Source organism: Calliphora vicina, chromosome 2 (genome assembly GCF_958450345.1).
Source record: "Calliphora vicina chromosome 2, idCalVici1.1, whole genome shotgun sequence".
In the NCBI taxonomy this organism is placed as follows: Eukaryota; Metazoa; Arthropoda; class Insecta; order Diptera; family Calliphoridae; genus Calliphora; species Calliphora vicina.
In genome coordinates, this window is record NC_088781.1 from 94,013,528 (window position 1) to 94,085,616 (window position 72,089).

At 31.9% G+C, this 72,089-nt stretch overlaps 2 protein-coding genes and 2 long non-coding RNA genes across 4 annotated transcripts; 2 read left to right on the forward strand and 2 right to left on the reverse strand.

Annotated features, from left to right (window-relative positions):
* The first annotated feature begins 21,292 nt into the window (after positions 1-21,292).
* Positions 21,293-22,037, forward strand: LOC135952097 (uncharacterized). Its single transcript, XR_010576015.1, has 2 exons — positions 21,293-21,734; positions 21,807-22,037. It is a non-coding gene; the product is annotated as an uncharacterized LOC135952097 (long non-coding RNA).
* A 10,507-nt stretch (positions 22,038-32,544) lies between these two features.
* LOC135951045 (uncharacterized) lies at positions 32,545-33,263 on the reverse strand. The gene is made up of 2 exons (XM_065500608.1): positions 33,135-33,263; positions 32,545-33,080 (listed from the first exon to the last, which is right to left on the reverse strand). The coding sequence occupies exons 1-2, from the start codon at positions 33,189-33,191 to the stop codon at positions 32,568-32,570; spliced, it is 570 nt and encodes a 189-aa protein (XP_065356680.1). The 5' UTR covers positions 33,192-33,263; the 3' UTR covers positions 32,545-32,567.
* Positions 33,264-41,741: 8,478 nt separating this feature from the next.
* Positions 41,742-43,590, forward strand: LOC135951886 (putative nuclease HARBI1). Its single transcript, XM_065501631.1, has 4 exons — positions 41,742-42,034; positions 42,094-42,426; positions 42,488-42,632; positions 42,708-43,590. Exons 1-4 carry the CDS (start codon positions 41,807-41,809, stop codon positions 43,076-43,078), a joined length of 1,077 nt encoding a protein of 358 aa, XP_065357703.1. The 5' UTR covers positions 41,742-41,806; the 3' UTR covers positions 43,079-43,590.
* Positions 43,591-54,765: 11,175 nt separating this feature from the next.
* Positions 54,766-56,334, reverse strand: LOC135951096 (uncharacterized). The gene is made up of 3 exons (XR_010575953.1): positions 55,828-56,334; positions 55,277-55,768; positions 54,766-54,946 (listed from the first exon to the last, which is right to left on the reverse strand). It is a non-coding gene; the product is annotated as an uncharacterized LOC135951096 (long non-coding RNA).
* Positions 56,335-72,089: the final 15,755 nt, after the last annotated feature.

Sequence of the window (72,089 nt, forward strand, 5' to 3'; positions counted from 1 at the left end):
TTGTTAATACGCCTTGGTAGCGACCAAAGTAAATTAATAAAGTAGCGACAGTACTACAACAAATACAACATTTACAAAAACCACAAGCAATTTTGTTTTTGGTTTAAGGTCTGAGCCAAAGTAAATTAATTTACTTTGGTCTGAGCTGTCAAAGTTCCATGTTGTTGTTTTTGCTTTTGGGCTTGTATTTTTCGCCACAACAACCACAAGTGAATTGACAGTTCAGACCAAGGTGCATTTAATAAGGTGCCATCGGCAGCACAGCTGATTATAGAAATAGCACGCACATATGTCAAAATACATATATAAAAAATATTCGCCCGTATGTCAAACTCTATATATAAAAAATAAATGAATTCGCCTGTATTTATTTCAATTCGCCACTGCTGTCACCTTGTTAAATACGCCTTGGTTCAGACTGAATAAAACAAATAGTCAGCTGTTCTACTGAGTCTACTTTATTAATTTACTTTGGTAGCGACAGTACTACAACAAATACAACATTTACAAAAACCACAAGCAATTTTGTTTTTGGTTTAAGGTCTGAGCCAAGGCGTATTTAACAAGGTGACAGCAGTGGCGAATTGAAATAAATACAGGCGAATTCACTTATTTTTTATATATAGAGTTTGACATACGGGCGTACGGGCGAATATTTTTTATATGTAGTTTTACATTTGTGCGTACTATTTCTATAATCAGCTGTGCTGCCGATGGCACCTTATTAAATGCACCTTGGTCTGAGCTGTCAAAGTTGCCTGTTGTTGTTTTTGGGCTTGTTGTATTTTTCGCCACAACAACCACAAGTGAATTGACAGTTCAGACTGAATAAAAAAAATAGTCAGTTGTTCTACTGAGTCTACTTTATTAATTTACTTTGGCATCAGCCATTTTTGTGATGCTTGATTGATGGTTTTTTGCGCATCATCTGCAAGGTATATTAATTATAAGGTAGTGTTATCTGATCAGATGATCGTTTTTTGCTACTATGTTCATTTTTCGCCGTAGTGCAATATAAATGTCAAACTTTGTTTACATTTTGTAAATGTCAAACTTTGTTTTGCTGTTAAATTCGTTTATGTTTTAAAAACAATAATACTACAGATTAGTTTTATTTTTAAAAACATCAAATTAAATTACAAACAGATTCAAATTTATAAAAAAATTTTGTTTAACAAAATTTCGCTTTGATTTATTTGTGAGCTGCTTTTGACATTTTTCCCTGACAGCCAATTCGCCTTCAAATGCAGGCACAATGTCAAACTACATATAAAAAAAATGTAACCAATTCGCTCGGTATTCTGAATTCGCCGATGACACTACCTTATCGAGCCCTAACCGCAAAAATAACGTAAGCGCCATTTTTTAAATATTGAGTTTTTAATGAAAATCGATAGAAAACTTTCGTGCGCATCAAAACACGAAATTATGAAAATTAAGTCTTTATATATACAGAGATATCGCAATTTCAATTATATCGTAAGCGACACTCACCTTTTTGCTTTACCGCAAAAATAACGTGAGCGACATAAAAGCAAAAAGGGGCGGTAAATGAAAGTAAGAGTAGCCGAAGAACTAGAGAGAAAATCAAAAGAAATTGAAATACAAAAAGATAGATGTACTAAATGTGATCAAGGAACAAATTTAGACAGCAGTCACATCCAAACAGAAGAATTTAAGTTTAAGAATTTTTTTGAAGGAATATAAACAAAGGGAAAATGTTTTGTTTTTATGTGCTAGTTTCGACCTTCAAAAAGTTTTGAATATGCCTCATAGTAAAACAAGTAAGAAAGTATGGTTGGTCAAGCCCGACCATATAATACCCTACACTAAGAAAAAGAGATTTGAGATTTATGTCTATATTAAAATTAACTATGTTGAATTTTATGTGTATACCAACATTTTTAAGAGATTTATGCACGTTAAAGTGATTTTTGGAAGCAGGTGTTATATGGGAGCTATAACTAATTATGGGCCTATCACAATAACATTTGGTGACATGAATTCCGTATATATAAGACTTATTTGGAGCGAAATTTGTAGATATATCCATATAAATTAAACATTTATGTCCGATAAAGTCCAATTTCGGTAGGACATTTCAGCCAGTTTCAATAGGCTTCGTCCTTGGGCCGAAAAAATTATATGTACAAAATTGCGACCTGTACTCTGCGCACAAGCTTTACATGGACAGCCAGACGGACGGACATCGTTTAATCGACTCAGAAAGTGAATCTGAGTCGATCGGTATACTTTCAGGTGGGTCCTAGACTAATATTTTAGGGTGTTACAAACATCTGCACAAACGCATAATACCCTCCCCACTATGGTGGTGTAGGGTATAAATATTACACTGTTTTATTCAAGAAAATATTAGTATTACAATTTAAGTGTTTATGGATTGTGTTTTTTATGGGGTGAAAAATACGGCAAACGATGTTGTAATGAAATTTGTACTGCAATGTACAAATATCTCCTTATTTTAGACGAACGGAAAACTGTGAACGATTTAAGTTTGTATTGCGATAACTGTGCCTGGCAAAATCATAATAAAACCATGTTAACCATGATAGCTTATTTCATTATATCATCCAAATTCATTAAATCTATTAAAATTACTTACTTACTACCAGGTCTTACCATGATGCCTGTTGATTCTATTCACAGCACAATAGAATCATTTACTCGAAACCGAACTGTATGGGTTCCTAGTGTGTGGCCTACAGTTATTCGAAGTGCAAGAACAAACCCTTACGGTTATGAGTGTATATCATTAAAGCACTCTGATTTTCTAAACTAGAAAATGTTTTCTGATCTGCTTCTTCCAAAGAAAATAAGATTACAATTAAATACATCTATTTAGACAATAGCGAGGAAAAGACTATTAACATTGATTTAAATACTTCTACGGTCCGTGGACCTCCTCCGCTATACAACACAGAATTAAAAAATTTCGTCACATAAATTCAATGATATAAAAACTCTTTGCAATAAAAATAGTATTCCTCAATGTTTTCATAACGAATATATTGGCCTAAAACATTCCCAAAATATTAAAGACGCCTTAAACAAAACATATGAAGAAGATGTGCCTTAATTTCCTAAGCACCTACTATATTATGTTAAATCTTTACTATGATTTATAACAAATGTTTAATTTAGAAAATATATTTTTAACTTGTAAAGCATTTATCGTATGCGCCACAATTTAGTCTCACCTGCCTGTAATAGAGACGGTAAAAATAACGTAAGCTCCAAAACAAATTTGTTGCTCACAAAATTAACTTAAAAATGCACTTATCGCATGTATGATACCATTAATAGACAACATTCAAATTTTTAAAGAAATCCTTCGCACAACTTGAAAAAAAAACGAAAAAAACTCTCTCCTATAAAATTTGATTTTTGGCGCTTACGTTATTTTCGGGGTTAGGGCTTGGGTTCTATAGCTGAAACAAAAAGTCGACATTTCGACCTTTCGACTTTTTCCGTTTTTTAAAAAGTCGACTTTTCGAACTTCGACTGTTTTCGTTTTTTAAAAAGTCGACTTTTCGAACTTTCGACTTTGGTAATTTATAAAAGTCGACTATTCGAACTTTCGACTTTTTAGTTAAATCGACTTTTTTAGACTATTTTCGACTTTTTTTGGACTATTTTCGACTTTCTGACTATTTTCGACTTTTTTCAACTTTTTACCATTTCTTGTAAAAAATACATAGTTTCTACATTTATTGATGCGCCTTTTGTAATGTTTAGCAATAAAAATGAAATTTATCAAGGCGATAATAGTTAGAAGAATGTTGTGTAGAAAAAAGCTTTAATTTATAAACATTTATTTATTATTTATATTAGCATATACTACAAAAAATGCAAGTGTACCAAATTGCAATAGTTTTAGTATAATGTTGCAATTAAATTTTTTTTTAAGAAGTCGAAAATAGTCGACTTTTATCGACTATTTTCGACTTTTATCGACTATTCGACTTTTTTCGACATTTATTGACTATTTTCGACTTTTATCGACTATTCGACTTTTGAGATAACATAATCGATTGTTCGACTTTTTTCCGACCAAAAAGTCGATTTCGAACAATCGATTAATATACCTTGATCATCTGTTTCACTGTTGCTTTTTAGAACTCAAGACATTTACATTGTTGCAAACTTTTGCATTTTAGAAAGGCGCATCAGATGCAGCGCAGTGATGTATTTCCGAACAAACCCATACTCATTACCAGGGCAAGGATTTCTATGCAAATGCATGTTTGTAGTCAGTAACTCAAAATCTCTTTTGACAATTTATCTTTCCGAATCGAAAAATTTGCAACAAAATGCCATCGATTTGTTGTTGTATATTGGTTTGCATATTTTTCTTTTAAATGCATATATTTAGCATATTTTTCCATTTTATTGTATATTTAATTTTCTTTTGGATATATTTTTATATTAGTGTATACTGTACATTAGACCGTACCTTATAAAAAAATTCCACGTACACCGTATTTCGTCTTTATACATTTTTCTTTATATCTTCGCCATTTACAGTCGGATCTTAAAGTATGATATATCAATATTTTTGTCACGGGAAGACCAATGTTTTGCTCTCAGAGCCGTAGACCTCAAGTATCCCATTCTAGTATTTATCCACCAGATCTTTGTTCCTACAACCCTAATATCAGAAAATTAATGCTTGCAAGAAATCATTTAATTTTGCTAACGAAGTAATTCGATAATACCTGCAGATGTCTGTATTTTCCATCGGATGTTACATAATATGTAACGAAATCGTGTCTTTTTGTCAAAGATAATTCGACAAAATTTTATATTTTTCTTTTATTAATAAATATATTTCAAATGAAAAACTTGTTTTTATTGCATATTTTTGCCATTTTTAGTGCATATTTTCTCACTTTATAGTGCATATTATAAGCGCATATTTTTAATGAAAATCCTTGCCTTGCTCATTACATTTGATTTATATCAGCTACAAGAGTAATTAACAGGGAAACCAAAATATGCAAATGCATGTTTTTTCTTGTGAGTCTAATGAGCACATTAAGAATTTTGGCATCGATTTGTTAGTGCATATTTTTGCATATCTTACCCTTAAATGCATATTTTTGCATATATTTGTTTTAAGAGTATATTTATGTCATATTTTTGTGTTTTTAGAGCATATTTTAATGTTTAATAGCATATTTTGACTTTATCTAAAAGAAATTTTGTCTCACTTATTGTTCGCTGTTGTGTTACAGGTTTTTACTTCCACTGTTTAAAATTCAAAATTGAAAAATATATGGCTTTTTTTTAATATAAAATAAGCACTATTTTAATAATAGCGCCATCTAAATATCAAATTTTAGTTCTAATTCAAACTTAACCGTTCTAAGTGTTAAAGAAATGAAAAAAATGTTTTCAGATCCAATAGACAACGATTTTCATTTGAAAATTTAAGTCAATATTTTGTAATTTATTGCAATAACCCTAATTGAAGAAGTGACTTTATATTTATATAAAATATCATCAAAAAATACCTCTCGAGGCCTTTTCGTAGCTTATTGTTTTTATGTTGTATGTATTTATTTTTTGTTACACTTGTTTTAAGCTACGTACACACGGTTGTCAGATTGTCAGGAACATGCTCAGAAAATGGTTAACACAACCATGAGAACTTATGTTGAAACATATGGGTGTTAACCATTTATTGAACATTTTCTGACAATATTGTAAGACTATGACAACCGTGTATACGTAGCTTTAGTTCATGTTATTTTTGTTTATTTTATGTTACTTTACCTTTTTAGAAATGAATTGTATTGATTTTTTAAATAAAAGTATATTTTTTGGTTAAAAATTATGTAAAAGTTTGTTTTTTTAAGAGCATATTTTTTAAATTTTAAGGGCATATTTTAAAGTTTTTACTGCATATTTAAAGCGCTTAAAAGGCTTTTTTTAGAGCATATTTCTGGTTTCCCTGGTAATTAATAATCGGTGAAGCAAATTTTTGGAGCAAATTTAAAATTTTGGTAAAAAAAAAATTTTGGTGAAAAAACGGTTTTAGATACCATTCATTTGATTTCTATAGTAATTTTAATTAAATCTATATATGGTTACGAAATTGCATTATCAATTTAAATTTAACGGTCTGTAATGGCTGCCTGCAACATTCATCATGTTTATAAACATTTCCATCATTAGAAAATTCTACTTTAGAACAATGTTGTTTATATGTCATACTTATAAACAACATTGTTAAAGCTGTTAACATTAAAGCCCATAAGAGGGCTTGATTTATGAACTTAAGGTATATAGACGGCAATACTGAGTATTAATATTTGTCAAAAACTAAAGTATCATAATACAATTTCATCGTCTAAACAAAATTTGTATTAGATTTTCAAAAAATACGAATGATTTTTTTGATTTACGGTCGGTATTCGAAATGTATTTAAAACAATTCAAAAACTTTTTATTTTCATATGTATCGGGTATGTATTTTTAAATACAAATAAGGCAAACAAAAATGTTAAGAAAATAGAAAATATAAATAAAGTTTTCAGAAAAATATCAATCAACAAAGAAATAAAATATTTGTAATACTATAGTGTAAACAGGAAATGTTTTTTCGAAACGATTTTTTGAAATACCGAATGATTTCAATAATATTTTAAATTTCAAAAGTGTTAATACTCAGTATTGCCGTCTATAAATACCTTTAGTAACATGAAAGTTTCTAAGTGTTTCAAAAATATGACAAGAGGCTAAGTTGTACTTCTTTCTTCTGTTTATATTTAGTCTTCTTCTAAATCAATTACCTTTATTTGCATTATACATACAGTAGCCCAAGAGAGTCTACATACAGGAAAAATTAGTATGTTACTTTAATTTAAAGCATTTTTTTAGTTTTTTTTTATGAGATATATAATAATACATGTCATATGTCGATTTTAGCAAAAAAAAAAATCAAATAACGCCCAAAAGTTCACCGTTATTAGAGTTATTGATTCTGAGTAAAATAACTAAAAATTTATTCTCGGTCATGCCTACTTTTGGGTGAGCGGGGCTAATAGGTTTCATAATATTTTGAACATTAAAGCCCAAAAAACAAAAAAAAATCGTTATTTGACTCAGAATTAAAAATTCTAATAACGGAGAAATTTTGGACGTGATAGGAAATGTTGCTAAACCCGACTTAAGTGATGTTGTTTAAATTTTTTTTTTTAACAAATATATTTCGTTACTTTTAACTTACAAATACAGCTTTCAACGAAAGAAATTTAATTTCAATTCCTGTATGTAGACTTTATTGGGCTACTGTATGTTTTTAACATGTTTAGTATGGATTAGGGTTCTATAAGTCGATTGTTCGATTATTCGAACAATCGACTTTTTGCTGAAAAAAGTCGAAAAGTCAAAATCGACTTTTTGGTCGGAAAAAAGTCGAACAATCGATTATGTTATCTCAAAAGTCGAATAGTCGATAAAAGTCGAAAATAGTCGATAAAAGTCGAAAAAAGTCGAATAGTCGATAAAAGTCGAAAATAGTCGAAAAAAGTCGAATAGTCGATAAAAGTCGACTTTTTAGAATGTTAAAAAAATATATTAAAACTATTGCAATTTGGTACACTTGCATTTTTTGTAGTGTATGCTAATATAAATAATAAATAAATGTTTATAAATTAAAGCTTTTTTCTACACAACATTCTTCTAACTATTATCGCTTTGATAAATTTCATTTTTATTGCTAAACATTACAAAAGGCGCATCAATAAATGTATAAACTATGTATTTGTTACAAGAAATGGTAAAAAGTTGAAAATAGTCGAAAATAGTCTAAAAAAGTCGAAAATAGTCTAAAAAAGTCGAAAAAAGTCGATTTAACTAAAAAGTCGAAAGTTCGAAAAGTCGACTTTTATAAATTACCAAAAGTCGAAAGTTCGAAAAGTCGACTTTTTAAAAAACGAAAAAAGTCGAAAGTTCGAAAAGTCGACTTTTTAAAAAACGGAGAAAGTCGAAAGGTCGAAAAGTCAACTTTTTGTTTCAGCTATAGAACCCTAGTATGGATATTGCTGAGACTGATTTATTGAATTAATAAACACATCATCATTAAAGTACACATCTATATTCCAGGGGTTTAGGTAAGTATAAAAAAGTGTCAATCCAAGCTAAAGGCCTAGTTAGTTTGTACGTTCCGTTCCGAATCAGCTGTTTTGTTTTTAGCACAGGGAAAGTTGTGTATGTCGTTAGTTTTTCTGTTACTACGTTTATACGCACGGCTTATTCGCAAATAAAAATATTGCATTTAGAAAAATTTGCCGCATAAACTGTGAATTAATTTTTTATTTGCGAATAGCTAACTCACGAAAACAATTCCTGATTAACGACACTATTTGCAAATAAGATTTTAAGCATTGCCATATGTTTTGTTTTTAGTTTATTAAGACGTTTTTAAAATATTTCATTGTGTTTTTGCATTAATTGGATTGCAAGACAAATATGAATTTTAGATTCTACCATTTTTCATTTAAAAAAATAAAAAATTTATCATATTTTGTTCAGAAACATTACTACCAAATTATTAAAGTCTACCATCCGGCATCACATAAAAACAAAAATTTTCCGACTTATAAACAGTGAGTTAGTTAATTGCAAATAATTTTTATTTGCGAATAGGCTACGTATAAACATAGTATGTATAAACAGAAATTTGTTGAAAACAGAATTTTGTCCGCAACGTTAAGTGACAGCTAAAACAGCTGATATCATATATACACAAAACTGCCAACAATATGAAAGCAGTGGTGCCAACATTTTTGAAAGGGAAATATTTATTATTAACAAAAGAATAATAAATATAATATTTTCAAAAAAACATTGAAATTTAATAAAATAAATATAAATTTCTTTTAATGTATGTAGGCAAAGTATACCAAGTAGTCCAACTCTCAATTTTTCAAATTACTCTCTCACATATACGGGTACCGTGTGAGCTCAGAGAAATGTAAACAAATGAAATGTCTTGAAATTTTAACTTTTAATTTTTGATAAAATAACGTTCTATTACACATTATTACTTTAACACACAGAAAAAAGAAATTCATAATTCGAATGAATTTTGTAATAAATATTATTAATCGAACTTGACTTTTTTTTCCCAAACTATTTTCATTCAGAATAAGTACATGTTCATAAATATTATAAAATTGTACATGACGGAATTTTTACGTAAATTTTATGCTATTTTATAATAAATTGCATTATAATTGTATTATCTAATGAATTATTTAAAAATTTTTTGCATTATAGCCATATATTGGCTAATATATTAAGATGAATTATAAATATCTGAAACTTAAAAAATATCATTAATCATAATAAAACATCAATAAACATTAAAGCATTTCATCCTTTTAACAAAATTTAGTATATTTCGCGCATATTTACTCATTTTGTAGCTGAAAATCATAAAAAAATAAAAAATGTTCAAAGGAAAATTTCTAACATTTTTGAACAACATAAAAATAAAATGAAATTGAAATAATATTTTTCATATTTTATGTTTTTTTGAAAAACATAAAATATGAAATAAATCATACTATTTAAGAAATTATTTATAAATGTTATGAATTGAAATCAATGAAATCAAATCATAATATTTATGTTGAAACTTTTTTCTGTGCACATATAATTTTATATTTTTTTTAAACACTTTTAGCACACTTTCATTGTTAAAAAGTTTCTATTTTGCACAAATCAAGAAAAAAATATTTTTGGAAATTCTGATATGTAATTTTTGTTATTGTAGAATTTAAACTATAGGACAGAGTTACAATTTTTGGTATTAAAAATTCATACAAATTCAAATTTAGAATATATTTATAAAACTCTGTTGCCTGTAGAAAATTTAAAAGTTACCAACACATGTGTAATTTTGTTACTCACACATGTTTAGAGTTATGTATAGAGTTAGGTACTTATGTCAAAGAGTTGGACTACTTGTTATACTTTGGTATGTACTATGTATGTAAAAAAATTAGTTTAAATTAAATCATTAACAAAAAATATATGTATGTATTTATAAAAATGTTCACAATAATATGTTGAAGGTCTAAATACAAAAAACACTAAAAATAGTAACAAAATCACCAAGATGGTTTTTTGGTTATTATTTTAAAGCTGATACGATCTTACGGAAAAACTAACTACAATATAACAGCATTCAGAACGGCACAGAACAGAAATGTTACAGAACGCGAAGACTAATGGAGCCTTAAGAAGGCATTAATTTTTTTTGCTAAGTTGGAAGAATAATAAATTAATAAAAAGAACATTTTTTAAACAAGCTTGTTATAAATAAACATTAAATTAAATCGAAATATTTATTATATTAACGGCCATTTTCACAATGTACGATTATTTCATTTTAACAGGAAAATTAACTAACTGTCGGTTTGTTTAACGGGGACCATTTAACCAACGGTTACCGATTTACGTTTCACCATCATTTGATTACTTAACCAAAGCATTCAGTAGAAAGTATGGCAATAATGCATACATTTGTTTACGAAAAATAGTGTAATGAAAGATTGAAATATAAAAATTGTCTAAAAGACGGCGTAAAAAATAATAATTTGTGTTTTCTTATTGGTATAATAAAAAAACGTATAACGGCCATTCTCACAATGTACGATTAAAAGTTAACGTGAACTTTAACCGCAAGTTAGGCTAATTTGAATTTCACAATGTACGATTAATTCTTAATTGACACTATTTAACAACAAAGTTGCTGTTAAATATAACCGAACAAATTTCGCCGGTTAGCATCTTAATTGTAAGAAATATACAGCCCAATTATGAATAAAAATTCCGCGGGAGTTTTTTCCCTTTTCTCATTTTTCCTATTCAAATTCAATGGGAAAAAACTCCCGCGGAATTTTTTATTCATAATTGGGCTGATAATAAAAGAACATGGAAAAACATTTATATTTTTGTAATATTTATAATTTTTAAAAGTGTAAAGCGAAGAAAAGTAAATTTTGCACGGGGTGATCCATATACCACCCGGATATTGCACTTACAAACCAAACAACAAATGTGCACTTTTCCTTGTTGGTTTTCAGTAATTGTTGTTCAGTTTGTTCTGTAAATTTTACAGTTAGGTACCTTAATATTTTTGAGTTTTATACGTTTTTTTATTATACCACTAAGAAAACACAAATTATTATCTTTTATACCGTCTTTTAGACAATTTTTTATATTTCAATCTTTCATTACACTATTTTTCGTAAACAAATGTGTGCATTATTGCCATACTTTCTACTGAATGCTTTGGTTAAGTAATCAAATGATGGTGAAACGTAAATCGGTAACCGTTGGTTAAATGGTCCCCGTTAAACAAACCGACAGTTAGTTAATTTCCCGGTTAAAACGAAATAATCGTACATTGTGAAAATGGCCGTAAAACTCAAAAATATTAAGGTACCTAACTGTAAAATTTACAGAACAAACTGAACAACAATTACTGAAAACCAACAAGGAAAAGTGCACATTTGTTGTTTGGTTTGTAAGTGCAATATCCGGGTGGTATATGGATAACCCCGTGCAAAATTTACTTTTCTTCGCTTTACACTTTTAAAAATTATAAATATTACAAAAATTTAAATGTTTTTCCATGTTCTTTTATTATATTTCTTACAATTAAGATGCTAACCGGCGAAATTTATTCGGTTATATTTAACAGCAACTTTGTTGTTAAATAGTGTCAGTTAAGAATTAATTGTACATTGTGAAATTCATATTAGCCTAACTTGCGGTTAAAGTTCACGTTAACTTTTAATCGTACATTGTGAAAATGGCCGTAAGGATTTTATAGACGGCAATACTTAAGGTACGGTCAGATTAGTCAAACATTTGACTAAAATTGTCAAATATTTATTTGCCTAATCTGACAACAAAATAATTTTGACAGGCAAACAAGAAAACAGCTGATTTCAGACAAACAAAATTATTTGCCATCAATCAAAAGTGTTCTCAATGTGAACATAGTGTGACCACTAAATGCAAATATTTTCTTCATTTTTGGGCAAATAATTATTTGATGTTTACAAAATTTCTTATGATCAAAAAATGGCAAACAAAATTTGATAAATATTAAACAAAATGGCAAAATAAATGGCCCATAATCATAGTCAAAAATAAAGTACATTTTAAGAGAATTAAACTCGACTTTACTTAAGTGTGGACTTTAGGTCTATCATAGACAAGTTAAAGTATACTTCTGACGCAGAAGTCGACTCTAAATATAAAACTATCTAAAGTTGTTTTTAACTCGTTTAACAACAGCATCAGCTGTTCTTCGCCGAGTAAAAAAGTTCGTCACAAAGTAAAAAATGTTTAAGTTACAAGATTTTGGTAGATATTTTGCAATTATTGAACAGTTATCAATAAAATTAGTACCAAAATATCGTAATTATGATATTAATCTTATCTTTTCCATTTTTCCACAACAACTTTCTTTAGATGTCCCGGTTACTTTTATTGTTTACGTTTTTTTGATTTTTTTTAAATTTTGTATGTCAGCTGTTCAGCGTTGCCACTTGTCTGTTTTTTGTTGTATATTGTATGAAAACATTTTCTGCATTTGCGGTGGCACCCAGTTAAAGTCGGTTCAATTTAAAACATACTTAAATTGTGACTATGGTTGCAAATTAATAAAAAGCTGGTTTTTATTTTAAAGTTGTTTCTAAAAAGAACCGACTTTAGTGTTTGACTATAATTATGGGCCAATGTTTTTAATAATATTATATATATATATTTTAATAATATCAGCGCACAGCCCAAACTGGCTGAAGCTAATAGCATGATGTTTCTCCCTCCCCAAAATGATCCACTATGAAGGGAACGTGTATGGGGTAAAAACAGGTAAATTCGGTAACATTACTCTTGTTACTACATTAAAAAAACGCTGTCAGGTATTTGGTACTTTTTCAAAATTCGAACCTTTTAGGGGAGAAAACGGATAAAAACTGTATTTTGGTACTTTTTTGGCACCCTATGCATCTTTTAAACCACTAAACATAAAAACAAATTTCAAATCGTATTGGTACTTTTTTCATAAAATATGTTATTCTGTAAATTGACAGAGGTTAGGTTAGGTTTGGAAGGGGTGTACACTATGTGCACTTCCACTCGGAGACCTTGAGGTCCTTTGTTATTCCCTTCAAAAAAAGATAAAGATAGTGAGGATAGATTAAGAATGCAAGAAGAGTCCAAAACCGTATATTAAAAAAGAGAAAGAAAGAAAGAGAGAGAAATCATATCTCGGATTCGGAGTCGCAGTAGAACGTCTCTTAAATAGCCACCCTATTCCCTTAATGAAACCTAGTATGTTGCTCAGTTCGCAGCCAGCAACACTACCAAGTTCGTCCAGAAATCTATTTCCTAGCCATCTAAGTCTGTGACCCTGTAACCTTGGACAGTTGCACAACATGTGCTCTATTGTCTCTAGCTCCTCTGCGTCCCCACACACTCTACAGAAGTCCTGTGTGCCATTATCCCATTTACCCTTAAAGGCTCCTATTGAGCAATGACCGGTTATCACTCCTACTAGAATCCTAAGATTATACCTGTCCAACTCTATCAATGTACCGGTTGCGTTTGTGTTCAGTTTTGGGCATAAGGCCCTGGACACTTTGCAATCCGATCTACTGCTCCAGGATTGGTTTGTATAGTTGCGGAATCTTTCATAAATTAACCTGTAGTAGTGACATATAGGTGGTTTAACCCTCCGTTCCCTAGTATCATGATCTAGATCAGAACCATGTCTAGCCAGTTCATCTGCTACCTCATTTCCCTGTATGTCACAGTTCCCTGGTACCCAACACAGTCTTACTGAGTAGTGTGCCAATAGCTCCTCTAGAGCTCTCCTACAGTCCTCCACTAAATTGGAGTGTATTAAATGACATTCCAAAGAATTTAGTGCAGCCTGACTGTCCACATATATGGTCACTCTGTGGCTTTCCAGATCGCGAAAATCTCTGCCTGGAAGACGCTACACTCGTTTGAGAGTCTATAAGAGCGCTTGATATTATTGTCGACCAAATAAACCCCGGCCCCCGTACCAGAGTCCATCTTGGATCCGTCAGTGAAAACTGCGCACCCATCAAACAGTTGATCGGTGTGTGTGCCCCTGGTAACCCGTCTTCTAATCACATCGTCTCTGTTTTTATATTATATCCAGAAACGCAGCTAGAGTATATTCCCTATGCTTCAAACTGTGCTCTATACAACCGACCACCTCACGAAGCGCACTATCAACAGATTTACTCTTGAGGTATGCATGTTGAGCATTGCTGATGAGGTGAGTATCTATATAGCTCCTTAGATGTAGATCTATCAGTCGTTCTAATGTCTTCAGAAGTGGCTGGACTTTCCGGCCTTAGGTATGAATACAACCTTGACCTCCCTTCACCCCTACTAGTGAGACAACTCTTGAAGATGTCCGCCAAAAGAAATAGTGCAGAATCCGGAATGTTACATAGCATTGCCGGGAATACTCCATTCGGACCCGGTGACTTGTACGGGTCGAAAGTTTTCACCGCCCAGGCTAGTTTTTCCCTAGTGACTATTTTCTCAATATGTCTAGAGTCATGACTTATACCCTCAGGCATATTAGCCTGCCGATCGTCAACCCTAGTGCCTATACCTTCACAACCAGGAAAGTGCGTTTCCATAAGCAGAGAGAGTGTCTCCGAGCTGGATTCCGTCCATGAGTTGTCAGCTCTTTGGATATACCCTATGACCTTTGTGTCTTTGGATAAAATTCTCCGGAACCTTGACAGCTCATTGACGTTATCAACGGTTTCACAATAATTCCTCCATGAATTCCGCTTCTCTCTTTTCAGATCCCCCTTGTACTTATTGAAACACAGCTTGTAGTTGTTCCAGTCTCCTTGTAGTCCAGTGAGCTTCGCCCTATTAAAAGATTTCCTAACCGTCGACCTTTGAACTCGAAGTTCCTTAGTCCACCATTTAGGCTGCTTACGCCTACCGGGAAATTTTATTGGGCATGATGACTCATAGCTCTCAATGAGTAAACGAGTGAAATTATTCACCGTATGTTCCAAATTGGATGGTGACAGTTCACATGAAGTTGGCTGTTCCATCCCAATATGAACCTTATCATAAAAGGTCTCCCAATTTGTCCGCCTAGGATCCCTGAATGGTACCCTTGCAGACGAAATGAAATCCAAGGTGAAGGTAATCCTACTATGATCCGAAAAGGAACAGTCCGTGGATACCCTCCAATCTCTAACGAAATTATCAGTATGTTTCGTCAATGTCATATCTATAACCGCCTGCCTATCTTTGTTCCTGAACGTGCGAATATTGTCCTTGTTACAAATAACTAGATTATAGTTGGTTATAAAATCAAAGACACACTCACATAAATATACGAATATTTTATTATGAGATCCCACCACGATATAGAAATTTATTTGAATAAAATTTTAACACCGCAATGGGGATAAAAAATGTACCTAAAAGGAAATTATTAAGCCAATTTTGATAATTTGTTTAACATTGGCTCCTGGATTCATACTAAAATTAACTAACAGGGTGTTATTTGGAACTTGAGTGGCAAGGTGTTGGTCCAAATCCGGGTAAAAAGTTTGGCACTTTTTTTAAAACATATTGTTTAATCGTTTGAGACATGTCTGTAGCACAAACATTTTTGGCAAGATGAAGTATTTTTAAATTTCAAACTTGACAGGTGTTCAAGAAGGAAAAGGGAAATTGGTACTTTTCTCCTAATGGTACTTTTCTAATATTTTATATTATTTAACTTATTGATATTAAAGTTAGCTGATATGTATCTGAGCATAGGTACCAAAATGTGAGAACTGAACTATAGGTATTTTTTCATCCTTATTTCTAATGATACTTTTTCTTGAATAATGTACCTAGAAATTTGAAATTAAGCATATATGGTACTGAGTGAATAAGAATCCAAGTGGGAGACTTTATTGTACTTTTTTTTATTCTAATGGTACTTTTTGAATACATTTATAATAATGAACCAGGAATTATGAAATTTGGCACATATGATCCTAAATGAGTAAGAATCCGTAAAAAGTGTATTTAGTTGTAATTTTTCTTCTTCTAATGATACATTTTAAATTTTCTTAAATAATTGACCTAGAAATATGAAATTATGTATATGGTTCTGAGCGAATGAAAATTCACTGAAGAGACTTATTTATTCACGTATTTTGTTCACTAATGAAATTAGAAAATTAAATACAGCTTATATGGATCCGATTGTGTGAATCCTCAAGTGGGGGCGTTATTTTCTACAATAACCTAGAAACATGAAATTAAGTTATATGGTCCTAAGTGAGTTAGAATTCTAAGCGGGGACTCTTTATTCGGATGTAACTTTTTGTATTTTCTTCACCAATGATCATAGAAACATGAACTTATGCTAATATAGAACCGAGCGAGTGGGAATCTAAGAAATTTAAATTTTATATAGACATTTTTCATCAAAATGCAAAAGTGAGAACGAAATTTGTGAATTATTGTTGAGAATCCCACAATTCAAAAAAAAACTTTTCAAAAATCCCAAAAATTGTATTTGCAAGATATTTAGAAGATATTGGTTCATACAAGAGTGGTTTTAAAATTTTAAAAGCAGCTAAGCGATTAGAGAAAATTTGCCATAAATTTGCGATTTAGAGAAAAAATAGGTCCAATTCGGAAGGCTCTGAAACGCGCAGTTCTACAAATTTTTAAATTATTTTACTTTTATAGTATTTCCCAAAATGTTATCTTTGAGAAAAATATAAACACATTATATATTTGGTTTTCCTTTTCGTTTATCTAAACAATAATGCAAGTACTTATTTCGAAAAAATTGCGAAAGAATTTAGATTATGAAATAATTATTTTTTCCTAATACTACTATATTTTTTGGTAATTCAAGAATATATATTTGAACAAAATCGGGAGAGATTTCGATCCGCTATCAGCTAAAATCCAGACTAAGGTAGGTAAAAAAATTTTAAATTTTAATTTTGAAGTGAATATCTTGTTAACTATAAGAGATAAACTATAGAGCAAACAATGTTTTTTGTAGTTTTCTTCTTGTAGATTCAACACATGTAAAAATATTTCAAATCGGTTGGAGAACAAAAATTTGGCATAATTTTTAATTTTTCATATACTTTGGGCCATGGAGCTCCGCCCAACCTTCGAGTTTAAAGTCCAAATTCACAACTTAAACTCAGCTACATCTCCTCTATAGTCGTAGAAAATTTTATTAACATCGGAATATTGGTTTAGAAGTTACAGATTTATTTCCACTTTTTTTTTTCATTTCCCCATATTCGTTTGTATTTTTATAAAAATACTTTTATATTTTCAGACAGTTTGAACAAATATTTTTATGAGGCAAATATTTGTGAATGTGTGACCGCAAGTCTAACATGTTTTCCCATATGTGTATTTGACAATATTTAATGTCTGTTTTACAGAAACCGAAAATAACGGGTTCACTTTCATTTCAATAGTAAATTCTCATTCGCAGCCATTTAAAAATAACCACTCAAAAATTATTACTGTGTTTTGAATCATATGCAAAGTACACTGTACAACACCAAAAAAAAAATTTAGTTTGTGATATATCACTGAGAGAGTGATTTATTAGAGAACATTTTAGGTTACGGGTTGAGAGAAACAGAAAAGAAACAAACACAACTAATCTAGATGAGTGATTTATAATTTATTTTTTTCGTAAAGGTTAGTAGCTTGTGACTTTTATTTGCGAATATGAAAAACAAATCGCAAAAAATCATTTGATGCAAATCAACGAAATATATAAAATTTATCAAAAGATTTATAACAAATTAAAAAAATTATCTTATTTCTGTTACTCAGACTTCATTAATTCTGATTATTTCCATAATTTGTTAAAAATTACTAATCTTATATATAAATAGGCCACACGTTTTTTTGTGGTACACTATTAAGTATGTTATTGTCCACCAATATTGATGAAACCTATATGATTTAAAAGATTATTTTCTCTAGATGTGCACAATATAAATTTTTTTTAAAAATTCTTTCTATGAAAGTGTTAAAAAGCGTTTTAAATTTGCTTGAAAAACAACAACAAAATTAAAAAATATTTTTGCGTATACTCAAAGTAACTGCATAATTTTGTTATTAGTGGTCGAATTTTGACCACCAGGCGATCCTAGTAATATGTTATTGTATGTAAATAAAAGAGAAAGTAACAGTTATTAAGAACAAGAAAAATGAATTGTTTATCTCACACCAAACCATTAAAAAACAACAAAAACGAATAAAGGTCATACCAAACCATTTAAATTAAAATCATGTTATTTTCAGTGATTTATTTTTTATCACAAAACTGTAAATCACAATTTGGGATTTTTGGTTATTTTCGATCTCTGCTGTTTTAGCAAACAAAAATGGGCAAACAAATGTGCGTAGTGTGACCAGAAAATAAAATTTGTATTGCTTCATAGGTATTTTGGGCAAATACAGAAAAATATTAATACTTTTCAAATTTAAAATATTATTAAAATCATCAAGTTTGTCAAGAAATCATTTTGAAAAATACATTTTTTTTTTTTATTTTTTTTTTATTTATATTTCAAAAATGCCGCAAGCCCTTAGGGCCAAAATTAGCAGCACTACAACTAAATCAATTTAATTACATTAATAAAAGTATTAATACAAACATTTATATGACTTACAAAATTAGTGAAATAGAAGAAAGAAAAAAAAAGAATATGAAGAAATTCCCTATTATTTGCACAAACTTAAATATTATTAAAAAAAAAAGATTGATAGCCCATGGTAAAATAAACAAATTAAAATTATAAAAAGAGCGTATTCAATTAAATACTTTTAAACAAATTTTTTAGAGCAATACAAAATGATGTGTTGTTAAATATTGACTCTTTTAATAGTTTTACCCGTTTGAGTGTATCATAGTCAGCTTCGACTGGCAAAAATATCGATTCAAAATTCTTTCATAAATTAGATAGAAAAATCATTTTGAAATTTGACAAACTATGTGAAAATCTACGATCCTCATATGAAATCATTGTATTCCATAATCTAGATATAGTCACACAATACGAACGACTCATAACGAGTGAGAAGTGTCTAGGTATAATCATCGTGTGCGTTCTACTAGAACTACCAAAAACAAATTTTTGTAACAGGTATGAAGGATTTCCATATTTAACTGTCTTATAGAAAAATAAAATTTGTCTCATATTTATAAATTGGTCAAATTTACATCCCAAAATTAGTTTTTGGTATTCCGAAACATGTTCCCGAATACTTAGACTGTAAATATATCGAATTACCCTATTGAAACATCTCCGTAGTCTTAAAATATTTGCGGCAGAAGTGCCCGAGTAAACCTCCAAACAATATAGAAAGTGTGGAAGACAAGTGGAAACAGCAACCCGAAGTCTCACAGCCAATGGCAAGTAACAAGCCACACTATAAAGGCCACGTAATGTTAAACAAACTCTATTAATAACAAGATTTACATGTTTATTAAATGAAAGATCGTTGTCCAAAATAACACCTAATGTCTTATATTGGGACACAATCTCCAAAGGAACATTATCGATCATTATTCTTAAGTTCACATCCAAATTTCTCGAAAAAATCATTACTTTACATTTCACAGGGTTCAATTCAAAATAATTTCATGTTTATTGATTGTTGATGTTTTTTAAACAAGCTTGTTATAAATAAACATTAAATTAAATCGAAATATTTATTATATTAAGGCTTTTATAGACGGCAATACTTAGTATTAATACTTTTCAAATTTAAAATATTATTAAAATCATCAAGTTTGTCAAGAAATCATTTTGAAAAATACATTTCATGTTTATTGATTGTTGATGTTTTTCTGCAAATTGTTACGAAACCTACTTTTGGTCATATATGTGGGTCGCTGACTAGCTCAAAAATCTCTACGCAGGGGTGGTCCACCGGAACCCTCACCACATATCTGCGTCGCACAATAAAACAAAAATAAAAAGTAAACAAATGAACACTACAAAAGAATACAAAATGCACGAACATTAAAACACCCTACAGTACACCAACTGGAAACACTGATAACCTGGGACAGATGTGACACCCAGACTCGTAGTTGCCCTAGTCCCAACCAATGTCATCACATTAAGTTTATATGACCCCTTTTTTTTAATAAAATCTACGATTAGAAACTATTGTTTTACAAAAAAAAAAAATAATTAAAAGGATCAAACTTGATTGTTATTGGCTATCATTTAAGCCTGTAATAACAAAAATTGTCCCGAATATTTTTCCTATCCCTAAAAGTGCTCGTTGAAGGACAGATATGTTTCGCAAAACCTAAATATTTTTTCTGGTTTGCTTTTCTTTTCGGTAAACCAAACTATAGTAAATTATAAATATCTAGCTGGATCCTTTTTACAATTAATGCCCTAATAGTAAAATTTACCTAAAAAGAAATGTTCGAAACTTAATCTAGTAGGTTTAAAATATAATTTTTTTTTGACTTCTTAAAAGTAATTCCTAACTTTACCCTAATCCCTACACCTGTTCCCAATCTTCAGATTCTGTCTGATTCTCAAAACCTTCTTCTACTCTTCTAGACCGTGCAAATCTTGAATCTGGCATTACAATATGCTCTCTTTTAAAATAATTCCTCTCAATCTCTATACATTCGTCGCGCAATTGTTCTACGGTGTAAATTTTCATGAGGTATAGAATCTGAGATAAGTTAGTTCGTAAGTTTCTTTTTATTATTCTTACGACTTCATGCTCTGGCAAAGGTGTCCTTAATCTGGTTCTTAACTTTCTCATTACAGAAAAATAGGTATTTATGGTTTCTCCTGGTCTTTGGCGACGTTCTTCAAAGTCTCTCATGAATTCGTATTCGCTACGGTTCGATCGGTATTGTTGTAAAAGAGCACCTTTCAGATCGGACCAATTTCTAATTTGCTTTTCCCTAATCACCGACCAATACCATTCCTTGGCCTCTCCACTTAACAACCTGTGGAAGTCTCCCATAACTTCCATCCAAGGACATCCATGGTGTTGTTGCAGGTATTCTATTCTGAATATGAAATCTTCAACATTCAGATTCTCATTATTCCCATCAAACACCACGTCCCATTTGCCTATCCTTATTGACGAATTTTGCCGATTATTGTTTGGTAGAGGATGATTAGGGCCGTTTATATTTGAATCTGTTTCACTATTTAGTGGAACATATTGGAAATCAAATCTCCTAGGCATTATATGTTGAATCTCAGATTCTTCTTTTTCAATGTCTACTACATTGTTTCCGTCGCTTTTTCTTCTCTCATCACTCATATCGCTCGAACCTTCAGAAGATCTATTTAATCTAGCTATTTTCTGTATTTCCTTTAGCATTTCTGAAAACCCTAATCTTAAACTATCTTTTATTTTCAGTTCAATCTTTTCCTCTAGATCCGATCGATATTCTGTGTTGGATTCTCTTATCACGTTCTTAATCATATTGGCATATTCCCTAGAATTTTTCTCCGCTGGCGGATGAGTTTTCGGAATCAATGGAGGTGGAATAGAAAAATTTTGGAATTGCTGAGGATTGGTGGTTTTTGGAATTGCTCCCTTAGATGTTGTTGTGGCTGTTTCGTTATTCTGAGGTGGGTTATTAGATGGAGTATTAATTGTCTCTGACATATCAATAATATTCCTATCTCTTTTCTCTCTTTCAGGTTTACTATTTAAAGGCTTTTTAGCTGAATGACCAACAAACATCTTGATCATCAATTCTACACAAAAACTAAACTCAAAATTCTCAAATCAAATACTCAATTATGTAGATTTAGGTTCAGTTAAAAAAAATTAAATTTTTATATTTGCAATTGTGTGGTTAACAAAAAAAATTAAAATATTTTGTACATACAATTAACACAATAAACAAAAGATTTACATTATGGATTTCAGCTCAATATTGTTCTTACTTTATGGTCAAAATTATTTTATACATTAATTTAAATTTTTATTGTAAAATGTTGGTAAACATTCGACGATTCCTAATTGTGTTTGCTTTATTTGGTGTACCATTCTAGTAAAAAAAATCTTTTGGAACTACTATCAAATTTATTTTATAGGATTCCATTTCCGGTTGTAACGTTAAGGTTAAGCAAACTGATTCCATTGAGTCAGGACATAACCATTAACCTTACCATTAACTTAAAGTTCATCGTTAATGCAAACAAGCAATATTTGCTTGGCCACTAACTCTAAATTTTCTATTATTTGAAACTATAAATTTTCTAATTTTGTTTATCTTCCTGAGTTTTGTTTTTAAATTCATTTAATGCGTAATAAGTATAATGCAATCAGTACTATAAGTCTGAGATAAACACTAATTATACTACCACATACTAAATGAAATTGTCTATTTCCTATGGATTTCCGGTCTATAAAAATTGGGCGCCATTTACTGTTACGAAACCTCCTTTTGGTCATATATGTGGGTCGCTGACTAGCTCAAAAATCTCTACGCAGGGGTGGTCCACCAGAACCCTCACCACATATCTGCTTCGCACAATAAAACAAAAATAATAAGTAAACAAAAGAATACAAAATGCACGAACATTAAAACACCCTACAGTACACCAACTGGAAACACTGATAACCTGGGACAGATGTGACACCCAGACTCGTCGTTGCCCTAGTCCCAACCTATGTCATCACATTAAGTTTATATGACCCCTTTTTTTAATTTAGGTTTACCAACTACTTACCCTTTATACTATTTTGACCATCTCGAACCAAGACGACTGAAAACCACTATTTCTAGCAACAGAACTCCTGGCACAGCTCAGGCAAACAACAAACACAACGAGACATCACTCCTCTGACAAGGCCTCCAGAGTCTGGATTCCAGACTACCGTTAACAAAATTCCGGTAAGTACCTTTAATTATGTTCAATTATCGTGATGTTTCTTGAAATCTTCTAACCCACAACAATACAGGTTCCCAGCGAACAATTCGCTCAACCAAACGAAAACCAACAACACGAAGGCAAACAATCACCAATAACCATTTCCACCATCGCAACAAAATTTTATTTTTTTATATTTTCTTCACGTTAATTGTTTGTCTTATTTGTATTAATATGTACATACGCAACACATACATATCGAAATAAAAACTTTTTGAATTGTTTTAACAAATTTATAAATCAAAAAATCATTCGTATTTGAAAATTTAATACAAAGAATAACAAGAATAACAACAACCTCTCTCTCTTTTCACATACAAGTAGTGTGTGAATTCAACATACTTGAGAGAGAGATTTATCTTCAAAACTTTTTATTAAAAATTGCAATAAAATTGCAATTCTAACACACACTTTCACAAACACATATAATTTTTTAATTTTTGTCTACATATTTAAACCATTAAATTAAACGAAAAATGCTTATTTTGCACAAACGAAAAATATATTTTTTTATTTTTTTTTGACATTGTAGTGGTCTCATAGTTGGCAACACTAAAGTGTCAGTCAATGACACTTTGCTGTTACGAACTGCAACCAACTTCGATTTAATTACAACTTCCGTTTTAATTAATTGTAAGATCGGATTGTAAGAAGGACAACACTAAAAACGTGTTGCAACAATAATTATAAAATAATAAATAAATAAAGAGACATTATAACATCAGGTGTGGGGTACGACTTCCGTACAACACAATACAAGTTTTTAAATGGATTTGAGACCAAACCGCCAAGCGATGGCAGATGCTTTAAAGGCTGCAGGAATACAATTTCCGGAATCTGCCACGTTAATTCAATTGCGGCCATTATACGAAACATTGGTGGCTATGAAAAGGAACGAAGAACGCGCCTATGCACGTGCTGCTGTCGCCACAACTGGTGCCGACGTTTCTGCCGCCAATGAAATGGCTAATGCGAATATCCCCGATGCCAACAAAACTGAAGTAAGTGAAACATGTGCCATTACTGCAAGTGAAGCCGATGCCATTGCTGCCAGTGCAACCGATGCCATCACTGCCAGTGCAACCGATGCCATCACTGCCAGTGCAACCGATGCCATTGCTGTAAGTGCAACCAATGCTGATCCTGCTGCCAGAGATATATATAAACAACTATTCGTCCATACTGATGTCACAAATGTGTCTGCCGTCCCTTGCTCAAATAATTCCGCTGCCGACTGCGACGCTGAAAATGAGCTGAAAAATTTAAGGATGCGCTTGGAAGTATTAAAGCTGCAGCAACAGATACGCGAACTAGAGTCACGTGAACAACCCCTTATATATTCACGGCGAATTGATTTGTCAGAGCTCGATGCCGCCATACCGCCTTTTAGTGGGGACGACCATCATGACATCATCAAATGGTTTGTCCAGTTCGAGGACTACTCAAACATTTACGGTTACTCCCCTAAATAAAAGTGTCTTGGCATTCGCCGTCGTTTAGAGGGAACGGCACTGAAATATGTTAATAGTATGGGTCTTGTTGTGTACGATGAACTGAAGGCAAACTTAACTAAAATGTTCAAGCGAACTGTGTCACGGCAAGAGGTATACCGGCAGCTCCGTTCGCGCACTTTAAAGCCGAACGAAACATGCTTAAGCTACGTAGTAGATATGCAGTCCATCGCCACCAAGTCGGATATTGAAGAGCAGGAGCTAGTCGATATAATCATCGACGGTATACCAGACAGTAACCATGCCGTTACATTCCTCTACGGGGCCAGCTCTATGGATGAACTGATAAAACGAATGGACAGGTATGAGCAGCGGCGACAGGCTGGTGCAGGAGTTTTAAAGGGAATCAACTCAGCAGCAAACAAGAACAAAATGGCCGCCGCGAATGAAAAAACAGATGCCAAAACACCAGATGCCAGCGTGCGATGCTATAATTGCAGCCAGTTCGGTCACTACCAGAGTCGCTGCCAAAAGCCGAAACGGCGACCCAATTCATGCTTCGTATGCGCCGAGGTTGGTCACTTCCACCAGAATTGCCCCAAGAAGAACAATATTACTGCGGCCATAGTTGGACAGAACGAGCCGTTAGATGTGTATCAAATGGTAAGTGTTGCCTTTGCTAAACGATATAAACGCACTGAGCTTATAGATTGTTTTTCTTTACTCGATTCGGGTAGTCCCATTAGTTATGTCAAGAAATCTCTCATCCCATTCGAGCCTGATGGTATTGAAAAAGTGTTGCCGTATCGCGGAATCGGGAACAAAAGACTAAATGCCATAGGCTGTGTTCAAGGGGAAATATATTTTAAAAACAAATGTATAATGCATAATTTTTTAGTGCTGCCAGATGAAGAGGCAATGATACCGATGTTGATGGGACGAGATATTTTATCAAAATTTAATATTTACTTATGTAAGGCAAAAATAATATATAATAAAAGTGAACTACTGAATATGAATTTAAAACAAAACAAACCGAATTTTAAAGTAATCAGTGCGCTTATGTCGTTTAGTCTATACAGAGATCAGAGGGAAGAAATTAGTAAACAAAATATTGAACTATTAGAAGCTTTGCCATTTAATGTTATAAATAATTTTGATATTGTGAACACTGAGGAGGGAAAACCTAAAATAGAAAAATTGGACGGAATTAACCGAAATGCTTTTGATGTAGAGGGGGCCGACGTCTTATGTACAAGTGAACTGGACATTATTGAAGAAAATATTGAATGTGAAGAAATAATTCAGACGGCATGCGCGATTGAGACAAAGCTCGACATTAATATAGATAGTAACATGGCTGCTATGGATGCTGATTTGTTGAGGTCGGTTATATTTGAGAATTATTTTTTACGAACGGGAACTATTTCTAAACGGACGGAATATTGTATGCGAATTAGATTGACGAATGACGTGCCAGTGTATAGTGGGCCGCGGAGACTTTCTTATCGCGAACGAACTGAAGTTAAGTTGAAGCTTGAGGAACTTATGGATAAGGGAATAATTCGACCGAGTGAGTCACCCTACGCTTCTCCTATTGTATTGGTCAAGAGAAAAAATGGTGATCTAAGGATGTGCATCGATTACCGATCACTAAATAAGATTACGCTCAAGGACAATTATCCACTTCCACTTATTGAGGATTGTCTTGATTACTTAGGTGCTAAGAAATATTTTTCGACTCTTGACTTAGAAAATAGTTTTCACCAGGTACCTATGCACGAGGATTCAATTCAATATACTGCTTTCGTGACTCCGCTCGGTCAATATGAATATTGCTACATGCCATTTGGTCTCAAGAATGCTGGCGCAGTTTTTCAGAGATTTATCAATACGGTGTTAAGGGACCTCATTGATAAGGGGAAGATAGTAGTATATTTAGATGATATAAGTATTGCTACCAGCTCATTTGAGGAACACCTGGAGATTTTGGGTGAAGTTTTGCGGACTCTGAAGGATGCAGGTTTGAAACTGAATTTAAGAAAATGTAAATTTGCTTATCACGAACTAGATTTCTTAGGGTATAAGGTAAGTCAGAGGGGAATTTGCCCGAGCGACGATCACGTTAGGACAATACACCAATACCCTATACCGTCAAATCATGAAGAGCTGGAACGCTGTTTAGGCCTATTTTCGTTTTTTCGTAGATTTGTTTCTGATTTTTCAAGGATAGCGAAACCATTAACGGGACTGAAAAATAAATCTTTTGTTTGGACAAACGAATGCACTGAAGCGTTTTTGACGTTAAGGGAGAAACTAGTCAGTTCACCAGTGCTGGTAGTGTACGACCCTCTCCGGGAGACGGAACTCCACACTGACGCTAGCTCAAAGGGTTTTGGTTCGGTGCTGCTGCAGAAACAGGATGATGGGAAGTTTCACCCGGTATCTTATTATTCCAAATGTACATCAGGAGCAGAATCAAGATACCACAGTTTCGAGTTGGAAACTTTGGCTATTATATATGCCATAAGGAGGTTCCGGGTATACTTAGAAGGGATTAAGTTCACAATAGTCACCGACTGTAACTCACTAACATTGACATTAAACAAGAAGGCGATTAACCATAGAATTGCCAGGTGGGCATTAGAATTAGAAAACTTTGATTATGATATACGACACCGTAGGGGTGAATTGATGTCGCATGTTGATGCCCTCAGCCGTACGCCACCGCCAGTGATAGCTTTCGTGGATAACTATGATGTGGACGTAAATATACAGATTGCCCAGAGTAGGGACAAGGACATTCAACGCATTAAGGTTAGATTAGAGGAGGGAGAGATGGAAGAATATGAAATGAGCAATGTACTGGTTTTCCGCCGCGGGGCAAAGGGACAGAGACAGTTATATGTGCCAGAGGAAATGGTGTCGAACATCATACGCCTGACACACGAGAAATATGGACACGTGGGAATTGAAAAGTGTATGAATCAGATCAAGAAAAATTATTGGTTCCCGAATATGAAGAATAGACTTAACCAATTTATAAGAAATTGCCTTAAATGCATATACTATTCGGCGCCTCATAGAAAAAACGAGAGAAATTTATACAGTATAGAAAAGAAACCGGTACCATTTGACACATTGCATGTGGACCATTGTGGCCCTTTACCAGCAATAAAATCTAAAAGAAAGCATATCCTGGTGATAGTGGATGCTTTCACGAAGTTTACTAAGTTATATTCCGTAAATTCTCCAGGAACAAAGGAGGTTTTATGCGCCTTAAGAAAGTATTTTGAATATTACAGTAGACCGCGACGCATAATTAGTGACCGTCGGACATGTTTCACGTCCAACGAGTTTGCTAGGTTATTAGAAGAGCGCAATATCGTTCACGTGAAAAACTCAGTAGCATCGCCACAATCGAATGGTCAGGTCGAAAGGATAAATAGGGACGTAAGGGCAATGTTAGCTAAGATAACGGAACCAGTGGAACACTCTGATTGGGTGGAAAAATTGACGCAGGTAGAATTTTCTGTGAATAATACGACTCACTGTACGACGGGTCAGTCACCTTCTAGGATACTTTTTGGGGTAGAACAGCGCGGTGAAATAATAGATGAATTGACCGAACATTTACAGGAAAAATACACTGAAGAGACCGTTGATTTGAACACGATCAGGGAGTCGGCACACTCATCAATACAGAGGTCTCAATCGCGCAACCAGAAATATTTCGACGAACATCACAAGCCAGCTAAACAATTTCAAATAGGAGATTTTGTAGTATTAAAAAATGTTGATAACACCACTGGTTTGAATAAAAAATTAATACCGAAGTACCGCGGCCCTTACGTTATTCAAAAGCAGTTGGGTAATGACCGTTACATAGTATCTGATATAGAAGATTGTCAGATTACGCAAATGCCATATACAGGTATAGTTGATGCTAGCCGCATGAAAATGTGGCTAGAACAGAAGGAAGATGAGGAATTATCGATCTCTGAAGGCAACACTTCCGTATATGAAAATTATCAATATTTAGAAGATGAAAGTAGTTTAAGTGAGAAGGGGGATATTGAATATCAAGATTATGAATTTTTGGAGGATGAATTTATGGAAGAAGAATGACAATCGAGGTCGATTGTTTTGTCAGGTCGGCCGAGATTGTAGTGGTCTGATAGTTGGCAACACTAAAGTGTCAGTCAATGACACTTTGCTGTTACGAACTGCAACCAACTTCGATTTAATTACAACTTCCGTTTTAATTAATTGTAAGATCGGATTGTAAGAAGGACAACACTAAAAACGTGTTGCAACAATAATTATAAAATAATAAATAAATAAAGAGACATTATAACATTCAATTTTTAGGTGTTGAAATTAAAACTGAAAAAAACACAATTGTAAAATTTCGTATTGAAAATTAATATAAAATTCAAATTAGTCAAATTTTTGCAGAAATTATTGAATAAAAAGGTGAAAAATCTATTTATAAAACCTTTCCAGGTCAAATATAAAATAAATAATTTGATAATTGTTCGAATTTTTAAATTTAATTGTAGTAAAAATTTGTTATAATTTTTAAGGTCGCTTTTTTACAACTATGTGTGTTTGAGGAGTGTGTGTTTGTAAAATTTCGTATTGAAAATTAATACAAAATTCAAATTAGTCAAATTTTTGCAGAAATTATTGAATAAAAAGGTGAAAAATCTATTTATAAAACCTTTCCAGGTCAAATATAAAATAAATAATTTGATAATTGTTCGAATTTTTAAATTTAATTGTAGTAAAAATTTGTTATAATTTTTAAGGACGCTTTTTTACAACTATGTGTGTTTGAGGAGTGTGGTGAAAGTGGTTTGGGAACAAATCAAGATCCGCGTAATGCTAGGTATACACGTTACGATAAGTCGTACGATAAATCGTATAAGTATGAAATTAGTAACGTGTATCATGTTGTCGTACTAACGAAGTATGAAAATCAAAAATTTTTGATTTTTGTGATATTTTTATTACTTGTCATTTTTTTCAAAGGAAATAGTACGATTTGTAGTAACGTCTATCACAAAATCGTACTTCAACTCATACTACGATTAGTACGAAAAATAGTATCGTGTATACCCAGCATAACAGTTTTTATTTTCATAATTTTTTTTTGTGTTAATCAGGTATTTTCTGTAATCCACGTGATTTTAAATCACATACCGTTTTAAAATCACACGTGTGATTTGTGCCTGTTCTGTAAATCACACTATTATTATATTTTTCGGTGTGATTTTAAATTTTCGAAAGCACAAGAAAACAGCTGATTCGTTTATTTTAAATGTTTTGTTTTGCTAATAATTTTGTAGAAATATTAAAGTGAAAATAAAAAAAATGCCTGGAGCTTCTGTTATATCTGTAATGGAATTAAAAAGAATGGAACTGCATTTTATAAAAATTTTGCAAAAACTATGGCGCAAGCTCAACCACTATGTCAAAAAGAAAACAAAGCAGTAAAGCTGCCACATTACACAATTGCTTTTGGTTACCACTTGATTCAACTTTGTTGCATTTTTGATAGTATATTTCTCATATATTTGGAAAACAAACTGATCGTTATGGGTATCATTGAATAGTGCTTCACAATACCTTTAATATGATATATACAGGTATGTTCTGCAAATCACATTTTATAAAAGTGGTTTGAAATCACATAAAAGGTGTTCTGAGCACATAATTTTGTGATTTTAAAACGTTCAACAAAGTCACTAATGTTTTCAAATCACTTGGTTATTTCTGCGGCTATTGAATGGAAAATATTAAAATAAATTATTTAAATAAATTAAACAATATGTCCTTTATTAATTTTCTTATAGAATTACTTGTTTTATTAAAAAAACACCTAAAATTTAATAAAAATCTAGAGACACCTTTTCTGCTGTAATAAGTTTATTTGCTTTTGTGGTTTCAGGTTTGTTTTCAGTTGTCAGCTGTTTATGATTTTCGAAAATACATGGAAGCTTACCGGACTAAAATTGTTTAATGTTTGTCTAAAATATGTTCAATATCTTTAAATTAATTATAGAATTCGTCATAAAATTTATAATATTTGTTAGATTATATTATAAGTTATCAATATGCGTTAAGTTTTTTGCGCTAATTGGAAAAAAAATGCAACAAAGTTGAAGCAAGTGGTAACCAAAAGCAATTGTGTAATGTGGCAGCTTTACTGCTTTGTTTTCTTTTTGACATAGTGGTTGAGCTTGCGCCATAGTTTTTGCCACAGAATATACTTTGTGGTTTTTGCAAAATTTTTATAAAATGTAGTTTTATTCTTTTTAATTCCATTAAAGATACAATAGAAGCTCCAGGCATTTTTTTATTTTCACTTTAATATTTCTACAAAATTATTAGCAAAACAAAACATTGAAAATAAACGAATCAGCTGTTTTCTTGTGCTTTCGAAAATTTAAAATCACACCGAAAAATATAATAACAGTGTGATTTACAGAACAGGCACAAATCACACGTGTGATTTTAAAACAGTATGTGATTTGAAATCACGTGGATTACAGAACATACCTGTATTATATGTATTGACTTTAAATTCATATAACTCTTAAACTAAGAGAGAGCAGGGAAAAATATTACCGTTTTTGTGCTTCTAATTATGAGAGCTATCAACACCAGAGAAATTATAAAAATGCAAGCTGTTTCGCTGATCTTGATTTATACCAAAGTAAATTAATAAAGTAGACTCAGTAGAACAGCTGACTATTTTTTTATTAGGTCTGAACTGTCAATTCACTTGTGGTTGTTGTGGCGAAAAATACAACAAGCCCAAAAGCAAAAACAACAACAGGCAACATTGACCTTAAACCAAAAACAAAATTGCTTGTGGTTTTTGTAAATGTTGTATTTGTTGTAGTACTGTCGCTACTTTATTAATTTACTTTGATTTATACCATAAAAATTTGTGCGGGAGTTTGTTCACCGGGAGTTTTTTCCCATTACATTTGAATAGGAAAAATGTGAAAATGGGGAAAAACTCCCGGGGAATTTTTATTCATAATTGGGCTGACTATGAAATTGTATTATGATACATAAGTTTTTGAAAAATATTAATACTCAGTATTGCCGTGTATAAAAGCCTTTATCAGCAATTTCAAAGCAGGGTAATTGGGTACCTCACGAATTGAAGCCGATAGACCTAGAAAGTCGATTTTGTTTGTCTGAAATGTTGCTTGAACGCTATAAAAGAAAATCATTTTTGCACCGAATCATTACTTGTAGATGGATCCATTACGATAACACGAAGCGTAAGAGATCGTATGTGAAGCGCCAAACACCAAATATCCATGGCTCTTACGTAATGCTATGTATTTGGTCGAACCAAAATGGTCCTATTTATTATGAGCTGCTGAAATCTGGACAGACCATCACAGGTACCCAGTACCATCATGAAAACGCTAGTCCAATCCTGTTAAAAACTATTTAGAAAGTGGTTGGGAAGTTTTGCCCCACCCGCCTTATAGTCCAAACCTTGACAGTCCGACTACTATTTGTTTCGATCAAAGCTGAACTCTCTGGATTACACTGCACTTTCTAACAGAGTAAACAGATATGTTCATCTAATTATACACATTTGCAAATATGTACATAATTAAAAAAATATTTGTGAATGCCTTCAAAACTACGTAAAATTTATAAGGTAAAAAAATAATGTTATATTCAAATTATGAAATTTGAAAATATATACATGTGGTAATCTTCCATGGATTATTGACTGATTCACCACACTATTCTTGCTTTTACAGTTTTTAAATGCCATTTTTAAATTATATAAAATTATACTTATAGGAGATAATTACTATTTGCGATGCTTATTAAGTTATGGGTAGATTATGGATGGCAACCAAACTTCCATTGTGTTGTCAGTTGAATGGTATTACAGATGGCAACCTAAGTTCGGTTGACATCCATAATCGATCCATTAAACTTATCAATTCCCAACTATTTATTTACAAATTTCTTATCCATTCAAATATTCCCTGCACTATCCTTAGTTCTGTCGACAATATATAGTAATTTATTTGGATTCATCTAAAGCATCTTCAATCTCCTTAACAAATTTATTTATTTGGTTATAATCCATTTGCACATGCAGTTGCTGCATAAGATAGTTTTGTCGATGGTTTCGACGCAAATTCAAGGTTAAAGTAGTTAATAATTTATTATTCTGCGCAAAACTGCTATCGCCTAAAAGAAAGCGTGTATCCCAATCAAATGATTCTATTAATGAATACTCATTAGCGTTCTGTTCTCGTATCAAATAATACAGCACTTCATTTCGTCTGGACTGCAAAGCTGATGTAATAATTTTCTGGAATTCTGGTGTTAAGTTGGATAATTCCAACTTTACAAAATCGCTATGTTGGCCACTGCTTGCATCGTTGGTGCAAATGGTGCGATAGAATTTTGCTATACTTCTTGTAGTTAATAGAAAATCATCTGGATTATGGAATCCGTATTTATGCGACATCCGCATTGTTTGTTGCTCATCCTGATTTCCAATTAGGAAGTCAATGGAATGATTGAGAATCTGAAACAAATATATAAGAACTTTATTCCAAAATAATAATAATTTGCTTACTACCTCTATCAATATTTCTTTATTGTCTATATTCAATAATAAATCATGTTCCTTCATCATTTCACTATTTTTTTGTTTTATTTACTATAATTGTACACAGGGTGCTTATAACAAAATATTGGCCACTGCTGCCAGATTTGACGATTTATAATTTTGTTACATCTTAAATGTGACGATTAATTTTTCATTCAGAAACGACGTTCTCCTTGGGTTCTCGTGTTTTTCGAAACAAAAAATTTGCATTACAACATCATTATTGTGTTATGCCTTTGTGTTTTGTTTAACGGTCATTCTGTGACCCTGTATCCACGTAGCAATATTTATTACCGCAATTAACAATTTGCGATCATAAAATTTGCGATGTGTAGACAGCAATTACCATATATAGCAATATATTGCTAAGCAATAAGCTGCCAGTTCAGTTGTCATTAGGCTTGCCAGACGTACTGTTTTCAGCAGTACGCGTACTTCTTTTTAGTTTTTGTACTTTTAACTGCATAACCCCTAAAGAAGTACGCAAATGTACTTCTTTTTAGTATTTGTACTTCTTTTTGTACTTTTTTTCTACCTCTTTTTTGTACTTTTTTTGAATTAGGGTCTATAGATGAAGCAAAAAGTCGACTTTTTCCGTTTTTTAAAAAGTCGACTTTTCGAACTTTCGACTTTTGATAGTTTATGAAAAGTCGACTTTTCGAACTTTCGACTATTTTCAACTTTTTACCATTTCTTGTAAAAAATACATGGTTTCTATATTTATTGATGCGCCTTTTGTAATGTTTAGCAATAAAAATGAAATTTATCAAGGCAATAATAGTTAGAATAATGTTGTAAGAATTTTGTGTAGAAAAAAGCTTTATTTTATAAACATTTATTTATTTATTATTTACATATATTAGCATACACTACAAAAAATGCAAGTGCAATATTTTTTTTTAACAATCTAAAAAGTCGACTTTTATCGACTATTCGACTTTTATCGACTATTTTCGACTTTTGCGATAATATAATCGATTGTTCGACTTTTTTCCGACCAAAAAGTCGATTTCGACTTTTTTCAGGAAATAGTCGATTGTTCGAACAATCCACTTATAGAACCCTAGTAAACATGTCAGTTAAACGACAAAATTGAACAACAGAAGGATGAAAAATTCTATGGTTTTTTAGCCGAACGTATGTGTAGCAGTTGCAATAATTAGCAATAGATTTGACTTTTTAAAAGACGCGCAGCAGAGTTTTTATTGAATATAAGTACTTATATAAAAGGTCGTTTCAATTTAGAAAATAATGGCCCATAATCATAGTCAGAAATAAAGAATACTTTAAGAGAATTGAACTCGACTTTACTCAAGAGTGAACTTTAGGTCTATCATAGACAAGTTAAAGTATACTTCTGACGTTGAAGTCGACTTTAAATATAAAACTAGCTGAAGCTGTTATTAACTCGTTTAACAACAGCATCAGCTGTTCTTCACCAAGTAAAAAAGTTCGGCGGAAAGTAAAAAATGTTTAAGTTACAAGATATTGGTAGAGGTTTTGCCATTATTGAACAGTTATCAATAAAATTAGTACCAAAATATTCTAATCATGATATTCATCTTATATATTTCATTTTTCCACAACAAACAACTTTTTTTCTTTAGCTGTCCCGGTTACTTTTATTGTTTACGTTTTTTTGATTTTTTTAAATTTTGTATGTCAGCTGTTCAGCGTTGCCACTTGTCTGTTTTTTGTTGTATATTGTATGAAAACATTTTCTGCATTTGCGGTGGCACCCAGTTAAAGTCGGTTCAATTTAAAACATACTTTAATTTTGACTATAGTTGCAAAATAATAGCAGGTTTTTATTTTAAAGTTGTTTCTAAAAAGAACCGACTTTAGTGTTTTACTATGATTATGGGCCAATAAGTTTGAAAAACTTTACATTTTCCATCTTAATTCAAACATTTCTTTTCATGAATTTGTAGAAATAATTACATTATTTTTAATCAAAAATATTGATTTAGATCAACTTTTTGACGAATTTATATCATTAACAAGTAAGAGAGCTATATTCGGCTGTGCCGAATCTTATATACCCTTCACCAAATTATACATTAAAATACAAATTTTAAATATTTTTAGGTAAATTTTTAAATTTTAAATTTTTTTTTTTAAATTTTATAATTTTTTTTTTTAGTTTTTAAATTTTTTTTTTTAATATTTGGTTAAAAAAAAATTCGGGTTAAAATTTTTTTTCCGATTTTGACCCATTGTATGTCCAACTTACTATGGTCTTATATACGTCGTTGCACAGGTCTTTGAAATATCTATCATTAGATATCCATATTGTCTATAATAATGATTTGGTAATACAGTAATACAGATGGGTCAAAAATCGAGGTTGTCCTGGTTTTTTCCTTATATCTCATCCATTTGTGGACCGATTTTCTCGATTTTAAATAGCAACCGAGCCGGAAGAATTTCGGAGATATTGATGTATCATTCGTGTATGTAAGTTATCTGGGGGCTTCAGAAAGTTGATTTCAACACACAGACGGACATGGCTATATCGACTCCGCTATCTATAACGATTCAGAATATATATACTTTGTGGGGTCGCAAATGAAAAATGTAGAAATTACAAACGGAATGACAAACTTATATATACCCTTGCCACTCATGGTGAAGGGTATAAAAACATTTGCTGAAAACATTGAAAAAGAAAAAAATATGCAGAAGAAAAATGGAAAGAATTCTTAAATAGTGGATCATTTCCTAATTTTGAAAAGATTTGTTGCTTCGTCTTTTCAATACTGCATTATAATGTAGTCAGTAAACAAATTTTTAGTTTAATTTTTGGAGGAAGGAACGAAATAAACTTTTAATAGAAAATATGGAATGCGAGTTAATAATAAAAACAAACTTTGAATACAGTTGTACTGAGTTTTTAAATTTTTTAAAAACCGAAAAAGGTAAAAATGATATTGTAAATGAAATATAAAAAAAGTGATAACCCAATAAACCTGAAAACGATATGATAGCAAAATCGATATTACCTTATGGGGGCGATTATGATATCATATATTATTATTGAAAACGATATTATCATAAAATAGTTTTCAAATATTTTCCTTCCAATAAAATAAATAAATTACAAACATTTGAAAAAAACTTCAAACTGAAAAATAATTTAAATTAAAAATTTTCAAACAACAAACGCAAGAAGGAAACAAAATTATTATTTATAATAAGCGAATTGAAAAGAGTCGGGATATTTGTACTTTATAATTTTATTATTACACGTATTGTTCCTTCTAGCTCACATTTATAATTATATTAAAACGGAAATGCCCAACCCAAACATGGTTGCATTTCTTAAAGCCTGTTTTCTAAACCAGGGTTGTTATTTATAAAAAGGAGTATCATACAGAGTTGTATTTTTAAGGTATGAGTAGCTAGATGACAGATCACTACAATCTCGGCCGACCTGACAATACAATCGACCTCGATTGTCAATCTTGTTCCAACAGTTCGTCATCTAAAAACTCATAATCCTCATATTGACTAGTGTTGCCTTCAGAGTTCCCTTCAATATTATCATAATCCCTATGTTCCAACCATTTTCTTAAACGACTTGAATCAACAATGCCTTTATACGGCATTTGTGTAATTTGGCAATTTTCAGTATCAGTTATTTCATAACGGTCATTACCCAACTGTTTCTGAATTACATATGGCCCACGATATTTTGGTATTAACTTTTTGTTAACACCAACTGACGTATCGACATTCTTCAAGACTACTAAGTCTCCCACTTCGAATAACTTGGCTGGTTTGTGACGCTCATTAAAATATTTTAGGTTGTTTGATTGAGACTTCTCAATGGATTCGGATGCCTCTTCCCTAATTAAGCTCAGATCTTCTCTTTCAGTGTACATATCCTGCAAATGTTCCGTCAATTCATCCGCCCCTTTGTTCTACCCCAAATAACAACCTACTTGGTGAATGCCCTGTTGCACTGTGAACTGTGTTATTAATAGCAAATTCAACTTTTAACAATTTATCGACCCAATCGGAGTGTTCAATGTGTTCTGATAACTTAGCCAACATGGCCCTTAAATCTCTATTTACCCTCTCCACTTGACCATTCGACTGAGGCGATGCTACAGAAGTTTTAACGTGTATTATGTTGTGTTCTGACAAAAACGAATTGAATTCGATAGACGTAAAACATGTACCGCGATCACTTGTTATTCGCCGTGGCCTACTATAATTTTCAAAATATTTGCGCAATGCACAGCACGCTTCCTTTGTTCCTGGGGCATTAACCGCATATAATTTTGTATTGATGGTAAAGGGCCAAAGTGGTCAATATGCAGTGTGTCAAAAGGAATAGGTTTTTTTTGTCGATATTATATAAATTTCTTTAATTTTTTCTGTGTGGAGTCGAGTTAAAAATGCACTTAAGGCAATTTCCTATAAATTTGTTTAACTTATCTCGCATATTTGGAAACCAATAGTATTTTTTTATTTGCTTCATACACTTCTCAATACCTACATGACCGTATTTCTCATGAGTTAACCGCATAATGTTTTCTTCTAGTTCAGCAGGAACATATAATTGCATTTGTCCCTTAGCGCCTAATCTAAAGACTAAACCGTTGTCTAAAACATAATCATCCAAGTCTCCTGCTTCCAACTTGTTTCGAATAACTTGTATATTCGTGTCCCTCGTTTGCGTAACCTGTATATTCATATCAATATCATCACCCTCAATAATAGCAATAACGGGTGCACGACTTAATGCATCAACGTGTGACATCAATTCGCCTCCACGGTGACGAATAATGTAGTCATAATTTTCCAATTCTAACGCCCATCTTGCTATTCTTGGGTTAATCAGTTTTTTACTCAAAGTCAGCGTAAGTGAGTTGCAGTCAGTTACTATTGTAAATGAAATTCCCTCCAAATATACTCGAAAACGCTTCTAGCTATATATAATCGCAAGAGTTTCTAGTTCGAAACTATGATATTTAGATTCAGCCTCCGAAGTACACTTTGAATAGTATGCAACCGGATGAAACTTTTTGTCTTGCTGTCTTTGCATCAGTATAGCTCCAAAGCCCTTTGCACTGGCATCAGTAGCTCTGTATCGCGAAGGGGGCTATATACAGCCAACACAGGACCACTAACTAATTTATGTTTTATAGTAAGAAAAGCTTTCTCACATTCATCTGTCCAAGTAAAAACTTTATTCTTTTTTAAATCTGTTAACGGTTTTGCTATTCTAGAGAAATCAAAAACAAATCGACGGAAGAATGAAAACAACCCTAAACATCTTTCTACTTCGTCATGATCTGCTGGTATTGGAAACTCCTGGATTGTTCTTATATTGTCATTATTAGGGCGTATACCGTTTTCATTTATTCGATAACCCAAATAGTCCAGTTCGCGATACGCGAATTTGCATTTTCCTAAGTTTAATTTTAACCCATCCTCCTTTAATGCACTTAACACCTCAGCTAAAATCTGTAAATGTTCCTCAATAATAAAACGCTGAAAAACAGCTCCAGCATTTTTAAGACCAAAAGGCATATAACAATATTCAAATTGTCCTAACGGAGTGACAAAGGCGGTGTACTTAATTGAGTCTTCATGCATCGGCACTTGGTGAAAGCTATTTTCTAGGTCAAGAGTTGAAAAAAAAATTTTATTACCTAAATAATCCAAACAGTCTTCGATAATGGGCAAAGGGTAATTATCCTTCAACGTAAGTTTATTTAATGACCGGTAATCGACGCACATTCTCAAATCTCCGTTCTTCCTCTTCACCAATACAATCGGGGATGCGTATGGAGAGTCACTAGGGCGGATTATGCCATATTGCAATAATTGCTCTTATTTAAGTTTTACCTCGCATTTCTCGCGATATGAAAGTCGACGAGGTCCGCAATATACCGGTACGTCATTAACTAATCTGATTTCCATATAATAATCTGTCGGTTTCCTAAGGTTATATATCTCGTTTAAATAGTTACTCTTAATAACCGACTTTAAAGAAAAAGCATCCACTGAGCTTAATTTACAATCGACATCTAATTCATTTTCAGTCTCTACCACACAAACTATTTGCGTTAATTCTTCATATTCTCCGTTTTCTTCAATAATTTCTAAATCACTTATAACACAACCGGACCCTGCCACTTCAGAAACAATTGTTTTATTCCCATTTTAAAATTTTGTTAAGCATTTACAATTACTTTTGTCACATTCATTAAATTTGTCGTATTCGTTTTCACCACTTTTTACATAAAATGGTAATATACTTAATAAATTAATATCATATTTCCTGATTGGAACCTTTACTACTTCCTGGGGAACTCTAATTCCCTCTCCTCTATCTCAGCTTTCGCAGCAATAGACTGCATCGGCACTACGTAACTAATACATGACTCATTCTGTTTTATTGTTCTTAACCGCAGTTGTTCATATATTTCGTGATACTTTGCGATCAAACAACGCTTCCAAACTTGCCTTCAAGTTTTTGTAGTCTTGCAGTCCGATGTTGATAACATGCTGCTTGGCCGTCCCTCCCAGCCGGCGACGAACTCCAACACACTTTTCTTTCTCAGTATACGCAGCAGAGTTTGTGTAGTCTTCGAACACAATGAACCATTTTTTTATATTATAATGGTCATCCCCAGTAAACAGCGGTACAGCAGTGTCAAGCTCTGCTAAATCAATATGACGATGACCGGAGGGTGCTGATTGTAAATTTTCCTCCAATGCCCGTATCTGTTCTTGCACTTTCAACATTTCCAAGCGCAGTTGTAAATTTTTTAGTTCGTCCTCGACAGCAACCCTAGTAGCGGAAGCGCCATCATTTGTGGTTTCAGGCACGTTTGTAAAAAAACTTCTGGCATCGGGCACGTTTACGGCAGACACGAATGTAGAATAACATTTAACAGCTGGTAAGTTGGCAGCAGGCGCATCAACATCAGGAACGTTGACAGCAGGTAGTTCAATAGCCGCGGCTTGATTGGCAGACGAGTAAATCGTTTAAAAATTTACCGGCATCATTGGCTATTTGATTTTCTGCCAGGCCATTATCATCAGCCAAGTATTCATCATCCTCCTTAGCAATTGTCTCATATAAGGCTTTGAGTTGGCTTAACGTGGCAGACTCGGGGAAATCGACGCCGGCTGCAGCAAGCGTACTCATAAGTGCTTGGCGACTTGGCCGCAAATCCATTTTTATTTTGTCCATCCTTTAATTTTCACGACTTTAATTTTTTCACTGGTACAACAGTTGTACCCCACACCTGATTTTATAATAAGCGAATTGAAAAGAGTCGGGATATTTGTACTTTATAATTTTATTATTACACGTATTGTTCCTTCTAGCTCACATTCAAGGCGAATTCATACAAGGTGGTGTCAGTTCTACAAAAACAACGATTGGTCTTAACAAATGTCAAAAAACCAAAATGAAAAATTTAAGAAATAAGTATTTAAACTTAATATAGTGTAGATAATTGAATAGTGAGGGCTTTACTTATTTATGCAAACAATAAATATTTTGTTAATATGCTTAGAATATGTAGATATTTAAATATAAAAACAAGCTTTGACAGTTCTTAGAACCAAAAAGCGAAAAAAAAATTATCAGCTGTTTGACTGACTCCACCTTGTATAAATTCGCCTTGCTCACATTTATAATTAGATTAACGGCCATTTTCACAATGTACGATTATTTCATTTTAACCGGAAAATTAACTAACTGTCGGTTTGTTTAACGGGGACCATTTAACCAACGGTTACCGATTTACGTTTCACCATCATTTGATTACTTAACCAAAGCATTCAGTAGAAAGTATGGCAATAATGCATACATTTGTTTACGAAAAATAGTGTAATGAGAGATTGAAATATAAAAAATTGTCTAAAAGACGGCATAAAAAATAATAATTTGTGTTTTCTTAGTGGTATATAATAAAAAAACGTATAAAACTCAAAAATATTAAGGTACCTAACTGTAAAATTTACAGAACAAACAACAATTACTGAAAACCAACAAGGAAAAGTGCACATTTGTTGTTTGGTTTGTAAGTGCAATATCCGGGTGGTATATGGATCACCCCGTGCAAAATTTACTTTTCTTCGCTTTAAACTTTTAAAAATTATAAATATTACAAAAATATAAATGTTTTTCCATGTTCTTTTATTATATTTCTTACAATTAAGATGCTAACCGGCGAAATTTATTCGGTTATATTTAACAGCAACTTTGTTGTTAAATAGTGTCAGTTAAGAATTAATCGTACATTGTGAAATTCATATTAGCCTAACTTGCGGTTAAAGTTCACGTTAACTTTTAATCGTACATTGTGAAAATGGCCGTAAAACGGAAATGCCCAACCCAAACATGGTTGCATTTCTTAAAGCCTGTTTTCTAAACCAGTAGTGCGATTCACTATGCTTTTTAAACCACAATTGTTTCGTTTAAAAATGTTAACCACAAAATTAACCATTTTGCTATTCACTAACACTTTAAACGATATCTGCTGGCGTTTAAAGCCAGCTGTTTCAGTCAGCTGTTATTTTTAGCAAAACAAATTGTGGTTTATTAACACCAGCATTTTTGGTGTGGTTTAATCTGTTTAGAAAAGTGTTTATCGTTATAATCGTGTAATATAATGGCTTTGGAGTATTTAGCCTACAATTTGTTTGATAATGAGCCAGTTGATAGTGCTCCTTCAGTCAACCGGCGTGATCTTCGTGATTCGGATAATCCTTTTGAGTTGGCAGCGACAGAATTTAAAAAACTCTACCGTTTAAGTCCGGAAATGGCTGAAGAAATTATTTTCCAACTTGATGATCTTTTAAAAGGTTCTAGGATCACTGGAATATCGTCTGAAAAACAGGTATATATGTACATAGTCAAATATTATTATAGAAAAAAAAATAAAAATATTCGTTGCAGGTGCTAGCGACTTTACGTTTCTATGCAACTGGATGTTACCAACGGCCTGTAGGAGAGCAATGGGGTATATCTATGAGCCAGTCGTCAGTAAGCCGTTGTATACATAGAGTAACTGATGCAATTAACAATACGATGTTTTGTGCAAAGATAAAGTTCCCAATGACTCGGGAAGAACGTCAAACTGCAAAAGCAATTTTTGCATCAGCTTCTTCACCTTTTGTTGCGGGTACAATCGGTGCAATTGATTGCACACATGTAGCAATATTAGCCCCAAAAAGTCATGAAGAAGCTTACGTCAATCACCATAGCTACCACTCAATTAATGTTCAAATGGTAAGTAAAACTTTAAAACAAAAAAAAAACAATGAAATTGTTTTTATTGACATACGTGCAGATATGTGATCCAAATTTGAAGATTTTAAATGTTAATGCTAAATACCCAGGAGCACGGCATGATTCTTACATATGGAGCTCCTCTGCTGTTCGAAGAGTCATGCAGCGAAGTTTCGAAAATGGAAACCACAATATGTTTTTAATTGGTATGTATAATTAAGATATATTTACATAAAAAAACTAAAAATATCAATTTATTAAAAACACATAAAAATCTACAGGAGATTCTGGATACCCTTTGGAGCCATGGTTAATGACTCCTCTACCAAACCAATTAGAAGGAAGTTCTAAATTTCGTTATAATGAGGCCTTGTGTAAGGCTCGTAATCCTGTTGAACGACTGTTTGGCGTCCTAAAAGGAACTTGGCGATGCTTATCTAAGCAAAGAATCCTTTTATATGATCCAGGCTTTGCCGGAAAAGTTGTTAACGCCTGCGCAACGTTACATAATATAAATTTACATGACCAAAGCTATGAAACAGAGTTTGAGACTTCAGTGACTCATACAAGTCGCGATTTGGTAGATCAAAATCTACCATCCTCAATAGCGAAACGTGTCCAAGACCGCTTAATTGCAAATTATTTTACATAGGCAATATTAATATACATACGTACATATTATGTATATGTATTGTTTTTATACCCTACACCACCATAGTGCGGAGGGTATATTGGGTTTTTGCAGATGTTTGTAATGTGTAAAAATATTGTCCCAACACCCACATTAAAGCCGATCGGTATAGATATCTATACAAATTTTGCTCAAAAAAAGTTTTATATATACGGAATTCAAATCACCAAATTTTATTATGATCGGTCCATAAATACTCATAGCTCCCATATAAGGCCTTCTTCCGAAAATCACTTTAATGAGCATAAATCTCTTAAAAATGTTGGTATACACATAAAATTCAACAATCGGTCCATAATTAGTCATAGCTCCAATATAAGGCCCTCTACCGAAAATCATTCACGAAAATAAATTACTGAAATTTTAAAAGAAAAATATTTTTGTTCATTAACTTAGTGTAGGGTATTACATGGTCGGGCTTGACCGACCATACTTTCTTACTTGTTATGTGTATGTTTGCCTATTTTATTAAATAAAACCATTTTTTTTAAATAAAAGTAAAACGACTTTATTCAATTATTTATTTATTTATTATATTGAAAAAAAATTGTGCTATTGGAACATTGGCAGTGGGTACTATTAATAAATAAATAAAAAGATTAATTAAACATGCAAACAAAACAAAATAACAAAAATTGTAAAAAAAAAACATTAAAAATAAGTACAAAGAAAACAATTCAAGTGACAAACAACTAAAATTAATAAAAAGCAACTAAAATTAAATAACAAAAATAAAAAAACATATAGAATAAAAAGCTATTAAAAAAACTGTATTGGCACATAAGCAGTGGGTTATTTAAAATGTTAAATAAAAAATAAATAAAAAGATAAATTAAACACCATTCAAAGAAATAAATAAAACAAAAATTTTATAAAATAAACATTAAAAATAATAAAGCAAACAATTCATGAGACAAACAAAACGAATACAAAGCAATAAAAATAAATAACAAAAATGAAAAATATATACATGAAAATTATTTACTCTTTAAGTCTGAAACAAAAAATCAAGGATAGTTATTAAAAAGGCCTTATTCATAATCAATTTTTATATTTATTACAGGTTTATAAAACAAATAAAATTAAACATCTATTATGAATAAGGGGGTAAACCTCTGATAAATTATTATGAATAAGACTCATAGTATAGCCACTCGATAATGGCACTATTACATTAACGTTTTACTTGTTTATTGTAATTAAAAATGAGAGCCTTAACCATAATGTTTTTTAAAAGGTTTATAAAAAGCTTAAGATAAAAAATTTAAATGCTCAGTGTTACTTACATTTTGCTTATTACATTGCCTAAATTGGTAATCGCAGTGGCAGTTTGTTTAAGGCCTTCCGCCATCGATTTTATGGCATCGGCCATAATTTTGTTAGTGGCTACGTTGGAAGCGCAACATTCGGATAGCATCTATAAAAAAAATAAAAAAGCAAAAACAATTAAAGATTCATTCTAATTGTTAATTAAACGTTAATTACTACCTTTAAGGCATCAGCCTGTTTGCTTGCTACTTCCAAGAATTGTTTTTTTGTTTCACTGTCGTCCTCAGCCCGTTTTCTTTTCAGCCCTCTTCGTGGTGTCCTCTTGGAAGTGCTAGGAGTATCACATCGCAAATCAAATATTTCTTCTGTATTTGATGGCGATGGCAATACAATATCTTCGCCATCTTCAAGAAGAATTTGAAGATTCTAATGGAAAAAAGAATTTGCTGTAGCTAATCATACATATTGGGTGTGTTCGTAAATGCAGTATGATTGCATTACTGCTGCAAATTAAAAGTTTAGTGTTCGAAAAAGCATATTTGCCATTATTGCTTTACGTCAAATGTTTTTAATGCAAATTGTTGGCAGTGATCCCGCAAATTTGTGCAACCAATGCATCATTAAGTTATATGTTGCAAAAGTTTGCAGGTCGTGGCATCAGTGATGCACAAATTTACTGCATTTACCTCTTCCATTGGAATATTTTCGGTAACGGATTCGTGGCCCTCTATGTAGTCATTTCCGATGACAGCAACTACCCGCCTTTCCATATCACTTAAGGCCTCCTGTGTCAATGGCCTATTTCCAGTTAGCGCTTGTTGCCTTTTTCGATCTCGTGCTTTGGTACTGGTTCGACTTTTTAATTCTTTCCAAACCTTTGTAAATACGAACAATTTTAAAATTTTTTATATTTATTCTAGTTTATTTACTTACCGCCTGCCACTGGTTGACCGCTTTAACCGCCCCGCCAAGACAATTAAGGGTTTCCGACAATTCGGCCCACTTCTTGTCGCACTCCAATTTTCCGTGCATCTTTTTAAATTTTCCGCCAGCAAGTCCCGGGTTGTTTACCATGAAGTCAACCATTTGACTTAGCTGCTCGGCAGACGCACGGCTTCTTTTTGTAGAAGTACTAGCCATTCTAAAATAAAAAAATGATTAATAAAATAACAAAAATTTGTTGTGTTTACTTACCTTGCACAAAACTTTACAAATAAAAGGAATTTGTTTTGTTTTTTTTGTATTCTTCTTTGTTCTTTTCTCCTATTTTGACATTTCGCTTGGCAGAGTTGCCACGTAATATCAATTTGAAAACAGAGAAATATAAAACTGTTTACCGTGGTTAAAAATAAGTTAGTGAATCACAAAGTGGTTAGTGCAAACATCAGAATGTGTGGTTAAAGTTAACACCTGCTAAAGTGTTATAAGTTAGTGAATCGCACTACAGGGTTGTTATTTATAAAAAGGAGTATCATACAGAGTTGTATTTTTAAGGTATGAGTAGCTAGATGACAAATCACTACATATTAAATCATTTACGGCCATTTACAGCCATTTTCACAATGTACGATTATTTCATTTTAACCGGGAAATTAACTAACTGTCGGTTTGTTTAACGGGGACCATTTAACCAACGGTTACCGATTTACGTTTCACCATCATTTGATTACTTAACTAAAGCATTCAGTAGAAAGTATGGCAATAATGCATACATTTGTTTACGAAAAATAGTGTAATGAGAGATTGAAATATAAAAAATTGTCTAAAAGACGGCATAAAAAATAATAGTTTGTGTTTTCTTAGTTTTATAATAAAAAAAACGTATAAAACTCAAAAATATTAAGGTACCTAACTGTAAAATTTACAGAACAAACTGAACAACAATTACTGAAAACCAACAAGCAAAAGTGCACATTTGTTGTTTGGTTTGTAAGTGCAATATCCGGGTGGTATATGGATCATCCCGTGCAAAATTTACTTTTCTTCGCTTTACACTTTTAAAAATTATAAATATTAAAAAAATATAAATGTTTTTCCATGTTCTTTTATTATATTTCTTACAATTAAGATGCTAACCGGCGAAATTTGTTCGGTTATATTTAACAGCAACTTTGTTGTTAAATAGTGTCAATTAAGAATTAATCGTACATTGTGAAATTCAAATTAGCCTAACTTGCGGTTAAAGTTCATGTTAACTTTTAATCGTACATTGTGAGAATGGCCGTTAATATGCTATTATTTGATTTAAACTATCGGTAGGCAAGAAGCACGCGAACATTTTCTTAAAGTTTATGGTGATTTGAAATTCATGCAATATTTAAAACATCCACATATTTGCAAAAATATGCTTGAATGAGATTAAAATGATGTACGATATGTTATTTTTCTTTTCCAAGTTTTTTGTCTTATTTCAGCGAATATGTATTGTTACGTTTTAACCTTTTCAAAACGTTTGGTTTATTTCCTTTAAATAAACCGGATACTTTTGATTGCAAATAAAAGCCGCTTAGTAGTTTGAAAATTGAACAACTCATTATTTATTTAAAAATGTACAACAGAATTAAATATTCACTCAATGTTTTTTATACACGTTTGCAAATTCGCAGAAATACAGACACAATTTATAATGTACACGAATTTACTTGAAAAACACAACACACTTTAAGGCACTCAGTTGATGTTTATTCGAAAAGCGTCTCTGATAAACTTGTTGCGGGTGGGATAGCCTAATCTGTCTGGCAGCTACGCCACTGGCGAATGAGGGAAGGTTTCGTTACCCCTTATGCACCCGCCTCTGACCATAAAAAAATTTTGCGTGGGGGTACCATAAGGGAACGCTAGGGACGACACATATTGCTTCAATGTCCCTCAAAAGATTATAAAATTGTATATGGGAAGGGTCTATTTGACCTGGAGCCACCACTCCTGCCATATCCCAGTGGATTTCTAATAATATTAATGGGAAAGGGCCTATTTCTCTGGAGCCACCACTCCTGCCCAAGTCCCAGTGGTTTTGATGTTAATTTGGGAGGGGCTAAATGATTTGGAGCCACCACTCCTGCCCACATACATCCCGGTGGTTTTAGTTAAAGTTGGGGAGGGGCGAATTGTCCTGGAGCCACCACTCCTGCCCACATCCCAGTGGATTTTTGGTGTTTATTTACCTGTAAAGAAAAGAAAAAGAGAAGAAAAATATTATTTATTAAGGGATACACAATAATTCTGGAACGATACCTTCCACCACCTTGATTCCGCAGTCCAGAATAGTTGGTCCAAATCCTGTAAGAAAAAGTAAATAAGAGAGAATTAATGTTTACAATTATACTTACTTGTTTATGTGCTGAAAATCGTCTTCAATTAAAAAAATGCAGTACACAGCTGATAGTAAAAAAATATTTTTAGATGTGTTTAGTTAGCTTAATAAGTAGTACTAAAAGGTAACAGAGTTGTATTTTCATTGAAAAAAATATTGAAAATTTTAAAATTATTCAAATTATAAGTTATGAATGAAATCAATCTGATGTTACTAAAATTGCTGACAGCCTGGTAGAATAATGTTGAAAATGAACTTGTTATTTTCTACTTAGTTAATTTCAAATCAAATATGTTTTGAATATAAAATTATATATGAATTTTGTTTTAATAAAATTTTCTTCACTTCTGTTCATAACTTTAACTTGATAACAAGAATTCATTTATACTTCAATAACTTTTAATAGGTTATGGGCCTTTTGTCTCGCGTTTAAGAATCCTTGTTTAATTGTGCTGAATATTACTAAACTGAAATGAGTTCAACTTCGTTAAGTTTTCCGTTCGAAAAGTTACGTGGTCGTGAAAATTTCGATGTTTGGCGGAGACATGCGAAATCATGTTTAGTAATCAAAAATTGTTGGAAAGTCGTTCAAAACGGCATATCAGATCCGCAAGATCAAGATTCAAATGAACGTGCTCTTGCTGAAATAACTCTGATGATTGAACCAACCAATTTTGCACACATTGCAACGGCAACAACAGCTAAGGAAGCCTGGGATTCTCTTGTTTGTGCATATGAAGATAACGGATTAACAAGAAAGGTTGAATTATTGAAACAGCTTGTGCAACTAAAACTTGGAGATTTTAATTCAATGCAAGGTTATGTGAATGCTATGGCAATGACATCATTGAAGGTTAAAAATGCTGGTCTTAACATTGATGACGAACTAACAGCATCTCTAATGCTTGCTGGTCTTCCTGACGATTTCCGTGCTTTAGTGATGGCTGTGGAAAATTCAAAAACCAATTTAACCGTAGATGCAATCAAGAACTTGTTGCTTCAAGATGCTAAGTTTGATAACAACAGTAGTGATAATGCATTAATAACAAAAAATAAATTTAAAAATAAAAAGTTTAAGTGTCACTCGTGTAATCAAGTTGGTCATTTTAGTAAAAATTGTCCCAACAAGAAAAATGTAAAGGTGAACAATGAAAAAACTAAAAACAATGGTTCGATATTATTTGCGGCGTTATTTTCGAATAGTAAAAACTCAAACGAATGGTATGTAGATTCGGGAGCAACATCACATATGACAAATAATGCAAGTTATCTATCTAATAAAAAAGAAGTAAATAATAAAGAAATTATAGTGGCAAATAATAACAAAATGCCTATATCATGTGTTGGTGATATACAAATGTTGTTGGAAACTGAAAATGGAAAGCGCCATAGTCTTGTTAAAAACGTTGAATATATACCGGATTTGTGTAGTAATTTACTTTCTGTTCACCAAATGACTAAAAACGGAAATAAGGTGATATTTGAAAAAAATTGTTGTAAAATATTTAACAACAAAATGAATTAATTGGAAAAGCGTTTGTTGAAAATGATCTGTATCGGTTGAATTGCAAAGTTATTAAACCAAATGAAAAAGCATTTATTGTTAATGAAAATGCAGATTTGTGGCATCGTCGGATGGGACACATTTGTAATGAAAATTTAAAGAAAGTTAAAGAATCGTGTTACGGTATAAGTACTGATGTAAAAACTAATCAAAAGTGTGTTACATGCATAAATGGAAAACAGACAAGAAATCCGTTCAAAGAGTCTATTAACCGTGCTACGTGCTTACTTGAATTAATTCATTCTGACATTGTTGGTCCTTTTAAGCAAACATCTTTTTCGGGAAATCGGTATTTATTAACATTTGTTGACGATTACTCACGTAAAGTCTTTGCAATTCCAATTAAAAGAAAGTCCGATGTTTATAACGAATTTGTAAAATTTAAAAATTTAGTTGAAAATCAGTGTTCAAAGAAAATTAAAATTTAACGCACGGACAATGGTACAGAATATGTAAATAAAATTTTTTCAAAATTTTTGCAACAAAATGGTATAATTCATCAAAAAACATGTCCCTACACTCCCGAGCAAAATGAAGAAATTTGGACAGATAAGAAACCTACGTTAAAACATTTGAGAGTATTTGGTTGCAAAGCTATGGTTCACATTTCAAAAAATAAACGGAAGAAGTTGGACAAGAAATCATTAAATGGTATTCTGGTGGGATACAGTTCAGAATCAAAAGCATATCGAATTTTTAATCCAAATACAAAAGAAATTATAACAAGCAGAGATGTTGTTTTCTTTGAAAATGAAAAATTAGAAAGATGCGAAAATAATAACTTTTATTTTCCAATTTTAATTAATGAGATTGACGAAAATCAGAATGAAGAATTAAATTGTGAAGAGGATATTGATATGTCTAACACTACAGAGGTTGAAACAGACTCCATATTTAGTGGTGAGGATTTCGTGGGATTTTCTGAAGAAGACAACAATATCGAACAAGAAGACGTAATTATCGAAAGTAATATAGTAAATCCACCCAAGAGAACTAACAAAAGATCAAGAGAAGATGATGTGATTGAACTTCGAAGATCAGAGAGAATTTCTAAAAAACCAAGACATTCATATAACTTTTGTGCTACAAAATTTGTATCCGAAGATCCCACTACAGTTAAGCAAGCATTATCATCGCCATATGCAGCAGAATGGTCACAAGGAATGAAAGAAGAATATAATTCATTGATGGATAATAATACTTGGACATTAACAGAATTACCTACTAATAAAAAAGCAATTTCGTCTAAATGGGTTTTTAAAACTAAAACAAATGTAGCTGGTGAAGTTATTAGAAGGAAAGCAAGATTAGTGGCTAAAGGTTACAGCCAAGAAAAAGGTATCGACTATAACGAAACTTTTGCTCCAGTAGTAAGGTATGAATCAATTAGATATTTAATTGCATTAGCAGTCGGTCATGATTTAATTATTCACCAAATGGATGCTGTAACTGCGTTCCTTAATGGTACATTAAAAGAAGAAATTTATATGAAGCAACCAGAAGGTATGGATGATGGCTCAGGAAAAGTATGTAAACTTCAGAAATCTATTTACGGGCTTAAACAAGCAAGTCGTGTATGGAATGAGACACTAAACAAAGTTTTATTAGATTTGGATGTTAAAAGAAGTGAAGTTGATCAGTGTATTTATTATCATGTAACAGCAAACAAAATATTATTTATTGCAATTTATGTGGATGATGTTTTAATATTTGCAAATGATAATAAAACAATCAACGATGTTAAACAAAAATTAATGAGCAACTTTAAAATGAAAGATATGGGAGAAGCTTCATCTATATTAGGAATTCGAATAACTCGTACTCAAAATTCAATAAAGTTAGATCAATCTCAATATATTTCTAATGTATTGACTCGTTTTGGTATGGAAGATTGTAACCCTGTTAATACACCTGTCGATTGTAATCAGAAAATATCAGCTGAACTTTGTCCAAAGAACAATGATGCAAAAAAACAAATGTCAAATGTACCATATATGGAGGCAATTGGGTGTTTACTGTTTGCTGCTCAAGTAACACGTCCTGATATCTGCTATATAGTAAATATTTTAAGCAGATATGGTGGGAATCCAGGAAAGGCACATTGGGAAGCAGTAAAACGTGTAATGCGATATCTCAAGGGTAGTTTAAATAAAGGTCTTATATACACTAAAGGTGATGATGAACTGACTGGGTATTGTGATGCAGATTGGGCAAGTGATATTGACGAAAGGCGTTCAACAACAGGGTACCTATTTACTCTTCAATCTGGTGCTATATCTTGGTGCACTAAGCGTCAGAAAACTATTGCCTTATCCACAACTGAAGCGGAGTTTATGTCAATGGTTGCAGCTATACAAGAAGCAATATGGCTAAAAAGATTAGAAAATGAGATTTCTCTAAATCCTATGAAAACGATGAATCTGCATTGTGATAATAAAAGTGCCATACATGTTGCTCTAAACAATGCATATTCATCTCGAACCAAACACATTGATGTAAGGGTAAAATTTATTCGTGAATGTTTTGAAAATAAGATAATTAATTTAAAATATTTGTCCACAAATAATATGTTAGCAGATTTACTAACCAAAGGTGTTCCTTTTCCAAAACTAAAAATACTCACGGATAAGTTTGGCCTAAAATAATATTGTTTATTATTCTTTATTTTAACTTGCTATTTTTTATTAAAACCAAATAACATGTTCAGGGAAGATGTTGAAAATGAACTTGTTATTTTCTACTTAGTTAATTTCAAATCAAATATGTTTTGAATATAAAATTATATATGAATTTTGTTTTAATAAAATTTTCTTCACTTCTGTTCATAACTTTAACTTGATAACAAGAATTCATTTATACTTCAATAACTTTTAATAAATAAGGTGGAGTAGTATGAAAAGTGGGTGTTATAATGAAGCTGGAGAAGATGAAGGCCTAATAATAAATAATTGGGAAAAATCCGCCAAAAATGTATTGGAGGTTTGGGAAAATATAATATATTTAAGTTTTCACCATATTTAATATATTCCCTATGTAAGATTAGAAACAGCGGGAGAAACATTTGAGTGTCCATATTTAAAATGCGGCGCGAAAATAGGAATAAATAGTTACTTATGTTGGAAAGGAAAATAGGCGGCAAAGAAGTTGGAAGTATATAGAAGAAATAAAATGATAGGAGATATACCTTGAGCTTAAGTCAGTATGAATTTACAAGTCTTATGGCTATGAACATATATCGAGTATGTGGTAAAGCACAAAGAAAAACCCTATAAATTTTTCTGAAGAAACTAAGTTTAAATAATTTTTTTAATAAGAAAAAAGATAAAACATAAGTGTCTAAAATAATGTAATGTGAATATTTATTTTACAATCAACATAAATATCTATTAATGTTTTGCGAATTTTGTATAAAAATTTCGTGTAATATAGATGTGAAATACATTGAAACAAGAAGATATTAATAAGATTTTTTTTGGTGACCAAATTTCTTTTGTGCGGTTGCACATACATAGCTGGCTATTCTCACAATCAAACAAACAGAGGAATATACTGGGACCAAGTAATATGTTGTGTCCAAGGAGGAAATTGTTCTTTGGTATGAAAAGGGAAAAGGACAGCCATAAGAGGATAGCCAGGTAACAAATTTATTATAAATTCAAATAAAATCCCGAGACTCTACAGAATTTTTAATATGCGAAGAGAAATGTAGCAGAAATATCTATAAAGTATCAATAATTGAAAAATAAAAGTAATAGCCACTGAAGATTAGACTATATAAAGCATTTATTGTCCTAATTGAAAGTATACAAGATAATTTAAAGATACATTGTATTAAAAGAAAAGGTTATAAATAAAAGTGCCAAATATAAAAAAAGTAAAAACATAGCTATTGTAGAATTAAGTACTTTTTTAAGATAGATTTAATATATATGAGTTGTGTAATTGTGTGAAAATATTGTGTCTTACGTGAGTGTGTTGTATCTGTGTTAGAAAAGAAAAAAACAAAACAGCCTGAAAAGAAAAAGATCAAATATTAATTTGTATATATAGTGAGTCCCCGAAAGAAAAAAACTGTTATTCCACTAGTGCTCAAATTAAAAGCGGAAAAAAACAATAATTAGCAAAGAAAGATTTAGGAAATAAATTGGATTAATGAACTTCAGGGAGCTCCTTTAAGTTTCAGAAAATTGAAAACCATAGTAGTAAAAATATAAAAGAAAATTTAATAATTTGAGCTCTTGAAAATATACTAAGGCAAAGATTAAAAATTAGAAAAGTTATTTGTTTACTTATAGTGAATTTAAACATATATATGCAAATTAGAAAGTAACGGCTGAAAAATAAAAAAAAGATTATATACTGTATTATAAGATTTATCGTTAAGTTTAGTATTATTATTGTTATTTTTTTTTTTCAACTTTATTAGTATAAAAAAAGGAAATAAATCGTTAGTTTAGTTTAATATTATTTTAAATTTTAAAAAAAAAATGTTATTGTTTATAAGTTAAAAAAACAAAACAAAAAAAAATATGTTGGCTTAAATAATTGAGGTTTGGGCAATGGTAGATTGGTAAGTGAAATCAAGGTCAGGTGGGATTTGGGGTTGAAAACCAAATTGTAACGGACAATTTCTTTTTGACTAGATTGGGAGGGCAAATAATGGGAATAACATCTATCTCATCGTAATGGTTCTTGTGTTTGTTAATCTATGTTTTAGGTTCGTTAGTTTCAGTTTTCAAATGTTTCTTTTTTTCATGTTCGGAAACGCGTCAGGCGAGAAGGGTTGGGACCTCCTGAGAGTCATCGAAATAAAAGAGTTATTTGAGATTTTGGTTGTATAGTCTTATTTTCTTTAAATTATAAAATCTAATGGCAGTGTAGAATTGTGTATCATTTGATAACCTCTCGTGTTCATATTAGCAACGGGGTTAGTTGTATCGGATGTTATACGTATCAATCGTAGCTCTCTTTGTAATCAGTACATAGTGAAGTACGATGGACACTGCAAATGATTTTTAATTTAACTTAAATTCCATTTTTTTAAAACGCAAGAACCTCATAAGAAATATTAACCACCTCGACATTCAAATCCGTCTATCGTTGCCAACACCTGAAAAAAAAAATTTGTCTTAATCAAAGCAAAGTTAACGAATATTTGTTTAAATTTATCATTATTCATATAAATTATATTTATTCATATTCGATTCTTTTTATCTTATTTTTTTTTTACAATTTTTGATTTATTTATTTTATCTATATATTTTTTTTGCTTTTCCATATTTATCTTTATTAGTTTATGTAGTTATATTTTTTTATATATTGTTTTATTATTATTTTATTTTACTTTTATTATTATTTTATTATCAAATCCAATTTTCTTTATTATTTTATATTATTTTATTTATTTTTATTACCTTATATTTTTTTCTTAATTTATGAATGTTTTTTTTTACATTTCCTTTTGGCTGTTAATCCTTTTTTTTATAACAAAAATATTTAAAAGCTCCATCTATAATTTCAATCATAATATCCTGGTACAAAAATCACTTAACGGTTACAGTCCAGTATATTATGAACAATAGCCCACCTAATACGAGATCACGTAAAAGAAACAGACAGGTACGGTTTGACCTAAATCGATCTTCTCCTCACGTCTTATACAAAATTTGCAAACCCAATACTCCTAAAACTAAAATCACATTAGAAATGGCAAAAAAAAAATCAAAATAACGATCAAATTAGGGATATTTCAAAAGCAATCCCAATGTACCACAAGGAGTTAATGTTTTGCCAACAGATTTATTAGCACAGGGAACTAGTAGACAACCTAATCAATCTAACAATCTAGAAAAGATAGAAGAATCTATAAAGAAACTAGTTGATTAGGGTGTAAATTCTCATGTAGCCGATATCAAGAAAACTATGGCGCAATTGACATCGACAATTAGTAGGCTCAGTATTGTGGTACAACAAACTCAACACGAAAACCGCAAATTAATGGAGGCAAACTTACCAAATGTATCCAAAACATTACATGAAGGACAACAACAAATGGATATCTCTGGCATGCAACCACAACTGTCTTATTCATCGAGAGCTTCGTCAGTATGTAGTGATGAATCCCGAAGCTATAGCAGGCCACGTATTGATAAATGGGGACTGGAATTTGATGGTGACAGTAATAGACTCGCCGTAGAAGATTTTGTCTTTCGCCTCGAACGTCTCCAGGGTCAATATGGTGTTTCGTGGAAAGAAGTGCTTGACAATTTCCATCTTTTAGTCAAAGGAGCTGCTGAAAAATGGTATTGGTTGTTTATCCAAACCAATTATGTGTCGGAATGGTCCACTTTGAAGTCCGCATTGTTAAAACAGTATAGATCTATGAGATCAAGTTTCGAAATGAGAGATATGGTCGAAAGGAAACAGTTGCCAGGAGAATCAATCGATGCTTTTTTCTTTGCAATGACACAGTTCATATCTCGCCTAACCATTTCAATGCCAGAAGCTGAAATGATTATAATGATAAAAAAGAATATTAGAGAGTCAATAGGAAGAATAGTTTACCCGATGGCTGTAGCATCTGTTGAGGAATTAAGAACGTGCTGTTTAGATGCTGAAAAAACTTTTCTGAAGAAAGAAGTTAGGCCGCAACCACCAGTAATGAATCGTTATACTAGGCACGTGAATGAAATGTATAACGAACCGCAGGAAATCCAAAAAAATATTGATGTGGATAGTGAAGAAGTAGCAGCTATAAGATTAGTAAGCACTAATAATTCAGCTTCGAAAACACCACTTATTTGTTGGAACTGCCGCCAAAACGGTCACATGTTTATGGACTGCCCGGCCGATCAGAGGACGATTTTTTGCTATCGGTGTGGAAAACCGAATACTATAGCTCCAAACTGCGATAATTGCCGTAATAGAAATTTTGTCAGGAACGAAGAGAAGGCGGGGGACCATCGTTCCACAAGCATCCCGCAAAACAATCTATAAAGATAAATAAAATTATTAATTTACCAAAAGAAACCAAAAGATTTAATAAATTTATATCACAACAAAAACATTTATATACCCTAGAAGAAAGGCAACAAAATTATGATAAAATAAAACACCGAATTTTCAATTCTGAAATTTATAATAGGAAACCAGCATTAACCAGGAGAATAAAGAAGTTGAGACAAAAATTTCCAGAAAGAAGGCGTAATAGAAAACTTGCAATTGATGCCATAAAAACAGCAGATAATAAATCACCTGATCCCAGACCATACGCTGAGTTTACGATTGGAAATGTTACCGTGAAAGGTCTTCTTGATACAGATGCTTCTGTAAGCATTCTGGGTAAAGGATGTAGGGAAATTATAGAGCAATTAAACATGTCAATAGTACCCATATTTTCTATAATTACCATAGCTAGTGGACATGAGAAAAGATTGTTAGGTAAAATAATGACCGAAGTCAAATACAAAGATAAAACTAATATGATAACGTTCTATTTATGTCCTGATCTCGAACAACCTGCGTATCTTGGTGTCGATTTCTGGAAATTGTTTCACCTTGCTCCAGAAATCATAGGAATAGCGGAGATAGATTTAAAGAAAATAACAGAAGAATATAAATCTGAGAATCATAAGTTAGATCGCCACGAATTAACCGAAACACAACAGATAGAACTCGATGAGGTAGTAAAAATGTTTCCAGGGTTTAGGATGTACGTTGGTAGAAAAACACACGATAAAATTAGTAGAAGGAGCTGAACCGGTGAAAGATAGTTACTATCCTATCTCACCAGCGGTTCAAGAAATCGTTTATAAGGAGATAGATAGCATGCTAGAACTTAAGGTAATAGAAGAGAGCGAAAGTCCCTGGAGTAACAGGACTACAGTCATGACAAAACCAGGCAAAAATAGGTTTTGCTTAGATGCCAGAAAGTTGAATAATCTTACAATTAAGGATGCGTATCCCCTTCAAAATTAAGCTGAATAGATGAAACTTACTACATTAGTAGTGTAGACCTGAAATTCGCTTTCTACCAATTTCGCGTAATGCCCTTCGGTCTCTGCAATGCGGCACAACGACTTTGTAGGCTTATGGACAAAGTTATTCCACAACGACTAAAAGAGAACGTATTTATATATTTAGATGACCTGCTTATTATCTCAGATAGCTTTAAAAAACACATAAAACTGTTGAAGGATGTAGCTCAGTGCCTTAATAATGCTAATCTCACGATTGGTTTAAAAAAATCACAATTTTGTTTTAAACAACTGAAATATCTTGGCTTTATAATTGGCGGTGGGATGTTAAAAACTGACCCTGAAAAAATTAAGGCAATTAAAGAAATTAAAATACCAAAGTCCCCAAGAGAAGTCCGAAGCTTTTTAGGAACTGACACCTTAAAGAAATCCAGCAAATTTGTGATGACCTCGGAAGCTATATCTGCATTTGACAATTTGAAAAAAGCGTTAATGTCAGCCCCAGTTTTGAAGCACGCAGACTTTTCGAGAAGATTTTATATACAATGTGATGCATGCGATTATGGTATAGGTGCGGTGTTATATCAACTAAACAACAAAGATGAGGAACATCCAATTGCGTTTTACTCGCAAAAGCTAAATACATACCAAAGAAATTACAGTGTGACGGAGAAGGAATGCCTAGCAGCAGTAATGGCAGTAAAGAAATTCCGCCCATATGTAGATATGATGGCGTTCACAATTGTAATAGACCACGCCAGCCTCAAATGACTTCTGTCCTTGAAGGATTTAACAGGTAGATTAGCTTGGTGGTCCTTGCAACTACAGGCTTTCGATTTCCAAATTATGCATAGAAAAGTATCGGAAAATATAATAGCTGATATGCTATCTCGACTACCAGAAGCAAATGTTGATGAGATAAATCTGGAAGATCTACTAGATTTTGAAACAAACGAATTCCAAAGTGAAGAATACCTGGAGTTAATACAACAAATCCAAAGTAATCAACAACAACTGCCAGACCTAAAAGTAAACAACGGACTAGTTTTCAAAAAAGTCTCGTTCGAACGAGAGGAAGATGACGAAGAATGCAAATGGAAATTGTGGATACCACCAAATATAACGCAACCAATAATAGAAAAAGCACACGCAACACTAACATCAGCACATGGAGGAATAGCTAAAACCCTCGAAAGATTGAGAAGTCACTTTTACTGGCCTAAGATGGCGTTTCAAGTAAAAATGTTTATACGAAACTGCCAAACCTGTAAAGAAACCAAATCAACTAACCAAAACCTGAGACCTGAAATTGGTAATCAAGTCGTCACAGAAAGGCCCTTTCAAAAACTCTATATTGATTTCATGGGTAAATATCCAAGATCTAAAAGCGCAAACTGTTACATTTTTGTCGTCGTAGATCACTTTACGAAATTCCCATTTCTAAAAGCAATGAGAGAAGCAACGACAAATAATGTAATAGATTTCCTTGTCCAAGAAATTTTCTATAAGTTCGGCATTCCGGAGATTATACATAGTGATAATGGTGCACAATTCATATCCAAAAACTTTGAAAATCTGCTGAAAACCTACAAGATACAACACATTAGAACAGCTGTGTACTTACCACAAAGCAACGCGAGCGAAAGGGTAAACCAGTCGGTCTTGTCGGCAATCAGAGCATATTTAAATTAGGCAGAAAACTATAGTCACTTACGGATCATCAAATAACAAATTTGGATCGAAACGATAAGCTAGAGATAATTAGGCAGCAAATCAAAGAAAATATGAAAAAAGCCTACGAGAAAAGTGCCGAAAGGTATAACAAACGAGCTCGTAAAATAACTTTTGTTCCAGGCCAAGAAGTTTATCGCAGAAATACCACGTTGAGTGATTTTTCAAAAAATCGCAATGCAAAATTTTGCAGAAAATTTTTGAATTGTAGGGTGGTACGACCTGTAGGGAACAACATGTATGAACTGGGAACATTACAAGGAAAATCGTTAGGGACTTATCACGTAAAGGATATTAAAGTATGAGGACGCAGTGAATAGGAGTGCAATATTAGACCTTAGGAAACTAACTCTACCCAGAAAACACAATGGTATATATTTATATTTAAAAATAGCAAAATTATTTTAACATACCATAGTCCAGTGCAATATTAGTTAAGAAACCGCAATATATTAGTATACAAATCTGTGATTCAATCCTTCCTTCTTGACCAAAAAACTCCATGTTGTGATGTCCTTTTTTTATTATTTACTTTTGTTTTTAGGTATGCAGATTTTAGGGAAAGTGCAATATTAGATGTATTCTCAATATTGTCAAATCCAGAGAATCTTTAATATTTAGACAAATCTAAAATGAAAAATAAAAAGAAATCACAAAGTAAATATTCTTTCAAGATGATTGAATCTCAGGTTATACTTCCCGTAAAATGTAACTGACAGAATTTGGGAATGTGTCCTAATTCAGCTCTCAAAACTTTCTAAAAAGTTTTTGTAGAGATGTATGATGACAATTAGACAAAATTCTTATAAGAAAAATAATCAATAGAGGTGGTACCCGATAATTTAGACGTAGGAACTTAGAAATTGTATTATTCAAAATATTATTTTTTTTGCCTCAAAACTTAGGTTTACGGGCGTTCGATTTTATATATTTAAGCACATCAATACGCACTACTGGTAAGAAGCCAGTAACAAGAACACTTATTATATAGAACTGGGTTACCTCTACTAATTTTTTTCTCACCATGGTACAAATTTAGGAAGAGTGAATTTGTCTAAGCATCATCAAAAGGTGGCGCGTTTTTTTTTAACTTATCCTTGCGAGGTTTCCTGAATAAAGACAGGGAAAAATGTTAATTATAGAAAAACAAACAAATTAACGGACATAATACTTACGGACTATGGTATAGGCCCGGCTAATTCTTAGGTAGAGCATGTGAAATTGATCCCAGGGTCGTGAGAGTTCCCCACGTTGGGCTTCATAGGCGATAATAACCCACCGCACACCGTTCCTTCTGGCTGACACTACGCAGCACCGGAGTTTTGTTGCGGGTGGGATAGCCTAACCTGTCTGGCAGCTACGCCACTGGCGAATGAGGGAAGGTTTCGTTACCCCTTATGCACCCGCCTCTGGGAACGCTAGGGACGACACATATTGCTTCAATGTCCCTCAAAAGATTATAAAATTGTATATGGGAAGGGTCTATTTGACCTGGAGCCACCACTCCTGCCACATCCCAGTGGATTTCTAATAATATTAATTAAAATATTTTTAGATGTGTTTAGTTAGCTTAATAAGTAGTACTAAAAGGTAACAGAGTTGTATTTTCATTGAAAAAAATATTGAAAATATTAAAATTATTCAAATTATAAGTTATGAATGAAATCAATCTGATGTTACTAAAATTGCTGACAGCCTGGTAGAATAAGGTGGAGTAGTATGAAAAGTGGGTGTAATAATGAAGCTGGAGAAGATGAAGGCCTAATAATAAATAATTGGGAAAAATCCGCCAAAAATGTATTGGAGGTTTGGGAAAATATAATATATTTAAGTTTTCACCATATTTAATATATTCCCTATGTAAGATTAGAAACAGCGGGAGAAACATTTGAGTGTCCATATTTAAAATGCGGCGCGAAAATAGGAATAAATAGTTACTTATGTTGGAAAGGAAAATAGGCGGCAAAGAAGTTGGAAGTATATAGAAGAAATAAAATGATAGGAGATATACCTTGAGCTTAAGTCAGTATGAATTTACAAGTCTTATGGCTATGAACATATATCGAGTGTGTGGTAAAGCACAAAGAAAAACCCTATAAATTTTTGTGAAGAAACTAAGTTTAAATAATTTTTTTTAATAAGAAAAAAGATAAAACATAAGTGTCTAAAATAATGTAATGTGAATATTTATTTTACAATCAACATAAATATCTATTAATGTTTTGCGAATTTTGTATAAAAATTTCGTGTTTAAAAACATTAACAAATGTGTAATATAGATGTGAAATACATTGAAACAAGAAGATATTAATAAGATTTTTTTTTGGTGACCAAATTTCTTTTGTGCGGTTGCACATACATAGCTGGCTATTCTCACAATCCCACAGAGGAATATACTGAGACCAAGTAATATATTGTGTCCAAGGAGGAAATTGTTCTATGGTATGAAAAGGGAAAAGGACAGCCATAAGAGGAATAGCCAGGTAACAAATTTATTATAAATTCAAATAAAATTTACAAAATTTTTAATATGCGAAGAGAAATGTAGCAGAAATATCTATAAAGTATCAATAATTGAAAAATAAAAGTAATAGCCACTGAAGATTAGAGTATATAAAGCATTTATTGTCCTAATTGAAAGTATACAAGATAATTTAAAAATACATTGTATTAAAAGAAAAGGGTATAAATAAAAGTGCCAAATATAAAAAAGGAAAAAAAAATAGCTATTGTAGAATTAAGTACTTTTTTAAGATAGATTTAATATATGGGGCATTTCACGTCAAGTGAACCAACTTTTGAAATCGATGTCTTCCGATCGCGATGAAATTTGCACCAATGTTAGTTCTATTGGATAGTAATTCGGACACAAGATCGGTCAAGAACTCTCTGAGTTATAGGAGGTCAAAATTTGACATTTTGGCCAAACAGGTGTTTTTTTTATCCATATAACTTATTACCTATTGTTCTTAGCAAAATGTGTCCCAAATAGTTTAGATAGCTATTTATGCAATCTTTCGAAAAAAAAAATAAAAAAATTTAATAAAATCTTTTTGATTTTTTTTTTAAATCAAAAATATTTTTGACTTTTTTTTTTCAAAATGGGTCCTTTTTATTTTATTTTTTTTAAGAAAGCTTAGGTCTTTTCCTAAGCGACCTATATGGTCGCTTAGTGGGATGCGAGTGGGATATCTATCAAAAAAAATATTTTGTAACTCAAGATTTAAAATTTTTGAATTTTTTTGCAAAATCAAAAACTTTGTTGACTTTTTTTAAAAAAATGGACCCATTTTTTAATTTTTTTTTTTTGCTCAGAAGAAAGCATATGTTTTTGTCCATTTTTCCAAAATGGACTCTTTTTTTATTAATTTTTTTTCTCAAAAGAAAGCTTAGGTCTTTTCCTGTAAAACCTTTTTGGTCGCTTAGTGGGATACGAGTGGGATATCTATCAAAATAAATGTTTTGTAACTCAAGACAAATGTTTTTAAATTGATTTTTTTCATATTTGTGTGTAAGTGTTTCTAAAACCTTAAAAATAAAAACCACAACTGACCGATAATAGCCACTGGAGGGGTGCAATATGAGGCCGACCGCTATTAATTTTCCACCCCCAAAATTTGTCTGAGTTTTGTATCTTGCGGCTTTTTTAGTCAATCCTAGAGGTAGTTTTCAGCACACGTGATTTTCATTGTTAAAATATCAGGTGCCCCAGAAACAAATTTTTGGAATCAAGTGGAAATATTTTATGGCCCTTCTCCGAAGTACCAGTTTATTTATTATTTTATGACATTTGACTTTAAGAAGTGGGTGGAGAGGTAGAAGTTGACAGGTAGGTTATTTATATGGTGGTTTATTTTTATTATTATTTGTAACATTTGGTTAAACTAGGTACTTTAGTATGTAAGCCCTTCTTGACCCTAATAAAAGATTTTAGACTGATTCATTAAAACGTACTACCTATATGATCTTAAAAAACTATTTATTGTCATTCTGAAGACATACGGAAACAGTTTTTTAGAAACAGCGTTAAAGTTAAGACGTGCGTTATTTACATAAATACTTACAAAATTCAAAATGTCTACGACTTCTAAAAAGGCTAAGGTTGAAAATGAAATTTATTCGTCTTTTTGTTTTAATCCCTTTAACAAAATGAAGCATAGATCATCAGATATGCGAAATATTTCCGACGGCTTATTAAAAAAATTCCCTACGCTGTCAAAACGATTGAAAATTTGTGGATCATGCAGGAAAGAGCTCGGAAAGTTGAACGAATTACCGAATTTGAATAGTAATGAGCCTTGCGTTGAAGTTATTCCAGATGAACACAAAAGTAATTCCGAGAATGAAGACAGAACTGTTGATGATGATGGTTATTCTAACTTTTCAAATTCAACGAATGAGTGTCGAAACCAATACCATAAGGATGCAGTAGAAGTTCTTGAACAAATAAAAGAGAAATACAAAACGTCACAGAGTGAAGCTGAAAGAATTCAACTTCTCACGCTTGCTCCAAGAACATGGAGTTCTGCAAAAACAATGACTGAGTTTGGAACGTCTCAACGAAAAGCAAGAATTGCTAAACAATTGGTTGCTGAGCATGGGATTCTCACACTCCCAAACAAAAAGAAGGGAAAAACTTTGGAGTGCGATACTAAATCTCTAATAACTCAGTTTTATCAGCGAGATGATATGAGTCGCCTGATGCCAGGGATGAAAGACTGGATGTCTGTACGAATCGATGGCAAGAAAGTTCAAATGCAGAAGAGAATGGTTCTCTGTAACCTGAATGAATTATTCGCAACATTTCAATCTGAATACGAGGATGTCAAAATTGGATTCACAAAATTTACACAACTGAGGCCAAAACATTGCGTTTTGGCAGGAAGCAGCGGAACTCACACAGTATGTGTTTGTATTTACCATGAAAATGTTAAATTGATGTTGAAGGAAATCAACTTAAATTACTTAAAAGATGATTCATCAGCAGATTTACACCATTACCGCGATTGCCTTAAATTGACTATGTGCCCTAATGCTACAACTTCTTGCCACTTAGGTGAATGTTCGAATTGCCCGGAAACCACATCCATCAAAGAAAATTTAATCAACTCTTTTGATCGAGAATGTATTGAGGAGTTAAAATTTGAATCTTGGCTTCAGACTGAAAGATGCACACTGAAAACCATAATTTTAAATGTGGATGATTTTGTGGAAGAACTGTGTAGAGGATTGCTAAATTTGAGAACCCATGACTTTTTAGTCAAAGAGCAGTGGTCATTCTTCAAGGACTTGAAAACACATTTGAAGTCTGGTGAATTCATTATTTCCATTCAATAACGACCAAGCAACTATATTCACAGTAGTTATTTACTACATGAAAGAAGAAAACCTGGAACACAAAAGTATGGCAATCATATCCGACGATTTAAAACATGACACCGTTGCAGTTTATGAGTACCAGAAGATAATACTAAATTATCTAAAATCAAAATTTACAGTAGAAAAGGTATACTACGTTTCGGACGGAGCTCGTCAACATTTTAAAAACAAAAGTAGCTTCGCAAATCTTACAGCTCATGAAAAAGATTTTGGAATGCCAGCTGAGTGGCATTTTCATCCTACTGCTCATGGTGAAGGAGCATGTGATGGTATTGGAGCAAACCTCAAAAGAAATGCAGCGAAGTATAGCCTCCAGTGCTCTCATCAAGATCGCATTTAAGATGCGACTGCTTTATTCCATTGGGCAAAGAATTATTGTAAATAAACTGAAATAGTTTTTAGTAGCAAAGAGGATCATGAGGAAACATTGAAAACACTAAAGAGCAGATTCGATGCTGCGGTAACAATCGATGGCACTGCTCAATACCATGCTTTCATACCGCTTGTCGATGGAAGACTCAAATTAAAAAAGTTTTCTGCATCTACTCAATGCGATTTCTTTCCAAAGCCAAAAAAGAAGCCAGCAGCGAAATCAGTAGCTGAATCTAATAACGCCAAGAAAGGATTGACAAAAAAAAAAGCAGCTAATAAAGGTGACAAATAAGGAGGATATAAGTATGGATATTTGAAAATTTAAAAACTTCATAAATTAAGTGTAAAAATAGTTATTATATAAATTGATCTATTGTGATTAAGATTAAATTTTACTAAATTATTCATCTTTTTATTATTATTATTATATATTAAATTAATTATTATTACAAATAAATAACAAAATTAAATTATTCAACATTTCCATAGAAAAAAAGTGATTTTTATTCCTGAGGTTAACATATTATGGGTATTACAGTATCGAGGCTATGAAATTTTAGTTGGGTATGTTACATACCATCGGAAAGGCTAATGTGTCTAGTTTCTCTGCGTAAGTTTAATTTTTAAGGTTTACACACAAATATGAAAAAAATTAAAATAGTGCAAATTTAAAAACCTTTGTCTTGAGTTACAAAACATTTATTTTGATAGATATCCCACTCGCATCCCACTAAGCGACCAAAAAGGTTTTAAAGGAAAAGACCTAAGCTTTCTTTTGAGAAAAAAAAATTAATAAAAAAAGAGTCCATTTTGGAAAAAAAAAAGTCAAAAAGGTTTTTGATTTTTCAAAAAAAAGTAAAAAATTGTATGTCTTGAGTTACAAAACATTTTTTTATAGATATCCCACTCGCATCCCACTAAGCGACAAAAAGGGTGTTAAAGGAAAACACATAAGCTTTCTTCTGAGCAAAAAAAAAAATTAAAAAATGGGTCCATTTTTTTAAAAAAAGTCAACAAAGTTTTTGATTTTGCAAAAAAAAATCAAAAATTTTAAATCTTGAGTTACAAAATATTTTTTTGATAGATATCCCACTCGCATCCCACTAAGCGACCATATATTTCGCTTAGGAAAAGACCTAAGCTTTCTTAAAAAAATAATGAAAAATAGGTAATAAGTTATATGGATAAAAAAAAAACACCTGTGGCCAAAATGTCAAATTTTGACCTCCTATAACTCCTCCTATAAGTTGGTTCACTTGACGTGAACTGCCCCATATATGAGTTGTGTAATTGTGTGAAAATTTTGTGTCTTACGTGAGTGTGTTGTATCTGTGTTAGAAAAGAAAAAAACAAAACAGCCTGAAAAGAAATAGATCAAATATTAATTTGTATATATAGTGAGTCCCCGAAAGAAAAAAACTGTTATTCCATTAGTGCTCAAATTAAAAGCGAAAAAAAAACAATAATTAGCAAAGAAAGATTTAGGAAATTAATTGGATTAATGAACTTCAGGGAGCTCCTTTAAGTTTCAGAAAATTGAAAACCATAGTAGTAAAAATATAAAAGAAAATTTAATAATTTGAGCTCTTGAAAATATACTAAGGCAAAGATTAAAAATTAGAAAAGTTATTTGTTTACTTATAGTGAATTTAAACATATATATGCAAATTAGAAAGTAACGGCTGAAAAATAAAAAAAAGATTATATACTGTATTATAAGATTTATCGTTAAGTTTAGTATTATTATTGTTATTTTTTTTTTTCAACTTTATTAGTATAAAAAAAGGAAATAAATCGTTAGTTTAGTTTAATATTATTTTAAATTTTAAAAAAAAAATGTTATTGTTTATAAGTTAAAAAAACAAAACAAAAAAAAATATGTTGGCTTAAATAATTGAGGTTTGGGCAATGGTAGATTGGTAAGTGAAATCAAGGTCAGGTGGGATTTGGGGTTGAAAACCAAATTGTAACGGACAATTTCTTTTTGACTAGATTGGGAGGGCAAATAATGGGAATAACATCTATCTCATCGTAATGGTTCTTGTGTTTGTTAATCTATGTTTTAGGTTCGTTAGTTTCAGTTTTCAAATGTTTCTTTTTTTCATGTTCGGAAACGCGTCAGGCGAGAAGGGTTGGGACCTCCTGAGAGTCATCGAAATAAAAGAGTTATTTGAGATTTTGGTTGTATAGTCTTATTTTCTTTAAATTATAAAATCTAATGGCAGTGTAGAATTGTGTATCATTTGATAACCTCTCGTGTTCATATTAGCAACGGGGTTAGTTGTATCGGATGTTATACGTATCAATCGTAGCTCTCTTTGTAATCAGTACATAGTGAAGTACGATGGACACTGTAAATGATTTTTAATTTAACTTAAATTCCATTTTTTTAAAACGCAAGAACCTCATAAGAAATATTAACCACCTCGACATTCAAATCCGTCTATCGTTGCCAACACCTGAAAAAAAAAATTTATCTTAATCAAAGCAAAGTTAACGAATATTTGTTTAAATTTATCATTATTCATATAAATTATATTTATTCATATTCGATTCTTTTTATCTTATTTTTTTTTTACAATTTTTGATTTATTTTATCTATATATTTTTTTTTGCTTTTCCATATTTATCTTTATTAGTTTATGTAGTTATATTTTGATATTTTATGGCCCTTCTCCGAAGTACCAGTTTATTTATTATTTTATGACATTTGACTTTAAGAAGTGGGTGGAGAGGTAGAAGTTGACAGGTAGGTTATTTATATGGTGGTTTATTTTTATTATTATTTGTAACATTTGGTTAAACTAGGTACTTTAGTATGTAAGCCCTTCTTGACCCTAATAAAAGATTTTAGACTGATTCATTAAAACGTACTACCTATATGATCTTAAAAAACTATTTATTGTCATTCTGAAGACATACGGAAATCAGTTTTTTAGAAACAGCGTTAAAGTTAAGACGTGCGTTATTTACATAAATACTTACAAAATTCAAAATGTCTACGACTTCTAAAAAGGCTAAGGTTGAAAATGAAATTTATTCGTCTTTTTGTTTTAATCCCTTTAACAAAATGAAGCATAGATCATCAGATATGCGAAATATTTCCGACGGCTTATTAAAAAAATTCCCTACGCTGTCAAAACGATTGAAAATTTGTGGATCATGCAGGAAAGAGCTCGGAAAGTTGAACGAATTACCGAATTTGAATAGTAATGAGCCTTGCGTTGAAGTTATTCCAGATGAACACAAAAGTAATTCCGAGAATGAAGACAGAACTGTTGATGATGATGGTTATTCTAACTTTTCAAATTCAACGAATGAGTGTCGAAACCAATACCATAAGGATGCAGTAGAAGTTCTTGAACAAATAAAAGAGAAATACAAAACGTCACAGAGTGAAGCTGAAAGAATTCAACTTCTCACGCTTGCTCCAAGAACATGGAGTTCTGCAAAAACAATGACTGAGTTTGGAACGTCTCAACGAAAAGCAAGAATTGCTAAACAATTGGTTGCTGAGCATGGGATTCTCACACTCCCAAACAAAAAGAAGGGAAAAACTTTGGAGTGCGATACTAAATCTCTAATAACTCAGTTTTATCAGCGAGATGATATGAGTCGCCTGATGCCAGGGATGAAAGACTGGATGTCTGTACGAATCGATGGCAAGAAAGTTCAAATGCAGAAGAGAATGGTTCTCTGTAACCTGAATGAATTATTCGCAACATTTCAATCTGAATACGAGGATGTCAAAATTGGATTCACAAAATTTACACAACTGAGGCCAAAACATTGCGTTTTGGCAGGAAGCAGCGGAACTCACACTGTATGTGTTTGTATTTACCATGAAAATGTTAAATTGATGTTGAAGGAAATCAACTTAAATTACTTAAAAGATGATTCATCAGAAGATTTACACCATTACCGCGATTGCCTTAAATTGACTATGTGCCCTAATGCTACAACTTCTTGCCACTTAGGTGAATGTTCGAATTGCCCGGAAACCACATCCATCAAAGAAAATTTAATCAACTCTTTTGATCGAGAATGTATTGAGGAGTTAAAATTTGAATATTGCCTTCAGACTGAAAGATGCACACTGAAAACCATAATTTTAAATGTGGATGATTTTGTGGAAGAACTGTGTAGAGGATTGCTAAATTTGAGAACCCATGACTTTTTAGTCAAAGAGCAGTGGTCATTCTTCAAGGACTTGAAAACACATTTGAAGTCTGGTGAATTCATTATTTCCATTCAATAACGACCAAGCAACTATATTCACAGTAGTTATTTACTACATGAAAGAAGAAAACCTGGAACACAAAAGTATGGCAATCATATCCGACGATTTAAAACATGACACCGTTGCAGTTTATGAGTACCAGAAGATAATACTAAATTATCTAAAATCAAAATTTACAGTAGAAAAGGTATACTACGTTTCGGACGGAGCTCGTCAACATTTTAAAAACAAAAGTAGCTTCGCAAATCTTACAGCTCATGAAAAAGATTTTGGAATGCCAGCTGAGTGGCATTTTCATCCTACTGCTCATGGTGAAGGAGCATGTGATGGTATTGGAGCAAACCTCAAAAGAAATGCAGCGAAGTATAGCCTCCAGTGCTCTCATCAAGATCGCATTTAAGATGCGACTGCTTTATTCCATTGGGCAAAGAATTATTGTAAATAAACTGAAATAGTTTTTAGTAGCAAAGAGGATCATGAGGAAACATTGAAAACACTAAAGAGCAGATTCGATGCTGCGGTAACAATCGATGGCACTGCTCAATACCATGCTTTCATACCGCTTGTCGATGGAAGACTCAAATTAAAAAAGTTTTCTGCATCTACTCAATGCGATTTCTTTCCAAAGCCAAAAAAGAAGCCAGCAGCGAAATCAGTAGCTGAATCTAATAACGCCAAGAAAGGATTGACAAAAAAAAAGCAGCTAATAAAGGTGACAAATAAGGAGGATATAAGTATGGATATTTGAAAATTTAAAAACTTCATAAATTAAGTGTAAAAATAGTTATTATATAAATTGATCTATTGTGATTAAGATTAAATTTTACTAAATTATTCATCTTTTTATTATTATTATTATATATTAAATTAATTATTATTACAAATAAATAACAAAATTAAATTATTCAACATTTCCATAGAAAAAAAGTGATTTTTATTCCTGAGCTTAACATATTATGGGTATTACAGTATCGAGGCTATGAAATTTTAGTTGGGTATGTTACATACCATCGGAAAGGCTAATGTGTCTAGTTTCTCTGCGTAAGTTTAATTTTTAAGGTTTACACACAAATATGAAAAAAATTAAAATAGTGCAAATTTAAAAACCTTTGTCTTGAGTTACAAAACATTTATTTTGATAGATATCCCACTCGCATCCCACTAAGCGACCAAAAAGGTTTTAAAGGAAAAGACCTAAGCTTTCTTTTGAGAAAAAAAAATTAATAAAAAAAGAGTCCATTTTGGAAAAAAAAAAGTCAAAAAGGTTTTTGATTTTTCAAAAAAAAGTAAAAAATTGTATGTCTTGAGTTACAAAACATTTTTTTATAGATATCCCACTCGCATCCCACTAAGCGACAAAAAGGGTGTTAAAGGAAAACACATAAGCTTTCTTCTGAGCAAAAAAAAAAATTAAAAAATGGGTCCATTTTTTTAAAAAAAGTCAACAAAGTTTTTGATTTTGCAAAAAAAAATCAAAAATTTTAAATCTTGAGTTACAAAATATTTTTTTGATAGATATCCCACTCGCATCCCACTAAGCGACCATATATTTCGCTTAGGAAAAGACCTAAGCTTTCTTAAAAAAATAATGAAAAATAGGTAATAAGTTATATGGATAAAAAAAAAACACCTGTGGCCAAAATGTCAAATTTTGACCTCCTATAACTCCTCCTATAAGTTGGTTCACTTGACGTGAACTGCCCCATATATGAGTTGTGTAATTGTGTGAAAATTTTGTGTCTTACGTGAGTGTGTTGTATCTGTGTTAGAAAAGAAAAAAACAAAACAGCCTGAAAAGAAAAAGATCAAATATTAATTTGTATATATAGTGAGTCCCCGAAAGAAAAAAACTGTTATTCCATTAGTGCTCAAATTAAAAGCGAAAAAAAAACAATAATTAGCAAAGAAAGATTTAGGAAATTAATTGGATTAATGAACTTCAGGGAGCTCCTTTAAGTTTCAGAAAATTGAAAACCATAGTAGTAAAAATATGAAAGAAAATTTAATAATTTGAGCTCTTGAAAATATACTAAGGCAAAGATTAAAAATTAGAAAAGTTATTTGTTTACTTATAGTGAATTTAAACATATATATGCAAATTAGAAAGTAACGGCTGAAAAATAAAAAAAAGATTATATACTGTATTATAAGATTTATCGTTAAGTTTAGTATTATTATTGTTATTTTTTTTTTTCAACTTTATTAGTATAAAAAAAGGAAATAAATCGTTAGTTTAGTTTAATATTATTTTAAATTTTAAAAAAAAAATGTTATTGTTTATAAGTTAAAAAAACAAAACAAAAAAAAATATGTTGGCTTAAATAATTGAGGTTTGGGCAATGGTAGATTGGTAAGTGAAATCAAGGTCAGGTGGGATTTGGGGTTGAAAACCAAATTGTAACGGACAATTTCTTTTTGACTAGATTGGGAGGGCAAATAATGGGAATAACATCTATCTCATCGTAATGGTTCTTGTGTTTGTTAATCTATGTTTTAGGTTCGTTAGTTTCAGTTTTCAAATGTTTCTTTTTTTCATGTTCGGAAACGCGTCAGGCGAGAAGGGTTGGGACCTCCTGAGAGTCATCGAAATAAAAGAGTTATTTGAGATTTTGGTTGTATAGTCTTATTTTCTTTAAATTATAAAATCTAATGGCAGTGTAGAATTGTGTATCATTTGATAACCTCTCGTGTTCATATTAGCAACGGGGTTAGTTGTATCGGATGTTATACGTATCAATCGTAGCTCTCTTTGTAATCAGTACATAGTGAAGTACGATGGACACTGTAAATGATTTTTAATTTAACTTAAATTCCATTTTTTTAAAACGCAAGAACCTCATAAGAAATATTAACCACCTCGACATTCAAATCCGTCTATCGTTGCCAACACCTGAAAAAAAAAATTTATCTTAATCAAAGCAAAGTTAACGAATATTTGTTTAAATTTATCATTATTCATATAAATTATATTTATTCATATTCGATTCTTTTTATCTTATTTTTTTTTTACAATTTTTGATTTATTTTATCTATATATTTTTTTTTGCTTTTCCATATTTATCTTTATTAGTTTATGTAGTTATATTTTGACTAGGTTGGGAGGGCAAATAATGGGAATAACATCTATC

What these genes read in the sequence shown, in the direction of transcription:
- LOC135951045 (XM_065500608.1), bottom strand. Translation starts at nt 33,191, where the DNA reads ATGATGAAGGAACATGATTTATTATTGAATATAGACAATAAAGAAATA. An exon ending in ATAAAGAAATATTGATAGAG is followed by an intron (nt 33,081 to 33,134) that starts GTAGTAAGCAAA and finishes TATTTGTTTCAG; the next exon opens with ATTCTCAATCATTCCATTGA.
- LOC135951886 (XM_065501631.1), top strand. Translation starts at nt 41,807, where the DNA reads ATGGCTTTGGAGTATTTAGCCTACAATTTGTTTGATAATGAGCCAGTT. An exon ending in GAATATCGTCTGAAAAACAG is followed by an intron (nt 42,035 to 42,093) that starts GTATATATGTAC and finishes TATTCGTTGCAG; the next exon opens with GTGCTAGCGACTTTACGTTT. An exon ending in ACTCAATTAATGTTCAAATG is followed by an intron (nt 42,427 to 42,487) that starts GTAAGTAAAACT and finishes ACATACGTGCAG; the next exon opens with ATATGTGATCCAAATTTGAA.